The following is a 72089-nucleotide window of genomic DNA, read 5'->3' on the forward strand; positions in this document are numbered from 1 at the left end:
CAATAGGAAACATTAAGATGTTATCATTATTATGGCCCCTTACTGCCTGTTTTTAGTTGGCTGGGTAGCAGAGAAGAGCAAAGGCAGGAGAGGGTAAATCTGTGCCCGACAGGGACATCATCCATCTGAAAGAGTTTACCGGTGTTCTGGTCAAAGAATAACACGCCTATTGGCATTTTGGTGTTCCTCTTTCCCACCAATCATTATATCATCCTATTATTTTCGGATGAGAACAAAAGCATGTATTTTCTGGGAGTCTACATTTAAATCTTTAAAAAAAATCTTAAAATTTTAATTAAGGTGAAAGCCCTAAACATCATTAACCAGACACCAATCATATTGCAAACAGTGTTATTGAGTTAGGAGTACATGTTTTGGAATTGGAGAGCCAAAATGAAATATAGAGGTTGGTGGCTGAAAGTGCCGTCAAGTCACAGCTGACTCACGGCAACCCTGTCGGCTTTTCAAGGCAAGAGGCATTCAGTGGTGGTTTGCCAGTGGTGGTTTGCCTCCACATCTTGACCCTGGTACTCCCTGGTGGACCCACCCAAATACTAGCCAGGGCTGACCCTGCTTAGCTTCCAAGATCTGAAGAGATCGGGCTGGCCTGGGCTATCCAGGTCAGGGCATAGTGATTACTGCTTAGAAAGATTTAATACAGAAGTCAGAGATAGCCTGTTCAGAATCTATTTCTCTCCTCCTTTGTCGCACCGTAAATCATTCTTTTTAGGTTGTTGCCGTGGGGAGGTGTATGAGTTGCACAGGCCTGGTTTAAACCATATAAGGGGCTTTTCCTCCGACAAGTCCATTAATAGCATCTAAATAAGAGCAGCGTGAGAGTCTCAGAAAAGATTTCGGGAAATATAGATCAGGAAATTTACAGCTGCTTTAGATGTGGCACACACTACTGCTGTAGATATAATGATTTCAAGCCTGTTATCTTCTCAGCAAACATGTATAATATGGACAGCATGACTATTTTTTTAAAATCCATGTACACATTTTAGGACGCTACTGGGCAGATACATGTGCATTTAAGGACCACGGTATGTCTCCACACATTTACATATTTGCTCTGGGAAACACCAGTGTGACACTAGCATAGATTCAGCTATTATGTCTTCTACATAAAGTGTGCAGCAATGATAAATGCCCCGTTTTATGTCTCTGATTTATCAGGATCTTTATTCTGAGAAGCCACCTTTTTGCATGATGTGACCACAAGAGGGCAGCCAAATACCTGAGATATCACATGGATGCCTTTCTCAAGACACCTTCCTTAACTTGAATGCAATTGTAGTTTCAAAGTAGGTGTACTTGTATATTTTCCATCTCGCATACGTATCCATCCTAGGTGTATGCCATCCAGACCTGGCTGCCTGTTAATTTTTAATCTGTCCATTAGCTCCACCCCCAAATCTGTAGGAATTTCCCAACCTGAAGTTGACAACCTAGCTATCTTTAACTCAGTTCTTTCCATTTATTTATTTATCAATAAGCTCTTTTGACCAGAGGTCCCAAACTATCTTGGCTCTGCCAACAGTTCTTTCCTTTCCTGAAAACCTCCAGCATGGATAACTGCCCCATATTCTCCTCAGTGAAAACTAACGCAAAGATTTCATTCCATTTCTCTGCAGTTGCCTCATCTTCTTTTAGCAATTCATTCACTCCTTTGTCATCCAGCGGGGTCACCTCCTCCCTGTCTGGTTTCCTGCTTCCGGGGTATTTAAAAAAAACTGAACTATTTTTAGCAATGTGCACCTCATCTTTTCTTCTTGCCCACCTTACATGACACACATGAAGTTGCCTTGTAGTGAGTCATACGGTTGGTCTTTCAAGGTCTGTTCTCTGCCTACTTGGATCAGCAGCAGCCCTCCGGGGTCTCCAGGCAAAGGTTTTTCACTTCACCAACTACCCAGTCCTTTTAACTGGAGATGCCAGGGACTGAATCTGGGACCTTCTGCATTACAAAGCAGATGCGCCCCCACTCAGAGCAGTCCCACTTCATTGTCAAATTACATTTGTTTCACCAGAATGTGTTTAACCCTCCTGCCTTTTAAAGTTTTCCTCGCTAACCTGTGACATACATTCTCTCAGAGCTGTTTAAACCCTTTCCAAGCATCCTGAAGCGATTTGGGCCTCTTTACCCACCCTTCCAGCTTCCTTTTGATTAATTCCCCAATTTCGGAGAAGCTTCGTCTTCAGAAGTCAAATGTTGTCATGCTGGATAGCTGGGGTTAAAAATATAAATGCGGAAGTAGCACTGTGATCACTGTCCCCAAGTGATACAACATTGACATCTCACACCAGGTCCCAAGCACCATTCAGGGACAAGTCCATCATCACCACCCTCTGGCGTTCCATGAGCAAAACATACAAGGCGTTTATGCTCATTTACTGTATGTAAGAATGTTGTCTTTTTCTCATGATCCGAACACATATTTACCCAGTCAATGCATGGGTAGGCAAAGGTACTAAGTAAAACACAACCTTCTCTTACAACTGTCCTCCTTCATGTGTAGGATTGCCAACCTCCAGGTACTAGCTGGAGATCTCCTGCTATTACAACTGATCTCCAGCCGATATAGATCAGTTCACCTGGAGAAAATTGTCACTTTAGCAATTGGATTCAATGGCATTGAAGTCCCTCCCCTCCCCAAACCCCACCCTCTTCAGGCTCTGCCCCAAAAATCTCTGCCGGTGGCAAAGAGGGACCTGGAAACCCTATTCAGGTGGAATATAGTATGTCCCTAATATTAAATTACCCTTTGGGCCTGGTATTTCAACCCAGAGCAACTCTCTCCATACCATGCATAATTTGTTTCCCCTTAACTGCCTTATTTCCAAGCTAGGCATCCCTAAGCATTTTAACCGCTCCCCATAGGGCAGCTGCTCTAGTCCCTGGATCATTTTGGTTGTTCTTTTCTGCACCTTCTCAAGCTCTGCAATATCCTTTTTTAGGTGTGGTGACCAGAACTGTACACAGTATTCCAAGTGTGGTCTCACCACAGAGTTGTACAAGGGCAGTATGATATCAGCCGTTTTATTCTCTATTCCTTGTCGAATTATGGCCAGCATGGAATTTGCCTTTTTCACAGCAGCCGCACACTGGGTTGACATCTTCATCGAGTGAACCCCTATCACCCCAAGATCCCTTTCTTGGTCTGTCACTGCCAGCACAGATCCCATCAGTGTATATGTGAAGCTGTGACTTTACACTTGCTCACATTGAATCCCATTTGCCATTTTAATGTTCTTTGAATACCAATGTGCAATACTGGGGGGGAAAGGAAAGCTTAACTGAAAAGAAAAAGAAGAAGAGTTGATTTTTATGTGCCGACTTTCTCCACCACTTAAGGAAGACTCAAACCGGCTTACAATCACCTTTCCTTCCCCTCCCCACAACAGACACCCTTCAGCAAACTGGGCTCCAATGAATGATTCCACAAAAATGGCTGTCCTGCAGGAAGGGGAATCGTGACTATTTTCAAAGACAATGTTTGTCAGTCACAAGAAGATGATATCAAACCTGTTAATCCTGATTGACAGACGTAATTTTGCTGGACGCTTCCCTTCCCCCAGGAACAGCATTTCAAGGGCCATTTGGAGCTATAGCCCATAGGGACAGGTGAGAATGTCTGCCCATGGAGATCCACACCTACATTTCTGGCCCTATGTACAGTAACCTAGAGCTTCACACTCTTTTAGGCCAGCTGAGAAGGAGGGAAATTCTAACAAATAAACATTTTTCTAAGGAGTGCCAAAAACATGCCAAAAAAGGAAGGCCTTTTTGACATTGCCAAATATGGTTGTAAAAAACAGTGATGGTTTCGGCTCAGTCTTAGTTTTGATAATAACTGAAGACATAGTCATTATATAATCCAAAAAGTTCCCACCTTTGCAATGAGCCGTTCTAGGACAAATTAATAATGGGATTTACTACCAAACCCAGTATAGAATGGAGCTAAGATTACATCAGCATATCCCCCATTCTGCATACAACAGCAGCTGCAACCAGAACCACAAGCCGTACTTAATCCAGTTTGTCTCACAATACTATGCTCTCCAAATCAGCATTATGTTTTGTTACATCTGATAACGTAGCTGCAATGGAATCCTAAGGGAAGAAAATCTTTTAAGGTTACAAAATCAACTATCTGCATGGAAACTATTACCTGAAATTTTCATGCCAGAGCCTTTAGAAAGTTCGTAATTTATTTCGCTCTGTTACACATAAAGGAATATTATTAGGCCTAATGTTCTAACATACACACTGCTTAACAAGATAGGAAGATGAGGAAGCTGCATTGTTCACATGAACAATACGAAAAATCTTCCCATCTCAACCACACATGTTCTTCCTCTCTCTGCTTCCCTAAGCTTTACGCCATGTGAAGTTGTAAACAAGAGTATTACGTACCTGTGGATCTGTAACTGGAAATGAGAACACGCAGAGCCCTGAAAGTTTGAACGTTCATACAATGATGTGCCACCGTTGCTAACAACAAATATATAAGCAGGTCCAGATTTCTGGCATTTCTAACAGTAACTTGTCTAGAAGTTTAATACAGACCCAGAGAAAACTTATCAGTTAATTAGTGTGCATTTTGTTACGGTCATCCTTGGACATGTCAAACCCTCTCATTTCCCATACTACATAATGTTCAAAAGGGTAAAATTTGTAGTCATGAGCAAGCTATGGATACTCAAAGAGATACGAAAGTTGGGAGGGGGACACCTGGAAAGAACCAAGAGGGGGACAGGACAGTTTTTTACCTTTTACCTTTTCCCCCCATTTTTTCCCCAGTTTTTCTGATGGAAAAATTAGAAAATTGGGGAAGCACTGATAGGGTTGCCAGCTCCAGGTTGGGAAATACCTGGAGATTTTGGAGGTGGAGTCTGAGGAGGGTGAGGTTTGGGGAAGGAAGGGACTTCAATGCAGTGTAATGCCATAGAGTCCATCTTCCAAAGAGGCCATTTTCTCCTGGTGAATTGATCTCTGTCACCTGGAGATCAGTTGTAATCCAGGAGATCTCCAGCCACCACCTGGAGGTTGGCAAACCTAAGCACTAACAACAACAACAACAACAACCCCAAAAAAACCCTCTTATGATTTTCTTACCTTTTGAAAGAGTGAAATGAAAGACAAGTTTTTAATCAAAATGTGTACTTTGAAAATTATTATGCAAGACAATCTACAGCTTTAGGTAATGGTTGGTTCCTATCTATTATATTGACATATACAGCACTTTCAAGATTTTAAAAATGTAAATGATTTTGGCAAGAATTAATATGCTACATAATGAGTTTAATGATAACACATTATTAAAGAGTTCAGCGTTTTCTGAGTTACAAACTTTAACCTACTATCCAGATATGCTGGTAGTGCTACCTACTGTAACTTAGAGCGTTTCTTTCTAAGGCTGTTACCGCACTAGGTATTCCTAGCGATGTATCAAGAGTTTGGAAATGTTATAAAAAACATCGCTTTAAAAGCGTTTTAGGATGCCACGGCTAAAAAATGGATGGAAGACGTCTTCACAGCTAAAGGGGCCAAACAAAGTGCGAACAGTATTTTTTAAACAGTTTCAAACTCTTAATACATCAATGGGGATACATAGAAAGTGCAGACAGTATTTTTTATAACATTTTCAAACTCTTAATACATCGCTGGGAATAACAGCCTAAGTTATACATTTTCTCTTGTTTACTACAAAATGTATTTTTGACCTTCAACCGTTATTTTTTCCTGCGCCTTGGATGGCAAAAATTAAAGATATGTGTCCTATGGTAGCCTAGGATGCAGCGGTTTCCATATTTTTCCTTAAGCATACTTGTAATTTTTTATAGAGAACCAGGACATTTATACTTTTAAGTTCCACAAATATGTCAAATAGTACAATTGTATATGCAAACTAAGCTTTAAATTATGTATTTATGTTGTTAAATCAGTTTTTAAAAGTTAACATTTGATAAGAAAGTAAGAATTGCATATATTTCAAAACCCCCCAAATTTCATCCCCCCCCAAAAAAAAAATAGCCAGGAAAAAAAACAATCCCCCCCATGGCTTCAAAATTTTCGGAAATTGTTGTTGTTGTTTACCTGAAGTAATGTGACAAAGCAGCTGGCAATGTGGGGGTTTTTTTCCCCCGTCACTGCTCAGACCAAAAAATTAAAAATTTGAAAGAACAAACAGAGCAATGTAAAAAAAAAAACATTAAAAAATTAAAAAAATCATGGGTTTGTTAATTTAGATAAGACTGAAGACAGAGAGCATTGAAGATGGCGTGTTCATTCTTTATGGTTAAAGAACTGTTTTCCTTTTATTAACACATTTTGGCAACTGTGTCAATAAAATGATCTTATTATTACCGGTAATATTGTGGTAGGATTGGATTTTATAGTTGGTTAGTAAAAAATAAGTTAGCTGCCGAGCCCAGCCACAATTTGTGGATGAGTGCCCAAAAATCTTACTGATTATTATCATCATGAAATGCATCATTTATAACTTAGCTAGCATATAAAATGTACTATTTAGCATATTTAGAAAATTTAAAAGTAGAAATGCTTCAGTTTTCTATGAGCAAAATTGCAGGCACACACAGTACTGAAGTGAGAAAGCTGTAAACTGCTGCACCCAATGCTGCCTTAGCACACATATATTTGTTTTTTGAGAGGTAAGGGAAAAAATGAAAGTTGAAAATAGAAAACACACATTTTGCATTAATACAGGTTTTCCTTAGAAAACTGTTGTAAGGAAATAATAAATAGGAAGCAGATTAAAACAGCGCATTCCTGAGGTTCGGCGTGGGGGAACAGCAGGGAGGAGGCGCAGCTGCGCCGTCTCCTAAAGCCGTTCCCCATAAGCCAAAAAACAAAATAAAAGCCTTTTAGCGTCTTTTTTTTTTTTTTGTAAAATGGGGCTTTTTCACCCCATAGAGAAAAGAGAGGCTACGCCTGCTAAAAAGTAGGCGCAGCTTCACTCTTCTCTGCTCCAGCGAGAGGGGACAGGAAGGGGACAGGAAGCTGCCTAACAGCAGCTCCTCCCTCTGGGCCGCCCCAGGAACACCTTCCGGGATGCTGGAACACCTCCTGGGACGCCGGTGTGGGCTTTTACACCGGTGGGACGCCAGCAGAAGGCCCCGTCAGCGTCCCAGAGTGATGCTGCCTTGGCAGCGCCTGGTGCCCAGCGTCCAAGCCTTCATGCCGGCGTTAGTAGCCCAGATGCTGGCATGGGGGGACCGAACGCCAGCGCAGCGCCTTCCTGGCCTCCTAAGGGCTTTCACCCTGGAGGCTCAGGAATGCACTGTTAATGTTAGACAAGTGCTTATGAAGTGGGCCTTCATCTCCATATAAGCATACCAGTCTATCAAAAACATTATTAGAACTATATGAGTCCAGTTGCACCTTAAAGATCAACAAAAAATTCCAGAGTATAAGCTTTCATGAGTCAAAGCTCACTTCATCAAATATAAATAGAATAACCTGACCTGGATATAAGGCCTGATGGATCTTCATTCTATTTGAATCTGACGAAATGAGCTTTGATTCAAGAAAACATAGTCCTTAGAAAATTTTGTTAGTCTTTAAAAGGTGTTGTTGGTTTTTATGGGGAGGGGGTTGCCCACACATCACAGCCAAATTATGGCAACCCAATAAGGTTTTTAAGGCAAGAGATGTCAAAGGTGGGTTGCCATTGCCTACCTATGCATAGCAACCCTGGTATTTCTTGGTGGTCTCCCATCCAAATCCTAACCTGGGTCAACCCTGCTTTGCTTCTGAGATCTCACGATATCAGGATAGCATGAGCTATCCAAGTGAGGTCTTATAAGGTGCCACTGGACTCACATTTTGTTCTGTTTTTACCTTAACTTTCTTAAACTTACATTCATCCTTATCTAGTAGGTCCTCTAAGAGCACCTGTAGCACATGGCTCTCCAATGCAAGCTATGGATGCTCATTCACAATACTCTGAGGACCCTGTAGGGTTGCCATGTCCCTCTTCACCACTGGCAGGAGGTTTTTGGGGTGGAGCCTGATGAGGGTGGGGTTTGGGGAGGGGAGGGACTTCAATGCCATAGAGTCCAATTGTCAAAGTGGCCATTTTCTCCAGGTGAACTGATCTCTATTGGATGGCAGGAGATCTTCAGATAGCACATGGAGGTTGGCAACCCTAGGTCCCTGTTGTACTAAAAGTGACTCAAATTACATCTAAAGAGAAACTGAGGGGGATTTGAAGGTTCCTGCTCAAGCTTAATATGTAAGGAAAAAATGTTTAGAGTAGATAAGACCAGCTAATTATTTCAGGAAGCATGTGGACCTCTCTAGTCTTCTGCTGGCTAGTGTAGATTCAAGGTGTACCTAGATGCCTCTGAGGAATTTTGAGAGAAGCTTTAAAAAGTTTGAGGACATGAACAAAAATTTTCATAGGAATTCCAAACACACCTTCTTTCCTGCACACATCTCCATTGTATAAACTAAGCTGCCTAGCTGATTGTGCATTGTGGTGATGAGTTAACTGTGAATCATATAATGTTGAGACATGTGGTCTAAAACCGGATTTTTGGCCAGATAGTTATGTGGTATTTGTACATTGATTAGACCGTTTGCCCAGAACTTCCTTTGTAGGTTAGGCTTCCTCCGCACAGTGGTACTGGGGAAAGTTTTTGTTGCTAAATTAAAACGTTGATAAATCATACAAAAACCAGTTCACTTATTTCAAGCATCCTTTTAGTAAGTTTGAGATAAGATTCCAGGTAAATCCCCAACATTAATGCACCCTACAAGATGGATTGCCTCTAAATAGCATTAGTACAGAATAAATAGGTTGGCTTCTATAATGTTTTATTTGAATTTATAGGATGGATCTATTGTTTTAGGTCAGAGAAGTTGGAAAGGAAGATTTTTAAAGTAGTATTTATAAAGAGAAAAAAGGTAAAATATAAATGCAGAGTTAAAATATGAAGTCCCCCACAATAGGAACAAATCCAGATGAAACACTATTCAATGGGATAATAAAATAGACGTAGATCTAGTTTATTAACATCCATCTCCGACCTCGTGTGTCCTCCTCACGTGGACTTAACAGTGGTGACGAAGGCTGGTAGGCTGCATCGTTGCCAAGAAGGACTCAACCCTGGCCACCGCCATCGAGGAGGCCTCCGCAGCCGAGTCTGCCACCAGAAACGACCGTATCAGGGACCATGCCACCACCGTGCCACCTCACGAAGCAGCCCCCGTTCATTGGTCCGGGGTGTCGCCTACATGAACGTCCAGTTCCAGCAACGTTCCAGCTGCCTCCGCCTCGTCGTGGTTGACGGGGCCCACACCAGCCTCCTGGGCCTCGAGTGGTTCTCAGCCCTTGGGATCCACCTCGCGGGCATCCACCGCATAACCCAATCCGCCCTTGACCCCGTTTGAACCGAGTTCGAGGACGTCTGGAAGGGCCCGCTCGGCTGCTACAAGGGGCTGTCTGTTCACCTGGACGTCGACCCCACCGCCACCCCCATCCGCCTCAAGCCGCACCGGGTCCCCTTCGAGCTCAAAGACCAGATCAATGCCAAGCTCGACCGTCTCGACGCGCATGGCGTACTAGTGCCTGTGCCCAACGTGCCGCGGGAGACCCCGATTGTGCCGCCATTGAAGGCCAACGGGGATGTCCGCATCTGCACAGACTACAAATGCACCCTGAACAAGGCGCTCCAGGCCCATGTGTATCCGGTGCTGGTCGTCAGCCACCTCCTGGCCTCCCTTGCCGAGGGCCGGGTCTTCGCCAAACTGGACCTTGCTCAGGCGTACCAGCAGCTGCCGGTGGACCCAGAGTCGGCCAAGGCTCAAATGATAGTTACGCACCAGGGTGCTTTCCGGGTGACTCGGCTGAGGTTTGGGGTCAGCACGGCCCCGGGCATCTTCCAGAACATAATGGAAGACCTCCTCGGGGGTCTGCCGGGCGTCGTCCCCTATTTTGATGACGTCTTGGTTGCCGCCGGCTCCGAGGAGGAGCTCCTGGAGCGCGTCTGCCGGGTGCTCCGCCGTTTCCGGGACGCCGGCCTCACAGTGAAGCGGGAGAAGTGTCAGCTGGGCCTGCCTCAAGTGGCATTCTTGGGGTACTTGATCCCAACGGGATCCACCCAACGCCTGACAAGATCAAGGCCATTCACTGTGCCCCTCCGCCCAAGTGCAAGTAGGAGCTCCAGTCTTTTCTCGGACTTTTGAACTTCTACCACGCCTTCTTGCCCAACCAGGCATCGGTAGCGGAGCCTCTTCACTGGCTCTTGGACAAGTCCACCCCGTGTCCTGGGGCAAGCCACAACAGCAAGTGTTCAAGGCCACCAAGGGTCTCCTGTCATCCTCCAGCCTGCTCGTGCATTTTGACGAATGTCTGCCGGTTGTGCTGACTTGCGATGCCTCACCCTACAGCATTGGCGCAGTCCTCAACCACCTGATGCCAGACGGTCAGGAGGCCCTGATCGCCTTTTACTCCCGGACTCTCTCATCGGCAGAGCGCAACAATGCCCAGATTGACCGGGAGGCTCTCGCCGTCGTGGCCAGCGTCAAGAAATTCCACGACCATCTGTATGGCCATTCCTTCACCGTCGTCATGGACCACAAGCCTCTTCTGGGTCTGTTCATGCCGGATCGCCAGACGCCGCAGATCCTGTCCCCCCGCATGCTCCGGTGGTTGATCTTCCTCAACGCCTACGAGTTCAGACTGCTGCATTGCCCCAGAAAATGCATCGCAACGTGGACACCCTCAGCCGCCTGCCGCTCAGGGACACCGATCCCGTCCCGTCCCCTGCCTATAGAGAAAGTGACAAAAAAACTCTTGAGATACTTGAAAAAGAAGTCTGAGAACTCAAAGAGAAGAGCAAAGATCACAAGTTTGTTGCTTAAAGTCTCAAATTGTTTCAAGGCCAGGCAGGAAAGGGAAGAGGGGCTTACCCCTTCATCCTCTAGTCAATTTCACTATTCAAAAGCAAAGTACTTCCTTTGTTATTAGCATTTTAAAGAAGAAAGGATGTGTCCTTTCAAATACATAAATCTGGTTCCCTGATCCTACTCCCAACATCTAACAGGATTTGCCTCACATCCTAATGTCACAAGACTGGCAAATGAATAATCTCCATTACACATTATATCTTATCAAAGTATTCGACAAACTTTTCCAGGCTCCTTGCTGATGGAGTTTGGCAACTAAAGCAAAAGGAGAGAATTTTGGCAGGTTTTTTTTTTTTAAATTAACTTAATTTTAAATTAAATTAATTTTTAGATTAACTCAGATTGGTGTGTCACAATCTTTGGGCCTCCTCAACTCAATCCCATGAAGAAACCTCATGGCTGCTCCTTGTACTGTGTCAGCTGCTTTTCCATTGCCTTCCTGGAGTGGTAGTGGTAATGATTCTCTCTCTCCTGTTGAGGCAGCAGCAGTCTTCCTGTCTGCCCGTCTCTCTATCCCCCTTCTCTCTTTTATTTTCTTCTATTTTCTCCTCCTCATGGTCACAGTGACAGCTTTAGCTGTCTCTTTCTCTTCCTCTCCTGAATTACAAGGGTCAGATATGAAATAACTGTCATTTGGTCGGGCTGGGTTATGTGTACCAGCCCAGACCAGCCATGTGTACCAGCGGGCTTCCTAGCTCAGATCACGAGTGGGGGGTGGCTGCTTCAGCTGGAGAGCTCGCAGTGGGCTCGCCAGCCCAGGTCAGGAACGGAGGGGTGGCTTCCTCAGCTGGCTAGCCCAGTGTGTACATCACCCTCCCCTGACTTCAGGGGCAGCGGGGAAGGGTGATCTATGCTCTGGGCTGGAGCCCCCGCCCGAAACAGGTTCACTCAGAAGTATAATTTTATTCAGTGGGGCTTACTCCCAGGAAAGTGCCCTTAGGATAACAGCCTGTGAGGAGGAAAAGCAAGGTAGATTTGTGGGTGACCGTTGATTTGAGTGGCAGCCATATGTTTAGCATAACATCTGCTCTGGCCCTTTTACGGCAAAACACACCCGTGAATCTTGTTCAGCTTCCTTCCTGTTTTCTCCACCTCATTTGGGTATTAATATGCCTCACTGAAAATGCGATCATCATTCAGATTAAGGTCCAGTGATAACACATAGTTTATCTTGAGAGAGTCATCAATGCATGCTAACTTGAGGAAGTGACAAAGACCCAGCTAAAGGAGGAAACCACTTTTCACAGACAGAAGAGTTTTTGGGTTTAAGTGTGAAGTACGATTACTAGTACCAATGTTAATTTTTTTAAAAGTCCCATTTTTCAGTTTTAGTCACAAGAGAATATCCCTAATTAACAATCGTAATTTGAAAAGCAGCTCTTACACACAGAGTAATTACAATATCTTCTCCTTTTGGGAAAGTGTTTACTCAAAATGGGCACATCCGAGGAGCTGAACTTGTTCATCAGCAACATTTTTTTTAAAAAAGAATTAACCCTGGTAACTTGATTCCTCATAGCTGTGAGTTCCTAACCAGGATTTTTTAAAAGCAAAAACACCCCTGCATATACATAGAGCCTCTGTATTCCCCAGCTCCCCTTGTGTGTGTGTAAAGTGCCATCAAGTCGCAGCTGACATATGGCGACCCCTTTTGGGGTTTTCATGGCAAGAGACTAATAGAGGTGGTTTGCCAGTGCCTTCCTCTGCATAGCAACCTTGGACTTCCTTGGTGGTCTCCCATCCAAATACTAACCAGGGCTGACCCTGCTTAGCTTCTGAGATCTGACGAGATCAGGCTAGCCTGGGCCATCCAGGTCAGGGCCCAGCTCCCCTTACCTCCTTAAAGAGCTGCCCGGAAAGATCAGGGAACCCCCAATTACAGTATTCCATGAGATGTGATAGTGACACACAGATATATAGAGAACCAAAGTAGATGTGATACCAGGAAATCCGTAAACAGGTCTTCCCAACATTTTTTCCTGGCCGATAGCAGCTACACAACCCATTATGGATCAGGATCAGACTATTTCATTGATTGATCAAAATTCAAACATAGAGAGATGTGCACACACTGGCTGTTACTAATCTTGGAAAACATGAACACACACACCATAGTCACAACCCAAACTGGGATTTCTTTTTCAGTCAAAAACTGATCAATCCATTTTTTATTCAGTTGTGATTTATATTCTTCTATAAGATCTTATTTTATTACTCTGGAACTGGAACAAATATATGCTGTCATTTCCAGGCATCTCTGTACAGGAACACACAGCTCAGTGAGAAGCATGAAAAAAAGACACTAACAGCTCTTGCAGTGGCATAGGCCACAAGTACACAGTAAAGGTAAAGGTCCCCTGTGCAAGCACCGGATCATTCCTGACCCATGGGGTGATGTCACATCCCCACGTTTACTAGGCAGACTTTGTTTACGGGGTGGTTTGCCAGTGCCTTCCCCAGTCATCTTCCCTTTACCCCCAGCAAGCTGGGTACTCATTTGACCGACCTCGGAAGGATGGAAGGCTGAGTCAACCTTGAGCCGGCTACCTGAAACCAACTTCCGTTGGGATTGAACGCAGGTCGTGAGCAGAGCTTGGACTGCAGTACTGCAGCTTACCACTCTGCGCTATGGGGCTCTTACAAGTATACAGTAGTCAGTGTTATTACCAAATTCACTGCATTTGGGAGTGACCTCTATATGATCTGGCATGGTAGTCTGTAAATATTTGGCCTGGGCTTCAACCTCTAGGTGGGACCTGAAGTTCTCCCAGAATTACCACTGATCTCCAGACTAGAGACCAGTTCCTCTGGAGGAAATGGCAGCTTTGGAGGGCAACCTCTGCATAGCAACTCTGGACTTCCTTGGTGGTCACCCATCCAAATACTAATCAGGATCGACCATGCTTATACCATAGAGTCTAGGTGAAACCTCTCTCCAAATTCCCCTTCCACAGGAACCACCCCCAAATCTCCAGCCATTTCTTTGGCCAGAGCTGGCAACCCTAGCCTGGAATCAAGAATCTTTTTCAAGAGAGTTTTAAAAAAAAAGTGCTGGTCTGTTTTCCTTCTTACAGTTCTCATCAATTAACAGCTTAAATATTTGACATTAATCATATACCGTATATACCCATGTATAAGCCGACCCACGTATAAGCCGAGGTGCCTAATTTCTCCCCCAAAATGAGGAAAAATTAGGCACCCGCATATAAGCCGAGGGTCGGCTTATAACCCCTCCCCCCCCCGCAGGCTTACCTGACAGGGTTCTCCAGCGGTGAGGGTCCGGCGGCGGCGCGGCCCGGGGGGGCCTGGGCAGCCTTCCTGCGGCTGCAGGAGGCTGCCCCAGGCCGCTCCCGGCGGGAGGAAGCGGCGGCGAGGCCCAGGGGGACCCGGAGCAGCCTTCCTGCGGCTGCAGGAGGCTGCCCCAGGCCGCTCCCGCCCGGGAAAAATGGCGGCGGGGGCCGGGGCAGCCTTCCTGCGGCTGCAGGAGGCTGCCCCAGGCCCCTCCCTCCCAGGAAAAATGGCAGCGGGGGCCGGGGGGCCGGGGCAGCCTTCCTGCGGCTGCAGGAGGCTGCCCCAGGCCGCTCCCGGCGGCAGGAAGCGGCACGGGCCCGGCGGCGGCGGTAAGTTTCCCCCCTCCCTCCTCCCTCCTCCCCCCGTATTGACCCGCGTATAAGCCGAGGCCGGCTTCTTCAGCCCATTTTTGGGGCTGAAAAACTCGGCTTATACGCGAGTATATACGGTATGCCAATTGACCAACACAAATTCTATAACTGTAGTCAGCATCTGATGGATTCTCATTGAATTGATCTATTCATAGCTAAGTATTTGAAAATTATCAAACCTATTTCCTGTACTGAGAACACATGGCACATAAGCGGTCAGTCAGCAACTACTCCAGATCATTTTTTACTCATTCTTTTAAACATTTGGCATTTCTACCCAATGGCTATATACCTTACCACCTCACTTTTTAATCCCTTTTCTGTATACCCAGAAGGACAACCAGCTGAAATACCTAGAACTTATCAACAGAGAGTGGAACCCTCACCGTTACGTCCTTCTTAATAGGTATGCTGCTTTTTTATGCACAGTTGGGTTGCCAGGTCTCTCTTCACCACAGGCGGGAGGTTTTTGGGGTGGAGCCTGAGGAGGGTGGGGTTTGGGGAGGGACTTCAATGCCATAGAGTCCAATTGCCAAAGCGGCCATTTTCTCCAGGTGAACTGATCTCTATCAGCTGGAGATCAGTTGTAATAGCAGGAGATCTCCAGCTACTACCTGGAGGTTGGCAACACTAATACACAGCCTAAACTAACTTTGTGCTGTGGGATCATATTTTTGACTCAAATTCAGTTAACCATCTAGTCTTAAATTAAATAATACTTCAGAAGGCACAGAACAGTTTAATCCACATTCCCACCCCCCTGGATTTTATAAATCCCCAAATGAGACCCTCCAGACTCCAGGCCCTCTGTTGAATGGCCTTCCTTTTTGCTCCCTTTCCTAATTTGAGGCAGAGGGAAAGGAGGGACCAATCCATACTGGTATGCTTCACCCACCATTTGTTCTTACAGTAACAGACCTGGAAGCTCCTTGTGTTGCCAGCTCCAGGTGGGCCTGCAGGTCCCCTGCAATTACAACTGATCTTCAGATCACTGAGATCAGTTCCACCAGAGAAAATGGCTGCTTTGGAGAAGGGCCCTATGGCATCACATCCTGGCTGAGCTCCCTCTCCTCCCCAAACTCTATCCCCACCCCCAGCACCACTCCCAAATTTCCAGGAATTTCCCAAACCAGAGCTGACAATCTTACTTCTCAAGTAAGTGTCTTTGCACTTTCATGGCAAGCCACACTGTTGCTTCATCCAAACCACAAACTAGGCTGTGTACATTTGTTTCCAAACCAGTGTTGGTGGTGATGGAAAGTACAGTCAAGTCAGAGATAATTTATGGCAACCTCCATAGGGTTTTCAAGACAAGAGATGCCTGCCTCTGCTTAGTGACCCTGGAGTTCCTTCGTGGTCTCCCATCCAAATACTAATCAGGGTTGACCGTGCTTAGCTTCCAACATCTGACGAGATCCAGGTTTATAAAGAATGCTTTATAAAAGTCTACAGTAGAAAAGAAATGGACATATGTGTCAATAAATATAAAATGTAGGACATGTGAATATTAATCATATATATTTTAAAAGTCACCTGGATTTCAGATTAACATTTTGATCCTTCAAACATGGAAAGCAATGGCATATTTCCTGTGGTGCACGTCTGCAAACATAACTGCCCTGGCATTAGAATTGTTTGTTAAAAAATTGTGTTACATTGTTGCGCAACGAAAACTTCATTCCATCCAAAAGGGAAGATCCATTTAACAAGGCACAGCATAAGGACTTACAACTGTTTGTGCTTGTATAGGTGTTATTCAAGAGTGCATTTATTCAATGCTATTTGATGGCAGTAAAATGTGTTGAACTCATGACTATTCAAGGATTGTGGCACTACCACTAGTGCAACCATCCATAGGTTAACTAGATTCAGACACCTTTATTGGCATAGAAAGGACACTGATATAAAATAACAATGGTACAAAGATATATAATAAACACTCCATCCTACAAACATAACAATACATATATCCAACAGGTGACTATGAGCTACAATAGACCCCTGATGATGGAGCCCCGTGCTTTCAAATAACCCATAGGTTAACACAACAGTGCTAAATGGGAGATGAACTTCGCTCATGTTTCAGTGGACATACGAATACTCTTGTTCATAAACATAAACTAGAGACCTATAAGGAAGCACAGATGGCGGATAAGGGAAAATACACATACATACCCATGCATAGCTCAATGATACAACAGTTGAACCCTGATTAATAGTGTTATTGCACAATTGCCCTGACTGCTGAGATCTGGAGATAAGTGAGAATGAAATATCTTTCTAGCAATAAAACTGAAATTCAGCATTGGGATGGATGCATTTTAAAGGTTCTGCTCCTAATCTTACCTTTTATTCTTTCTTCCTTTATCCCTTAGAAGCTCCTTAATCCATTGATCTTGAGCAGCATAATTTTAAATCTAATGCTTGAGGGATATAAGGACTGAAATAAATCTTGCCACTGGCCCCTTGGGATCCCTGTCACTTAATAAAAAAGGCATTATGTCAGACACAGAGGCATTAGATTTATATGTTAAAAGGAGAAAAATATAATGTGATCTAAGTTCCTCATAAAAGCGACATTCCAAGAGGGCATGAGCTAATGAATTAATTCAGCCAGAAAAGCAAGGCAAGTCCTTTCTGGGTATGGTATATTCAAAATTCTGCCTTGCATAACCATAGAGGAGTTAGCATTCAATCTAGCCAAACAGAAGGCTCTAGAAAGACAAAAGGTTGTCAATACCTTTCATTCTAATATGGAGTAGTGGTCTGAGTGTCATACTAGGATCTAGGAGAACTAGTGTCAAATGGCCACACTGCCATGGAAGTTTGGTAGGTGACCTTGGGTCAGTCATTCTCCATCAACCTAACCTACTTGATAGGGTTGTTGTTGTTGTTTTCTTAATATTTTAATGCTTTTATTATATTTATATGGAGTACAGAAGGAAAAAAGGGAGGAAGGAAAAATTCACTTCCATCTGCAATAGGCGGTGTTTTCTTTGGTCAGTATTATACATTCAAAAAACAAATTTTATACTTATTATAGTTAGTTCGATGTACTAGCTTTCATCGTAGTCTTATTCAATTAAAAGATTATTAAAAATTGAATAAACGAGTTGAGTATATTTTTAAACATGAAAAACAGCCGCTAACATAAAAAAGAATAACACAATAAATATACCGTGGCTGCCATTTCTCTAAAAATTACTCAGTGTATAAGTAAGTCAAGTATAATCTTAGATAGGAACATCTACTCATCTACTCATCTGCTCATATGATCTCCAGCTGATAGAGATCAGTTCAACTGGAGAAAATTGCCACCTTGGCAATTGGACTCTATGGCATTGAAGACCCTCCCCTCCCCAAACCCTGCCCTTCTCAGGCTCCTCCCCAGAAAACTCCAGCTGGTGGCAAAGAGGGACCTGGCAACTCTACTTCAAGCATATTAGAAACTCTTAGGGGCATAAGCAGATCAATTTTTCCATTTGTTCTCTCTCTCTCTCTCTCTCTCTCTCTCTCTCTCTCTCTCTCTCTCTCTCTCTCTCTCTCTCTCTCTCTCTCTCTCTCTCTCTTAAAAGAAGCTTTTAAATGTTTCATTTGGCCCTTTGTTCAGCCATCTGGAAGAGTATTTTTTTAATTTGCAAAATAATTTCTTTCTGAATAACTGGGGAGTCCCCTGAGCATGCAGAAATGGCTGCCGTGAGTGTGAGCGCCCCCATTCTGCTGCCTTAATCAGTATAGAATCATCAGATTTGCTATAAGAATTTTTGTTTTAAATCGTGGCATTTGCAGATAGTACTCAGGGCTAGCCTGATGCATGACCAAGAGCAACCCTGCTTGTGACATCGGTATTCCAGAAGCTCCCAGCTAAATGGGAAATCCTTCTTGTCCTACAGTTTAGACCCTGAGGAAGACAGTAAGAAGTATGAAAGCAGCTATCAGTGTTTCTGCCCCAGTGCGAGAAGCAAGCTTCCACATGGTACAAGTATGCTGCACAATGGAGTTTGGGGTTGGTGGAAAGAAACAATAGCCACCACTGCTACCAGGAGCCATCCTACAGTCCACTGGTGCAATCAGTCCAAAGAATGAAGTAAGGTATCTTCACTTTGCAGAGATGCACCTTGTAATGTATTTAGTTGGTGCAAGGACTATGCCCGTGTTGGCGAACCTATGGCACGCGTGCCCGACCTGGCACGCGTAGCCCTCTCTGCCGGCACGCGGGTAAGTGGCTCGGGACGGGACCGAAAGTCCAGGCGGGCGAGGCAGCGACGGATGGAAGCGGTGGAGAGAGAGCCAGCCCGCTTCCCGAGGGACGGGGCGAGGAACCGGCAAGCCAGCAGCCAGGAAAAGACGGAGCGCAGAGACGCGGCGGCGCGCTGCCGCACCCCAGCTGTAGCCCCGCCACCCGGTCGCGCCTGCGCCAGTCAGAGGACTTGGCTGGGGGCGTGGGGAGGAGGGCAGGATGTCCCGCCCCCAAGACCTTATTAGGGCTGAAACATCCTGCCCTCCTCCCCACGCCCCCAGCCAAGTCCTCTGACTGGCGCAGGCGCGACCGGGTGGCGGGGCTACAGCTGGGGTGCGGCAGCGCGCCGCCGCGTCTCTGCGCTCCGTCTTTTCCTGGCTGCTGGCTTGCCGGTTCCTCGCCCCGTCCCTCGGGAAGCGGGCTGGCTCTCTCTCCACCGCTTCCATCCGTCGCTGCCTCGCCCGCCTGGACTTTCGGTCCCGTCCCGAGCCACTTACCCGCGTGCCGGCAGAGGAGGCTCCACCCCCACCAAAGGTCGACCACGAAGCCTCTCCTCACCGCCCCATTTCTGGTTTATTCCCCCCCCACACACACACAAGAGAGGTGGTGTGTGAGGTAAAGCGCCACCCTCCCCCTCCCCTCACAGCGCAGCCGGGTTTTGAATGCGCGCTCGAGGGCCGGCAGCGCCAAGGCGGGTGGCGAGGAGGAGGTCGGGGCTCGGGGTGGGGGGTGGGGGGTGGGGAAAGCAATGTTTGATTCAAAACTCTGCATGGGGGGTTATTGGCCATTTATGAATGGGAGGTTTTGCATTGGATTTGCCATTCAGATGCACATTTTCCCCATCCAGATCCTCAGAACTCAACAATAAGCCCCCTTGCAGAGTTTTTTTTCAGACGGAACCCTCTGAATATAGAGCAGGTTTTGCTTCATATATTTGCCTTAGGGTTGCCAGGTGTCTCTCCCCCAATCATTTACCTCTTTCCCTGATGGTTCAGTTACAAATATCAAGTTTCACTTTGAAGAAGAGTTGGTTTTTATATGCCGACTTTCTCTACCACTTAAGGAAGAATCAAACCGGCTTTCAATCACCTTCCCCTCCCCACAACAGATACCCTGGCCATTTATGCATGGTCAGTTTTGATGTTCACTAAAAGCTCTTTTTTAAAATGTGAATTTAAAACTGCCTATTCACGGTCTCGAAGCAAAAGGAGAAATTCCACCCCTCCCACTCGCCTGCTCCTTTGTTCCTGTTTGCATAACCATTAGCATGTGCATAGCTAACCCGCCACTGTTATTTTGCATGGTTCCTTCAGGGGGATTCTTCAGGTTAAATTGCCGTGTTGGCACTTTGCGATATATAAGAGGGTTTGGGGTTGCAGTTTGGGCACTCAGTCTCTAAAAGGTTCGCCATCACTGGACTATGCTGAACTCTTGAACTGCTGATCTGTTGAACTCAGCTGTGCTGAACTGTGTTGAGCTTGAGGCTCTGCTCCAGGCTCCGTCATCTGTTTCTTCTATTGGATGATGGACCTTGGCTGTCCAACCATGGACTGGGGGGTGGAGGTGGCTCCAGGTGGTTGTGAACTATATATAAGTTGGGGTGTTTTACAGTTAAGTTAGTTCTCTTTTCCCTGTTAGCTGAATAAAGCGGTTGCTGTTGGAACTCTGTCTCCAGCCTCGTTTGTAACCTAAGCATACATAATGCACTTAAAAACAAATAGTTTTCCCAGTTGAACACCTTTCCCCATACAAGTCATGGAGCAAAACTGTTGGGAAAAGCAGCTTCTGTAAAATAAGCCATTAAGGTAAAAGTCACAGCTCCCCCTTCCCCATGCCAGAAGATGCTAGGAGAGGCAGCGTAATTACATTTTTTTACTTAGGGCAATAAATCGCTTGAGCCAGACCTGATGTTATTCCAGATGGTTGGTTTTGTGACAGGAATCCACGTGCCTCTGTGTTTTGCTAAAGTGCAGGTCCCTAATATTTAGAAGGTCTCATAGCAACACACGCAGAGTCTAAACCAGATGACAACAGAGTTTCTCCAGTGAGTGCTCACCAAGCTGGAGAAGAGCGAGAGGAAGGAGGATGATTCAAACATGGGCATTGTTAGCAACAGTAAAGCAAAAGGAATCTGTGGAGGGAAAACACCTGGTTAATTTAAACACTGCACACCATGCAATGTTTCAAGCACCGTTTGATCTGCCCTTCTTCCCCTCCATCTGTTAACTGCTTTGCTGCACAGAATATTCCGTAACAATGTATGGCAAACTAAGAAAGCACGTGCATCAATCAAGTTATATCAGATTGTTTGGCTCCCCATCATCTTGCACATAGCATTTTTAATAGTTACCTTCTTTACTATCGGAGGGCCCCTTCCTCAATTTTTGCTGCCCCATTCAGGACTTCAAGGCACTGTAGAGATGCAGACCAGAGATCCTAAGGGTCACTATCATGCTCCCCCCTTCAACTTGCTTCCAGCTCTGAATGTAAATTGTAAGTACCTTGGGGCAGGGATCAGCCATTTTCTTATATTACATTGTATCAGGGGGTCAAATTCTTTAGGTACCCAAATGGAGGAAAACTGGGTACTGCCCATAGAATTGGACCCATCAACCCAAACTTCACCAAACTTGGGGGTTCTTCTAAGGAGAATCACCAGCAGCTCTGAAAAAAATAGGCCTCAAGAGCCCATCAAAGATCTCCCACTGAATGCAGTTGAAACAAAACAGTAACCCAGCACACCCCATTGAAGTCAATGATGGTAACTTTAGTTCCCACAGATGCTTGGGTTTGACATTGGTCATTCAAGTCTATCAGGAGTTTTTTGCAGCGCTCTGGGGGGCTGTTTTTCAAGGTAGAGGTTTTTTTCAAGGTAAAAAAAAAGAAATTATTTATTTATCTGATCACACCTGCTAAAGAGACATGGCAAAATTACTCATACTCAGCAGAGGCAGATAGAAAGAGAGGAAGAGCCAGAACAGTGAATCACTCAGAGACACAACAAGCAGCTTACTCTGAATGCAGATCTTTTGAGTTCTCAGGAACCTTTACTGAGTTACTTTCTCTCTTCTAGACATACAGCCCATTCTCCAAAAACTGACTTGCTGCTCAGTTTTGTATGAAACATGACAAAGTGCAATCTCTGTGCTCAGAAAAGCCAACATTTCTCGTACTTATCACTGAATTTATTTCCTGTACAGCAATACATCAAATGACAGGAAACAGTACTATATGCACATACAGCAGCTGGTGGATTGGATGTTTTTGAGTGCATGTGTTTGTTACTTTGACCAACAGAACCCAACAAGCACTGATTTCACAGAAATGAACTAAGCACATGCTCTCAAGTTACATGCCCCAAGCTGAAAAATGATAAGTGGTGAGAACTTATTGTAAAGTACAGTAACGAGAAACATCCAAAATGGAAATAACATTGTGTGCTGTCATGCATCATGAAATAATATAGGTTCAGTTCACAGGATCAGTTCTCATCTTTTGATCATTGAACAATGAATAAGTTGAAGGCACCAGCTGATTTCCTTAAAACACAATGGCCAGTGGGTGGGGGGGAGGTGGTTTGGAATTTCCTGCATTGTGCAGGGGATTGGACTAGATGACCCTGGTGGTCCCTTCCAACTCTATGATTCCATGATTCTATGATCCAGCTATAATCTGAAAATAAAAGACAAATTCCATTTTCTTGAAAGGAGGTGGTAATTTCTGCCAATTCCCCCTCCCACTGCAGACTCCCGCTATAGTACCCAAGGATCTGCTGAAACCCTGGGAACAAAATTTCAGACGGCTCAATGGGGAGGGGGAATCAGCAAAAAATTACCATGCCCTCCTAAGAAAACTTAAGGGCAATTACGTTTTCTAAACTCTGTGGTTAGATTACAGTATTGTGTTTGTGCTGATGTGCAATGGCATGGAATTTCTATATGACAGTTCATTTGCACATGGAAAACACCACTCAGTGAATATACACATGTGAACTAGCTTCAAAATATGGCAAAAATGCAATGTATGCAAATTCACAATGGAAGGTTATATTATTTAGATTTTTTCGCATGGATTAATCAATTCCACATGATAAACAACTGAAATCAATTTTCACCATGAATCCATGAATTGCAATTGTATTCACACTGCTAAAAGCAAGGCTTGCCTGGACGATCCACTTGTCTATAGTAATGATTCAATTTTCATGAATAAGGCATTTGAAAATTAAGTTTAACACACTCACAGTGACAGTTCAGCACCGCATACAATCCAACTGATATTGTCTGCAGTTTAAAACAAGCCGTATTTCAAGTGGGTTAGCTTAATGACAGCCTGGGCAGCCACAGTGATTCCACGCTCATCATTTACTAGTTTTTTTTTTTTATTGTGTATGCCCCAGGGTCACCAAGGGCAACTTAAGCATCATAAATGCTGCTTTTGCTCCTGCATTTTCCGCAGCAACATCCCTCATGTTGGCATCTGCTCAGAACTTAGAGCAGCAGTGTGAGAATGCATGAAATGCCATCCTAAGCGGAGTTGAACCCTTCTAAACCCACTGACTTCAGTGGACTTAGAAGACCTCTCTCAGTTTCTTCTCAGAATTGCCACCCGAGGTAATTGGCCACAGAAGCCATTCACAAGGGATTTGTGTCAGTTGGTGGGAAAGTGAAACTCATGTTGATGTGGTTTTGTTGTGGCCTGCCACTGTTCCCCCTTTCAATGCTTCATGCAACCTAAAGCAACCCACCAGCCACGTGTGATGGTCTTACAGTAGCTCACAGAAGGCTGTTTGCTGCCTCCCTCAGACTGGGGATGGTCAGGTACCTAAGCAGGGTATAAACATGGTAATGAGCTGCACTGGATTTGGTGGATTCCAGGTAGGGTTGCCAACCTCCAGGTACTAGCTGGAGACCTCCTTCTATTACAACTGATCTCCAGCCGATAGAGATCAGTTCACCTGGAAAAAATGGCCACTTTGGCAATTGGACTCTATGACATTGAAGTCCCTCCCCAAACCCCGCCCTCCTCAGGCTCCCCTCCAAAAACCTCCTGCCCATGGAAAAGAGGGACCTGGCAACCCTAGTTCCGGGTATCATAGATCTGGGTTTCACCGAAGCAGACGCATCCTTCTTTCGCACAAAATCAAACACTGACAAGAACAACAACTGGGTTTGTGAGACTTTCCGGTACATCTTAACAAAATTTGAATCTGAGAAACCAAGAATCAGACAGGAAAGCCATGGACTTTCAAAAATGAGTTTGCTGCATTTCTAAACTGCCTAGTGCTGGGAGAAGAACGGCAAGCTTTGAAAGAGAGTGGTTTCTTAGAAACGTGGCTGTCTTTGACTTGACCTAAAAAGATAAAAACACAAAAGTGCTTCTTCCAATGAAACAGTTAAAAGAAACAGAAACTAGTTTCCTTGTGAGAGGAAACAGATGCCATCCAAACACATTTATTTCTGAAACTGCTGCCTCTCTGGTCTAGACAAGGGCCTGCCCTACACATGCAGCAGAAGGAAGTGGTAACATCATATGACAGCCACTTATTAATACTTATCCAAGTTGCAGGTACTGATGTTTTAAAACAGTTTTTAAAACCCTAACACATCAGAAATATTGCAGTCCCGATTGCACCCTACAAGATTAAAAAAAAAAAAAAGAATATAGGGAGTTTTTAAAAATGTGATCCCATCCCCACAGTCTGAAGAGAATGCTGAATTTACCATTTCTGTGCCCCATAACCTTATTCACATTCTACTGGTACCTGTACAAGCGAGCCTGAGAAAGGGGGATAGGGAAGATGATGTTTACACAAAACGGAAAGAAAAACTGCATGAAAAAATGGATGGGGTACAATACCATTTCTTGATGGGGAGGAAGGAGAGCACAAATATGAGTCCTTTTTGCCTACTCAGTATCGCAAGGATGGAATCTTATTCATACTAATAGTGTGACAAGCTAGTTTCCATTTTGAGATGGGAAAACAGGAGAACTAGAATGACAGTGAAGGGTTCCCCACTGCCTCACTTTTGATCAACCAGAGAGGTTTGTGTAGGTTGGTTGAATATTTGGCATACAATCACAGATGGGTCATATTCATATGACCAATAGTGGAACCAGGGTTGTTGTGAGGGTAGCATAGTATTTTTATTGCACTTTTCTCCACGAAGGGAACCCACACTGTCTTACAGTATACAAATATACAATTTAAGAGAGCAGAAAACAAACAGTTCAATACACGACCTCTGAGGCTACTCGTGGCATCGCTGGCCCAGCTTAGTTGGGGTCAGAGGTGAAAACCCAGTAGGGAAGAACCAAGGGTTCCTTTGGCTCTTGCCCTTTGGCTCACCACTCTGTCCGCCCTCAGGCTACATACCTGCAACAGAGAGGAACAAAAGCTCAGCTCTCATTCACCCACCAAAAAGACGTTTCCAATCTTCCTCCCATTCCTTAGGTCGCAACTTTTTGTGCCATGGCCTCCTTGTCAGATTCCCTTTTAAGGTTCAGCCTCCTTGTCAGATTCCCTTTTAAGATCAGTGATTTACTTCCAAAGTTAGGAAGACTCACACTCTTATTGACTGGTGGCAGTATGAGTGCGAGATTCATTTATTCTTATCCCTGTCTGCATAATGTATGCACAGACTGAGTCAGATTTCTGAGTGTTTTCAGGAGTTCCAAGTCCCAAAATACAAGAAGTGATTCAGAAGACAAAAATACATGTGAGTAGACAATACAAATTAAGAAAAAGGAATGGTTTGAGATGAGTATAAATCAATGGAAATTCATGAGTGCTTCTATTTCCATACACACTCCCCCTCCCAACCCCCAGTTTCTTAGCCTACTTTTCCTTAGATAACTATAATGTTTTCTCTGACTCTATATTTTCTACACTTCCCCCCTCACTTAAGGTATTTTTTTCTTATCGTTGCCCTGCCATCCCCTCTAAAGGGAAGATTGCAAAAATAAAATAACGGTACAACCACTGAAAAGGGTGCAGTCTGTCCTTCCTTATTGTTGGCTACCAGCCATGAATAAGCCTCAGCCATGAGCACAACCGTTACCTATTTTTTCTTTATTTTCAGCTAAACTTGTGGCAAACACAATGCTTCCTAGTCCAATCCAAACAATCAACTTTAATTTCTTCACATCTTACAACATATATCCTAAGACATTAGAAACAAGCAGTAGGGCCTCAATAGTTGTAGCCCTAGGGCTATGGTACAACCTCCCCAACATTGTGCCCTGGTCACCATAGTACCCATTGATCTCTGTCCTGGTGCCTCCTCACTTTTCCTGTAAGTATCCCTTCCACAAAGCAAAGGGCCAATCCTGGCTTTCCTTCATCCCATTGCAGAAACAGGTGCATCAGAACAGTCAAGGAAGACCTTTGTGTCTACAGGGAACACCCATTTAGAAACAACTTCCTCCATCTTAGGAGAACGCTTGGCTTGAAGCTTCCCAATATTTTGTAATTGACCCCAGATCCCATGACAACCATTTTGTCATCAGATGTGCCCTCCATGCCAGCCATGTTCTGGTAGCATCCCCTCAAGACATTCCAAAAGTGCTCACAGGCTAGGATTGCCATGGGGGTAGGAGATTACCCGCTGATATTCCAGCAGCCGACAGAGAAAGAAAAAATATTTTTAAATCCACCAGGAAAAAGAAGCAACATCATACCTCTCTAGGAATTGCCAGAAACTCTATGGTAAACCATAATTTCTAGCAATTCTTAGGCCTAAAATGCATGGCCACTTACCGCGGTTTCTGCCCAGGCTCCTCCCCGTTCCAGCCAGGATTAAATGAACCCGGGCCAGGGGAGTATCTGTACGCATGACCCATGGTGAAACTGTGCGCTGCTCCGTCCGTGCAAACAGAAAACGCGGGAGCAACGAACTTCCTGGTCATCCAGCAACGCCCCCTCCCCCCTGGTGATTGGTCGATTCACTCTCACTGACCAACCACAGCCTCTGGTGTCCACGCCCCGCTTCCGGGTAAGTTGAACGAGCCAAGGATAACGTTTTGGCTCCTCGAGAGCAAATCCGGGTTCGTTTTGGGTCGTCACATTGCTCGGCCAGCCGCAAATCAAGTGCCGTTCGTTTGCGAGGATTTGATCCTGGGGAATCAACAGGGAGGAGCCTGGGCAGAAACCGTGGTAAGTGGCCGTGCATTTTAGGCCTTAGAGAGCTGTGACATCATTTCTGGGTTTTCGTGAAAGTGACATCACACCATTGCTGATAGCCACCCCACCACCACATCCCCACCCCACCCATTCTCCCATCACAGCCTATCACAGGCTCAAATAGGTTGAGGACTCATACGGTCGAGGTTGTCTTGAGTACACTCCTGCAGGTCTTTATATAAGGTTAGAAAATCTTTATTTGGAAGAGAATTTGGCCTGCAAAGGCAGACAATTTGTTCAGCTAACATAATGGGCTTCTAAAACACTGGTATTAAAAACTCAGTGCTGATCATTTGATTTTGTTTTTAAGTAATTATAGATTTTGAATTACGGTGAATTGGCCTAACCATAGAAGCAGCCTAATGCAGTCAGATATTGTCTACTTGGACTGGCAAGGCCTCTCAAAGGGCTCTGGTAGAGGTCTTTCCCGTTACTTTCTACCTGACCATTTTAATTAGAGGTTCCCAAGGCAGAACCGGAGAGTCTGAGGTCTTCTGTATCCAAAGCAGATGCTCAGCTCAGCCACTAAACAAAGGACCCTTCCCAAGCCTGCGAGTAGGTGACAAAAAACGCACCTCGGGCCTTCCTTTCGTTTGGCCCTCTCACATTGGGGCCCAATACCATATTCTCTTTTCCCTCCTCCTCTGGGAACAACAATCCATGGGACTAGAAAATAAAAACCCTATGATTGTTACTCAGAAGCAGTGCTTCCCAACCTTTTTTTGACCGGGGACCACTAGGACTTTTTTGTTCGGTGCAGGGACCCCAAGGTTCAAAATAAAAATTCCGAGAATTTGAAAATAAACTTTAATCATAACTGTTAGTTAAACATTAAACTTAGAATAATATTTTAATATATATATATTATAATAGAAAACTTTTAATAGAAAATATTAATTTATTATGGGTTTATAACTTTGTTTCGCGGACCTTAATTTAGTTCTCGCGGACCCCTGGTTGGGAACCAGTGCTCAGAAGAAACCTGGCCTCAGGTACCAAAACAGGTTCAGCTGACTTCACCTCGGAAACCTAAAACCTTTTGAATATGTTTCAGTTCCGTATGAGTGGTCTTACTGATGTTGAACAAATAAAACTTTCTCTGGGCAGTTTACTAGTTACCCAACAACAGGAACGTCAAGCACATAACAGGAAAGACGCCAGACAGTTGCATTTATGTCACCGTTTTTGTGCAGAGGTCTGCCATGCTCCTGTGGTTAAGCTCATCTTGACACAGATGAACACCCAAGAGGGTTTTCACACAGCCTTGTGGCTACAGTTGACAGCCAGCAGCTAAAGCAATCATTTTCATTCATAAGTTACCCTCAACAGGTTGGTTTCTGTGGTGGGGACATGATCGCTCAGACTGACTAAATTATTCCATCATAACCTCCTTCACCCATTCACAAGAAGACAAAGCTTGAAAAGAGATAATGCAGGCAGGACAGGTGGATAAGGCTTTTGAGAAGAAGCCATGTTTCCAGAGCCCCAGTGTTTGCAAAAATAGCAGCTGAAATAGTCTACCAACCTCCCCTTCCTTGCTTGCTAATAAATAAGAAAAAGGAAACCAGGTTTTCTTCATCCAGCATCCAAACAAATTTACTTGGATGTAAACATTCTCCATTATTTTTCAGTAGGTGTCCGTTCTACTTAACATTAGCATTGGGATGCTTGACAAGATTAGTACTTCTGCAAACGCTACTCCGTGCTTTAAAGCTATAATGTTCAAGAAATTAAGTACACATCTCCTAAAGTTTTTTTTTTACCAGCAAGGAAACAGTTATCCTATGTGGCCGCTGATACCTAATAAGAGATCAAAATGGTCATGCACTGATATTTTCTCATTAACAAACAAGAAACAGAAATAGGAGTCTATATAGTTTTTCTTTGCTTTGCAAAGTAGGGATGTAGCCAGCCTATCTTGCTCGGTGGTGTTTGTGTCCATCTAGGAGTGGGGAAGACTAGAGTCAAACCCCCACTCAGCCACGAAGCTCACTGGGTAGCCTTGGGATAGTCTTTCTCTCTGCCAAACCCACCTCACAGGGTTGTTTTGCAGATAAAATGGAGGAAAGAAGAATGGCATACATTGCCCTGATCTCCTTGGAGGAAGGAGGGGATAAAAATGTACTAAATAAATAAATTTAGGTTTAGTTTCCATCAGCCAAGGGAGGAACCTGTTTTCAATTTTCTGTTGTGGTTGATTTTATGTGGCTGATTTAATGTAATTTTCACCATTTCAAATTGTAGCTGCCTTCCATGTACTGATGGAAAGGTGGGCAGTATCTTATCATCCATGTGCAGAAGGTACATGGATTTTCCCATGTTCCTCTCCATTGCTCTTTCTAAAAGGATTACTCTTGGGGTGGCAGGATGCCTGAACCAGAACAGCAGTAGGATCAATGGGCTGGCATAAGGAGGGACAAGCAGATGAACCCCACCCCCCGGGCAGTAGAACTGTATTTGTGGAATAGGAAAAAGAAGCCATGTCAGCATCTCCTTGTCTTTTTCCTCGCCCCAGCAGCTGTTCCTTTGCATGGATTCTGCAACCCCAGAAATGGCCAGAAATGCAGGAATGAAAAATTTGGGAAAACTAGACCTTCCACACAAAGTATTATAGGATTCTTCCCAGTGCCCTTTTCTTACAGGGAGGACAATGAAGACTTGAGAGCATGCTTACATTTGCAAAGGTTGCCTATAAATGAATATAAAACAGGAGATAATCTTGCCTAGTTTTTGTTTAAAGCCAATTCATGCACATAATGAAGCCCAGAGGCTTACCATCTTCTTTGATGTGAAAATGCAGACCTCTGTGGAAAGTCTTGATCTAGGGTTGCCAGGCCTCTCTTCGCCACCGGCGGTAGCTTTTTGGGGTAGAGCCTGAGGAGGGTGGGGTTTGGGGAGGGGAGGGACTTCAATGCCATAGAGTCCAATGGCCAAAGCAACCATTTTCTCCAGGGGAACTGATCTCTATCGGCTGGAGATCAGTTGTAATAGCAGGAGATCTCCAGCTAGTACCTGGAGGTTGGCAACCCTATCTTGATCAGAGTAACAGATCAACCCCCCCCCTTCTCTTGCTGATAGAAAATAAACCCCAGCATCAACTGGATGAAACCATGAGGGGAAACATTCCTGTTTCTCCAAACTTAATCCCGGAAGAAGCCAAAACCTACCTAACCCAAACAAGAAGAAGTCAAAACAAAAGTCCTTTCTTCTTCTATAAGGAAGCGTGGAGAGGGATGAACCTACGCAGATAATAATTTGTAACTTTTAAAAGACAGAAAATGCTTGTGAGTGAAAAAATAAAGTGGGCTCCTCTCTCCAGTGAATCACAAATGCCACAATCAACCCATGGCTTCATTTTCCAAGCCAAAATTCCACGCCACTGAACACGATTCACATTCTGAAAGTTCATACAGCTTTCTGCAAACAGGTATCCAAAAGTGAAGCCCCAGAAGGCATCAACTTACAATCTGCAGGGAGTGACTACATATGTGCCCCCATCATACTTTTAATTAGGGGTTTTACCTTACCTGTTTCTGTTTTGTGGATACTTTAATGCCGTTTATGTCCAATGGCTTTTTTTCTAATATTGTGATGTGGTTTTAGTAGTAAACTGCTTCAAGCAAGACTCTGAAGAAGAGCACAGAAATATCCTAAATAAGTAAACCACTGAGCCCTGATTATGCCCTGAGCCCTGATTATGTGCAGGAAGATGGGAAAGAAAATGTAAGCCACCCCCCTTATCGGTGGGCTTCTTGTAAGGCTGAATGAGAATAGTGTTTAAATCGGAGCGAGTAGTCTTCACATCTAAGAACGCAATGGTGGTGTGATGAGAGTTCCCAGTGAACTTCAAGTGGGGATTTAGAGTGTTGATCCATTGTGTGATAAATGAAAAAGATTCAGGAGACTTACATATAAGGTAAAGATCATCCGCAAACCTTAAGTAAAACACCAGGTGCTGTTGAAAAATTGAGGTGGCAGAAAAAAGATGTTCAGCCTCAAAATGTGCCATGTATAAGTTGGCGACTGAAGGGGCACAGGCAGCACCAATTGACACCCCTTTAGTTTGGAGAAAGAATTGCTGTTGTAGTTGTGCTCAAATAAAATGTCAATCAAGGAAAGAAGAAAATGTGTGGGTGGTTGGAGGGAGGTGCGAGTAGAAAGGCAATCCTCAATAATGGAATGGACGTCTTCTAAGGAAATATAAAGTATATAGTGCCATGACGTCCAATGTGGCGAAAACAGAGGTGGGATCAATGGTTTGTCCCTCAACTTTCAAAATGAAGTCCTTGGTGTCAGCAACGTGAGAAGGGGTATCAATGGCAATCCTCAATAATGGAATGGACGTCTTCTAAGGAAATATAAAGGTATAAAGTGCCGTGACGTCCAATGTGGCGAAAACAGAGGTGGGATCAATGGTTTGTCCCTCAACTTTCAAAATGAAGTCCTTGGTGTCAGCAATGTGAGAAGGGGTATCAATGGAAAAAGGATGTAAAAAAGATTCAATGTATTTAGAAATGAATTCTAAGATAGATCCAACTGCACTGATAATAGGTCTACCTGGAGGAGATGTAAGAGACTTGTGAACCTTAGGAAGAGTGTGAAAAATGGGAACCCTATATTGATCAGGAATCAGAAAGTCTGCAGTTTTCTTATCTATGTAATCCAGTGCTAATGCCTCATTTACTATGGTTTTAAGTAAAGAAAGTATTGAAGGGGTGGGATCATTCTTAATTGGCTTGTAGAATATTGGATCAGAGAGTTGTCGGAGGTTCTCAAGGTGGTATGCAGATTTGTCAAGAACCACCAGGCCCCCACCCTTATCTGCTGGCCGAAAGATCAAAGAATCATCATTGGAAAGATTAAACAAGATTTGTTGTTGTGCCGGTGAAAAGTTGCTGAATTGCCTTCTGTTGGCTTTTCTTTTTTCCAATTTGTCTATGTCTTTCAAGATTAAAGACTGGAAGGTTAAAACGTGATGACTGGGATTTTTTGGAATTTGGCAATCTGGAAGATGGCAATCATAGATGGAGTACAGTGGGCTGCTGTAAGGAAAGGGGACAAAATCAACCTTCCTGCCTCTTCTCTTGGCAGAGGTGCCTCTTTTATCAGTGGCACTCCACTGATGGATGACATCGGAGTGATTTTGCCCCCTTATACTTCCTCACAGCAGCCAATGAATCCATGTGGCTTCATGCAGGCCCGACAACCCCAGCGAAATCATTCCTGGGATCATAAATGACTGTTGGGGAGAGCAGAAAGCAGAGAAGATCTGTGCAAGCTGATCATGAGATTCGACCCACTATCTATTTCAGTCTTTCAATCTTCCAGAGAACATTATCTGCAAATACTTTTATGCATTATTCTTATATCACACGGGGGGGGGGGCGGTGTCCTCAAAAGTAGCTGTTTCAAAAATAAGCCACAAATAAGCATTTGGAATATTCTCCAGCTGGCCAAAGTAAAGCATTGTTAAATCTGAGAACATGTCTAGCCCTCCACCACTGAAATTGATGGGGTTAGCTTTGGCTCCTCCAGCACTATAAAATTCATGTAACAATTATCAGAATTTATTTTTAATTGATTATCTTCTGATATGTTTCTGTAACCAAAGAGATCCACCTTCATCCAGTTTAACCACAACCACAGGAGTGTTGTGTCTCTCTACTTTAAAAAAAAAAAATCTATACGTCATTGACACTGCAGAAAAAAGGAAGTTCCTCTCTGCTTGTGGTAACACTGCGTGATAAACAGACTTTTTCATACAGGTCTGCTGCTGTGGGCCAGTATATAAATCCATCAGTGGAGCTAGAGGGCACTTAGATCTGTAAGAGCGACACGTTGACAACCCTACAAGAGAAAGTTTTTAAAAATGCCTTGGATGTTTTTATGGCACAACAGGTCGACCGAAATGACAGATGACCACGAGGCTGCAGAAGGCAAGGATCATAAGAAGAAGACCAAGATCACGTAAGTATAGCTGCTTTTTTGAAGTAAATTTTAGGCAAAAACAAGTCTGGGCAACTTATGGGCAAGGAGTTATATACAACCAATCGAGTTCACTGGCAACAAGATATACTCCAAGACCATGAAGTATCTACCAGGATGAAAGTATAAGATAGTTTGTAATATGCATGATTCAAGGGTGAACAGAGTTACAAAACCAAAAGCTTTGGTTCATTGGAGCAAAACCTGTGGTGTGTGTATATAATTAAACCTGCATGGATGTAGGTTACAGGTCCGATAGGTTTCAGTGGCTGGATTAAGCCTGGTTTTTTCTATGCATCCAACCCTCTCTAATTGAAACCAGTGGGACTTAAACTTTAATTTGGGCTGGATCATGCTTTAAAAACAAACAATAAAGTATGGAAAATATAATGGAATATAGTAGTAACAACTGGGAGTCCTGGTTTCAATACCCACTCTACACCAAAATTTCCTGGGTGACCATGGGCCAGTAGAGGTTGGCCAATTTAAACTGCCCCTAAGGGATGTTATGAAGATAAAGTTGAGGAAGTACAAGAAAAAGATGTACTAAATAGACAGATAGAGAGATATGGATTACTGGGGTGCGTGAGGGAGGTAGTTGTGAATTTCCTGCATTGTGCAGGGGGTTGGACTAGATGACCTTCGTGGTCCCTTCCAACTCTATGTATTACCTGTCATCCCCCTCACCTGTTTAAATTAGATTGAGCCTCCTTGGGCAGGTGCCTGTCTTTTGCTTATATTGTGATGATGCTATAGAAATGCATAATAAATTAAGATGTATGAATATGGGGGACAGGGGGTGCTTCTAAATTTCCAAGCATAGTCAGGAAGACCATTTTTGTCCCAAGTTCTATTCCATTTAGCAAATCCTTCTTTTAGAGCATTTTATGCACCTTCTACACTTCACACCATTTTAATGCAATTGACACAATTAGCAGGCAATATGTTGATGAAATTTGGCTAATTATAAAATCTAGGGAAAGGATTCTATTTTCATCTGGAATGTGGTGAAACCATAAATCAAACCGGATTTTCAGACAGGACCAGAGCCATCACGAGATTTAGTAATAATAATAAGTTGCTGAATATGCATTTCTCTTTGGTTTCAGGGGCACAGAACTGAAAAACATTTTGATGTCTGTTGTGCCGCACATAGAACCAGCAGTCATCAGCAACCCCAATTCTAAACATGAAATGTAAGTATTAAATAATAGTTATTGTACTGTAGAAGTAATGATCTATATTCTACTACCCCACTATGCAATGCCTGAAACCTTCCTCCACACTAGGCAGGGTTGCCAGGTCCCTCTTTGCCACCGGTGGGAGGTTTTGGGGTGGAGCCTGAGGAGGGCGGGGTTTGGGGAGGGGAGGGACTTCAATGCCATAGAGTCCACTTGCCAAAGCAGCCATTTTTTCCAGGGGAACTGATCTCTATCAGCTGGAGATCAGTTGTAATAGCAGGAGATCTCCAGCTAGTACCTGGAGGTTGACAACCCTAACACTAGGGCAGAATACCTTCCATTGCCATTACTACTTCTTCTCTTGAAAGAGCAGGGGAAACCTATCAACTACATAGCACACCTGAAGCAGATAAAAATAGACCTCTCAATAGGCATCATGTCTTCTGATCCTTATCTGGGACCCACTGAACTGGCTGGATGCCTCTTTTTGATACAATGAACTGACTTCAGGAATGCCAGATCCAGGCATGGAAAAGAAGCTATCCCTGCAAGGCACAGTTTGATATTGCCCCCCCCCCCCACAAATAAAACTGAATGCTGCCATCTTTTTTTCTTCCTGTCACAGGAACAGCTACATTCAACAGATGAAGCATCTCCATGCTGGGGGAAAGTTGCATTTGTTGGTTTTATTACTGTCATGCAACTGCTTCAGTAACACAACCCCCACACCTGAAAGTCTGCAGTATTACTTCCCACAACCTCTTCAGTTGCTGGGAACTGTTAAGAAATTGAGGCTAGGGAGAATCAGGCAGAAGTGAAATGTTGTTTCACTACCCGAAATTTATGCTGTAGGATTGAAGAGTGACCTTGACCTGAGGGATTCACAGTGAAATCCCATGCAGAGTTAACTTTGGTCCAAACCCACTGAAATGAGCAGGCTTAGATTGGAGAAACTCTCCAAGAGTATCCCCTCGATTTGTGAATTCACTCTGAGTTTTCTTGTAGTGTCAGTTTTGTGATGTGTTCTTCACGTCTGTGAGCAACTTATTTCTGGATGTCTTACTGAACATATTTATGCATTCACTAACATAAGCCTCCCACCTCTGTGAGCTGGGATACAGTAAATGAACTTCTGCAGATGAAACCACAGAGTTTCAGAGCCCAGCTTCAAAGGAAGTCACACACAATGGTTAGATTTCTTGTAGATCCACTCAGTTTCCTGTAACTGAATCAAACGTCTCGTTACCTTTTTTAATATTAAGAAGTCTTAGTACATGATTATTTATTGCAATTAATGGCCTTGTATTATCAGTACAACACTAGTAGACAGAACACGGAGGAGTCATGGGTTCAAATCCCCCCTCAACCACAAAACTTATCACATAGATTTATGCAAATATCTAGCCTTTTTCAAACTTTCTATGTGGATAGGGTGAATGGGTGCTGGGGCTGGAATCACAGCAGGCTCCATACTTCACCTACATGCATTCTTTGGAACATACACAGAGAGCTTACATGCACATAACAGTTTTAAATAAATACAGGTATAGGTGAGTTAGACAAGAAGAAGAAGAAGAAGAAGAAGAGTTGGTTTTTATAGGCCAACTTTCTCTACCACTTAAGGTAGAATCAAAGCAGCTTACAATCACCTTCCCCTCCCCACAACAGACACCCTGTGAGGTAGGTGGGACTGAGAGAGCGTGACTGGCCCAAGGTCACCCAGCTGGCTTCCTGTGGAGGAGTGGGGAAACAAATCCAGTTCACCAGATTAGCCTCCACCGCTCATGTGGAGGAGTGGGGAATCAAACCCAGTTGTCCAGATCAGAGTCCATTGCTCCAAACCACCGCTCTTAACCACTACACTACGCTGCAAACCTAAGAAGCAGGGTTTCTAATCACATGGAGCACACCATCCAGTTGAAGCCTCCATACTTGTCCCCATGATTCCATGTTCATTATCCCACCTTAGAATACGTCCTGAAAAGGACTTAAATATCTCCACCTGCCTTGCTGTGGGGATAAAATAGGAAATGGGAGCGAACCTAATTCTGTGGTGGAATTCATGCGTTGCATACAATTCCTGTAGGGTTGTCAACTGCCAAGTACTAGCTGGAGATCTCCTGCTATTACAACTGATCTCCAGCCGATAGAGATCAGTTCACCTGGAGAAAATGGCTGCTTTGGCAATTGGACTCTATGGCATCGAAGTCCATCCCCTCCCCAAGCCCCACCCTCCTTAGGCTCTGCCCCAGAAACCTCCCACCGGTGACAAAGAGGGACCTGGCAACCCTAAATTCCTGGCATTTCCATTCAAAAGAATTTCAGATAGCAGCAATGGGAAAGGTCACTTCCTTGTAGGGTTGCCAGGTCCCTCTTTGCCACTGGTGGGAGATTTTTGGGGTGGAGCCTGAGGAAGGAGGGGGTTGGGGAGGGACTTCAATGCCATAGAGTTCAATTGCCATAGAGTTCAATTTTTCTCCAGGTGATCTGATCTCTATCGCTGGAGATCAGTTGAATTAGCAGGAGATCTCCTTCTACTACCTGGCAGTTGGCAACCCTACTTCCTGGAGAGTCAGTGCCAATCACAGTAGACAATTCTGAGCTGTATATATTAATAATCTGCCTCTGTATTAGGCAGCTTCATTCATCCAATCCTGCTCTGAGCTCCTTGGAAAAAGAATGGGATGTAAAAGTGATAAATCAATTATTTTTATGTTCAGATTTCTCTCATGGTAGACTCTATGACAAACATAGATACATGGATAAAGCACTGGATCCTTTTCTTCCGATAATTTTTACGTTTCAATAATTTTTAATTTTTACATTATTCCAATAACCTTTTCCAGAGAAGCACAGTATTTCATACAGCCAACTTTTAGTTTCTTGTAGTTAAATCTTGAATGTTTTCTCCTCTCAGGCTTTCTGTAGAAGAAGTCACACAGTGGTCCCAGTCGCTAGCAATGCTTCTCTCAACCCAGTGTAAGTATTTTATTTTTACAGCTTTACACGATGAAGTATCTAATCTTTAAAAGGAGGCTGAACCAAGCACTAGAACTGTTGCCTTCATTAATGATTACCGTATTTTTCGCTCCATAAGACGCACCTGACCATAAGACGCACTTAGTTTTTAGAGGAAGGAAAACAAGAAAAAATATTCTGCCAAATAAAGACCCCCGTCTGGTTTCCAGGGAGTCCCTACAAGCCGGGCAGGGGTCTTTAAACTGCTCTGTGCTGCCTGCCTGCGGATCGTCCTGGCGGCGGGATCTGGCCTTGCTCTCCGCCCGCCCCGCCCGGCCTCCGTGCAGCGAGTGGGGGGGAAGCGGAGGCCTGGCAGCGCCGGGCTCGCCTGGGCCAGGGGCGGGTGGGAGCGGAGGCGCCCCGCGGGGACTGAACCGGGGGCCTCCTGCTATGCCCAAGCAGAGGCTCTGCCACTGAGCCACGGGCCCCTCCTCGTGAAGCTGCCTTATGCTGAACCAGACCCCCCCCCTCGGTCCATCCAAGTCAGTACTGTCTACTCAGTACTGTTGTCCCGAGGCTCAGGAATGGGAAGCACACGGTGGGGGGGAGGTTAAACTGCTGTGCGCTGCCTAGGCAGGCAGCGCAGAGCAGTTTAAATACCCCGCCTCCCAGCTGGCCGTCCGGGCGGGGAACGCCGGCTTGCGTTCGGGTGCACCCAGCCGGCTGGCGGGAGGGGCGGGGGTCCGCACATTCGCTCCGTAAGACACACCGACTTTTCCCCTCACTTTAAAGGAGGAAAAAAGTGCGTCTTATGGAGCGAAAAATACGGTACTTTGAGTTTCAAAGATTAACCCATTAAACCAGGTTTTAAATTATCCTTGCGTGCAGTTACCTCTTCAGTCCCTGCTCAGCTTCCAGATCTCAGTTACATGCAAGTTGTCTTTTACAGACAGGAAGATTTCTGATCATCTTCTGATCTGTTTAAGCCCTTAAACACAACTCAATTGGACTAAAACTGTCAGAGCCCAGAGACGCGGCAATTGTTTTGGTTTTTATCATAATTTGCTTTTACTTACTTTAATGTTACTGTTCATATGACCAATTCGGCCCTAAACAATGTCGCACTGAGACCAAAATAAAAAATATAAAGGGGGGGGGAGGAACTATCTAAATAACCCATAAGGAAATTAGTATTTTTTAATCTTAATTGATTGGGAAAGAAATTTGGCAACTGCCAATGTAGTAATAATTTACTTTATATACTTACACTTTGTATAACCCCGAGTGAAATATTTATTTTGCAAAGCCATTTTTCAACTTTAGTATAATATATATATATTATAATATTTTATATATATATAATACTTCCCTGAACTGCATCCATGGGATTTTAGGATGAACCAGGGGTCTGCAAACTGTGGCTCCTGAGCCACATGCGGCTCTTTGGCCCGTTGAGTGTGGCTCTCCGAACTTGGTTCGGAGCCCCTGATCTCGCACCCGCTCACGCCGGCAGCCAGGCTGCGGAGCTGCGTGCCTGAGAGAGAGAGAGAGAGAGTGAGCGTGAGAGAGCAGGCGAGCGGGCGTGCTTTCTCTCCCCACCCCCGCCATGGAGAAAGCCCAGGTCCCCCTTTCCCTTGCCCTCAATGGCTGGGAGGCTAAAGCCTCCCCTCCCCTCTAGCCACGCGATTGCTGGGCGGGCGGCTCGGCGGTTCCTGCCCCCCCACCTATCAGCTTTTGGGCGGGGCGGGCTTCCTTTGGTAGAACCTGGCCTCCGGCTGAGTCTCATTGGGAAGCCATGTCTACCCACTGGCTTTCTTGGCGATAGACCTGGACTCCGAGTTGGGGGAAAAGTCCCCCTTCAGAGGCCAGGTCTACCAATTGGCTTCTATGGGCCTCCGGAGGCCAGGTCTACTGCCAAGAAAGCCAATGGGTAGACCTGGCCTCCCAATGGGACTCAGCCAAAGGCCAGGTCTACCAATAGGCTTTTATGGCGGTGGACCAGGCCTCCAGACGAGGACTCCAGACAGGGAGAGGAAAATGGCAGGGACTTACAATTTAATTTTTATCAATAAATAAGATCACTATTAAGTATGATATCAAGTTTTATTCAGTGTACCTATAGTTTAATTAAGACTTAAAACTTTAATTAAAGTTTATTAAGTTAATAAACAGTGTACCTATAGTTTAAGAAATTTGGCTCTCAAAAGAAATCTCAATCGTTGTACTGTTGATATTTGGCTCTTTCGACTAATGAGTTTGCCGACCCCTGGGATGAACAAGTGGTTGACTCCATATTCATTAGTGTTGCCAGCTCTAGGTTGGGAAATAGTTGGAGATTTTTTGGGGTGTAGCCTGAGGTGGGCGGGGTTTGGGGAGTGGAGGGATTCCAATGCCATAGAGTCCAATTGCCAAAACTGTCATTTTCTCCAAGTGAACTAATCTCTATTGGCTGGAGATCAGTTATAATAGCAGGAGATTTCCAGCTAGTACCTGGGGGTTGGCAACCCTAATATTAATGGGCTGAAGCAAGATAAATTACTAGGGTTGCCAACCGCAAGATAAATTACTAGGGTTGCCAACCTCCAGGTAATAGCAGGACATCTCCTGCTATTACAACTGATCTCCAGACAATAGAGATCAGATCACCTGGAGAAAATGGCTACTTTGGCAATTGGAGTCAATGGCATTGAAGTCCCTCCCCTCCCCAAACCCTGCCCTCCTCAGGCTCCGCCCCAAAACCTCCCACCAGTGGCGAAGAGGGACTTGGCAACCCTATAAATTACCCCCCCAAAAAAAAAAATCATTCCCGATGGACACTCACTTTGGTCAGGTGTGCATAACATGTGACCGACCAAACCAAACACAGCCAGGTACACTGTGGCCTGCCAGAGGCGGCATCTGCCAGAGGCAGAGGTTTATTGAATGACTGGCCTGTTGATAGTGGGCAATGTTCACCTTAGCAATGCATGTGTTGTATATTCTTGATTTACACTGTTCTTTAAAACATTCCAAAAATAGGAAGTTTATAGCTTGGCTTCTACAAAAACCAGTGCTCGACTTTTATCTGATGGGGTCATGTGGATTGCTGAGCCAAAAGTTTAGTCATTGGAGAAAACGGATCAGAAACCTTATTCTCACTACCACTTTCTTTCCCAACAGCAAGACAAATGGGTGTGTTCTCTTCCCACCAAGTCTTTAAAAAAAATGTGCTAGTAGATTATGATTATTTTAAATGAAACCAGACTGCAGGTGACTCATAGGCACTTTGAAACCCATAACACAGCTAACAATAAAACAACGGAGCCTCAGGAGATTTAAAACTCTACCCTAACAAAGCTTAAAAGAGCGCCATCACTGTGGAGTGGAGGATAAAGTTTTGTCAAGAGACCATAATAAAAAAAAACCATCCACCCATCAGTCTCACAGAGGGACCTCATTTATTTAAAATGCTCAGACCTGCCTTTTCTCCAGATTTCAAGTCTCAAAGCCGTTTAAATGCCAAATCGAAAAAAAAATGCCCATCAAGAATGATAATAAGTACATACATACCCTGTAAGATTAAGGGAACTGGATCCACAAAACTCAGCACAGAGAGCCGGCATTGGGTAGTGGTTAGAGTGTTGGACTAGGATCTGGGAGACCCAGGTCCGAATCCCCACTTTGCCATGGAAATCTGCTGGGTGACCTTGGGCCAGTCGCTCTCCCCCAGTCTAAACGTCCTCACATGGTTGTTGTGAGGATAAAATGGAGGCGAAGAGAATGATATAAGGCACTTTGGGCCCCCCTTGGGGAGAAAGGAAGGGTATAAATACAGTAAAATATAAATAAATAAATAAAAATGATGAACCATCACAGCCAACAGTTTCAAAGACTCATCTATATCATTCTGCTCTGCATAACTTCCTGAACTGCTGTAAAGGTCATGTTTCCCTCACTTGCTCTGCAAACTATTCCAAAGAAGCAGAGCAGCAACAGAGATTGCCCAAGGCCAAGCTGAAGCAAAGCACACTGGCCTACAGGTGGTGCCACAGCAATTTTAGGTGTTTCTCCCCTTGGAGAAACACCTTAGGCCTCTCATAAATATTATCTCTCAGTCAGACTCATAATATATGTGAGGAAACAATGTACATGGCTTTGAGCCCCTTTAACAACAACTATGTATAACATCCAAAATTAAGCAAAGTGGGTTGGTGGGCTTCCTTGAAAAGACAGCTGCAATATTACTGCAGAGAAGGCCAGCTCCTAAGATGGTAGCTGGAATAGAGCTTAACCAACTTAGGTTCTTATTAATTTTGTTTTGTTCTATTAAACATCATTAGTAAAGATAAAGATAATTAGTAAAGCCACTATATTATTTCAATTCATTGCAGGTGGCCAAGATGCTTTCAGAGAATTTCTGAAATCTGAGTTCAGTGATGAAAACATCGATTTTTGGCTGGCTTGTGAAGACTACAAGAAAACCCAATCTGATCACTTATATGACAAGGCAGTGAAGATTTACAAGGAGTTTGTCCAGTCAGATGCTATTAAGCAAGTAAGTTCTAAGTCAGAAAACAAAGGTGTAGGGGTACCACTACATTGAGAAGCATGCAACAGAAAGGGACCCCTCTGAGCAACAGCATGGCTGTTTTCAAATAAATGCCTCCCATCTTGAAGTTTTAATTGGCCCTGTGTGAGGATCATACCATTCATCATCCTCATCCTCATCATCATCATCATCACCATCATTAGTATTTATTAAGCTATTAATAATAAAGTATTCTCAACATGTATGGTGCATGGTAGTTATCACATGCATAGTTTTTATCACAGGAAATCTTTCCTAGTGGTACTATTTGAATGTTCTTCTTGGTACCACTTGTCTGATACTTTTCTAAGGACAGATCTTCACATTACATTTGAACCATTACTAAGAACTAGTTTACATACAGAACAAATGCCACAATTAGGAGTGTTCAACAGGGTAAAGTCTTAAGGGGTCAGCCATCTCCAAACAATCACTGCAAAGATAGACAGACAGACAGACAGACAGACAGACAGAAAACCCAAAAACAATAGGCTGACGTCCTTCAGCACACAAGTATGACAAAACTTCACATGTCCCCCTCTTCACAGCTGGCCCTACCATAGAGATAAAGCAGGCAACAGCCTGGAGTGCCATTGTTCCCGTGGGTGCTTGCCTCAACTATGTTAATGTCTTGGAGACAGGGAGCTACTCCCCACATTTTGGAATTTATCCAATTTCTCAGTGCATGTTGATCAAAGAAACAGGTGTAAGATTCACACATCACTAGATACTGCATTATTCACTGCCCACAACAATCCAGGAGGGGAATGCTAGGAAAATCCAGGTGAATTATTATAACAGTGCAATGTCTAAAAGTAGGAGGATCCAGCCATAGATTTTGAGCTATATCAGTGATGAGTTCCAGGAATCTGGAGTTGAGCCAGCATCAGCATACCCTGGGGTGGGACAGTTGCCAGGGCTTCTGGCAGGGCCCACTGCTGCTGATGCCCCTGTACTCACTTATTTGCTACACTGTGCTCCCGGCTACATGAAGAGCCCAGTGCCACTGGAGGAAAGGGCTGCAGGCAGTGGTCAGCATAGGAAGTGGGAGAGCTCACAAGTGGGCAGGGGAAGGAGGGTGTGTTTGGGAGTCTGGTGGTGACCAGAAGAGGAGAGGAGGACTCTGGGAACTATCTGCCCAGGGCACATCAAATCCTGGAACTGGCTTTCATCTGGAGACAGTGTTTAGTACAAATTTAGTAATGTGGTGTGATAATTAAATTCCTGAAATTAAAAATGAAAATAAGAAAACAGTATTCCGCTCAACTCTTGATTATGTTTGTGCTGGTCATAAGGTTGCCAGGTCCCCCCTGGCCACCAGCAGGGGGTGGGGGGGGATAGGGTTGCCAGATCCAGTTGGGAAACTCTTGGAGATTTGGGGATGGAGCCTGGGGAGGACAGGGACCTCAGTGGGGTACAATGTTGTACAGTCCACCCTCCAACACATACATTTTCTCCAGAGGATATGATCTCTGCAGTCTGGAGATGAGCTGTAATTCTTGGAGATCCTCAGGTCCCACCTGAAGGCTGGCATCCATAGCTGGTTAACATATGTTAAGACAAGCAACAAAATTTTAATGCCCATAGCCCAGCTACCTAACAGTTAGGCCAGTTCTGGCTCCCTTAAGAGCTCTGTTCATAAGTTACAAGGAACACCTGCACAATGCACGCATGCACTTGATTTTTCTTTATACATGCACTCATGCTATAATAATTGCCTGTATAGCTGAATGTATGATTTGAACCCCACAATTATCCAGGTACTGGTCCCAGGATTTATTTTTAAGTGAATGTGCACTGACTCTTTCTTACAAGCAGACAAATCCACATACATGCTAGTTGTATGTGGATTCACTGTTACGTCAACAGAGCTAAAGTGCAACACATGGCAAATGTAATTTGTACTAGATGTGCATCCTTAGATGACATGGAAGTGCATCACAATTCCTTAATTCCATCACAATTTTATATTTCTCTATGAGATACCACAATGCCAAAAAGATAGGGTTTTAAATGATGCTGATGTATGATTTTGCTCTTCCTAGATCAACATTGACTTCCATACAAGAAAAGCGACAGCTCGAAAGACTCAAAATCCAACACCCTCTAGCTTTGATGAAGCACAGAAAATTGTATACGTACTTATGGAGAAAGACTCCTATCCAAGATTCCTCAAATCCAGATTCTACCTTAATCGGTTAAGCAAAGTTCAGTGCAACAGTCTCAAGTGAAAAGATGGCTCATAAATTTCTCTGGCATAAATCTGAAGCATGATTGGGCTGGAAAGTAGGGATTGGGACTAACAGGGAAAGTGGAAACGGCACGAAACAAGGACAGGTCTGCAAGAGGCAGCTGAGCTAAAATCTCCCTGGACACGGGTGCGAAAAGAAGAGAGATTATTGTCTTGATAGCAACGAACTAAGCATCACTTTTCATGTTAGGTCCTGCACACTTATTACAACTACTGTCATATGGAAAGGATGTGCAAGCACATTTATTCATATTGTTAGGGGCCAGTTCACATATATATCGGTTTCTCATCCTTTGGTTCTATATAGCTGGATGGCTTTGCTGAAAAGCACTGAATCAGAAGTGTCGGACGTTGATGTGAAAGTTAAATCCATGATGGCTCATTTGGTGGGGAAAGTCCTGCTCTGCAAGTTAGGCTTATGAAATAACTACTCTGCTTGCTGGAGATATGGGAGGAACACCAAAGTTATTGGGGGTGGGGAGCTTCAATCTGCAACCAAGAGTGAAAGGGATTGTTTAGACTACTATTGCTGACATAAAATATGTTAAGATACGTATGGCTTTATGGTCTTAAATACATACACGGTTTCTGTAATTTAGATTGGGATACCATTTCATATGGATATAAGCTAGGCCATAAATAAGTTTAATTTTTGGCCCTGATATGTAGCCTATTAGTATTTAATTTATTGCAACTTGTAAATGAATGGCAAATGACCATGAAATTAAAGATATGTCACAACCATTTATGCTTCTACAGTTATTTTCTCTCTAACTAACAAACATTGTGAGGGGTGTATAAAGAGCATGGCATCCCAAAACAGGTGATGAACTACATTCAGATTGGAGGGTTGTGCAGGCCTGCACCAAGGTATATGCAAAATTCAGAAGCGTGTGTGAGAACAAATCCTTATTTTTCCCCCTTCTCTCCAGGAGCCCAGTTTACTACACCTTTATTCTATTTGCACTTTTATTTAATTTGGAATACTCATCCTCAACTACAAAGATCACAGAGTGGTCACCTGTTTACTATTTAGACAATATGTTATGTTATGCTGTGCTTCAGTGATTTCTGGTGGTTTCAGACTTCTAAAATCCTAATGCATTGGTTACTGAATATTCCCTTTTATTGTTAGAATTTTGTGAGTATTCTTCAGAGTTTAGTTCCTTCTGTAAGGTCTCTAGAAATCAAATATTTTTGAATGGGTGGGTGGATGTGTCATGTTTGTGTATAACCTTTTTATGGGGGGGATCTCTAGCTAGAGATCTCTAGCTAGAGATCTCCTGCTATTACAGCTGATCTCCAGCCGATAGAGATCAGTTCACCTGGAGAAAATGGCTGCTATGGCAATTGGACTCTATGGCATTGAAGTCCCTCCCCTCCCCAAACCCCGCCCTCCTCGGGCTCCACCCCAGAAACCTCCCGCCGGTGGCAAAGAGGGACCTGGCAACCCTATTGAGACATGACACTGAACTGAATGGTTGGGACATAGCCACTATGTTAACATCCCTCCTTATAGGAAAACAGAGGATACACCATCTATAGTTCTATAGATAAATGCATTAAATTAGTATTGTTTTTAATGTCTTTTAAATTTGCCATTACTATGTATGTATATTCATGATGTGAGCTGCCCTGAGCCCAGTTTCTCCAGGGGAGGGAGGGGTACAAATAAAATTTCTATTCTATTCTATTATGTTCTACACAATAGGATCCTACCTGCAATAAACTATGTGTGTGTGTGTTAAGTGTCGTCAAGTCGCTTCTGACTCTTGGTGACCCAATAAGCTATATGCAGCAGTATAGACCACAATCCAATCATTTATCTGAGAAAGTTTGAGAACCATTTTGTACAGCGCAACCCTATTAGCTATGCAGAAAAACCCTCTTGAATAGTTCAGTTTTGCATAGTTTGCAGAAACCCAGGAACATGAGAGGTTTCCTGACCTCCTCAGGCAGGCCATTCCACAAGGCAGGAGCCACAATGGAGAAAGCACATTACGGGCAGTTGTTGATTTTGCCCATTTGCAGGTTGGCACCTGCAGAAGCCCCTGCTGACATGAGCAAAGTTGCCATGATGGAGCATAGGGAGAGTCCCACAAATAAGAGGGGCCAAGGCCATGAAATAGATTCCTTTGAAATGTGGTGTTGGAGGAGAGTGTTACGGATTCCGTGGACTGCCAAAAAAAAAAAATCAGTGGGTTATAGATCAAATCAAGCCTGAACTGACCCTAGAAGCTAAAATGACTAAACTGAGGCTGTCGCATTTTGGTCACGTCATGAGACGACAAGAGTCATTGGAAAAGACAGTCATGCTAGGAAAAGTTGAGGGCAGCAGGAAAAGAGGAAGACCCAACAAAAGATGGAGTGACTCAATAAAGGAAGCCACAGCCTTCAATTTGCAAGATCTGAGCAAGGCTGTCAAAGATAGGACATTTTGGAGGACTTTCATTCATGAGTCGGAAGCGACTTGACGGCACTTAACAGACACACACAAGGCCATGAAAGGCTTTGTATGTGATAGCCGCTACCTTAAACTGAGCCCAGTAACAGATGGGCAGCCAATGGAGAGTCTGCATAATGTATGTGTAATTATTGTTGTCTGGGTGAATAACAAAAACTTGTTCTTTCCATCCTGCCTATTTAATGGTTGGTCATTCAATATAATTAAGTATCTCAGAAGCGGTCAGCCTACCCCAGAGAGTTATAAATGAAAAACGAAGTGTTCAACATTTAGAACGCTTAATCTGAATCAGAATTGTGCCTGGAAACATTACCTTTGAAGAATCCCAGATCCTTGCAGTCTTTCTGATTTATAAGGCGTTGATTAGTCAACATTGCTTGGGGGGGGGAATCCCCACTGTTTGTTTGTTTGTTTAGATTTTAATCCTGCCCTTCCCCTGCTCACAGCAAACTAACAATTCAGCATTAAAAAAAACCAACAGTGTTGATGGTAGAGTCCACCAAAATTACATTAGTGGAACACATGGTGGAATACCTCTGTCGTTCCTGCCCTGCAGAACACAAACAAGTCCCACAGGGCATGAATCTCCTCAAACAAAGCATTTCACCAGATCAGGGCCATGATGGAAAAGGCCCTCGCCCTTGTCGCACTCAAACAGGTGAGTCAAGGCCGGGTCAGGCACCACCAAAAGCCCTTGTGTAGCAGAATGAAGACACCACAGGGGGTCATAAGGGAAGAAGCGATCCTTTAGGTGTGATAGTCTCAGACCATTTAGAGCTTTAAAGATTAATACCAGCACCTTGAATTTGACCCTGAAACCAACTGGAAGCCAATGGCCACAAAATGGTCTGGAGGTGTACAAGCTGTGGTGAATCGGTCAACAGCCCGGTACTCACATTCAGAACAACCTGAAGTTTCTGAAAAACCTTCAAGGGCAGCCCTGTCTAGAGCGAACTGCAATAATCTAGCCTGGCAGTGACCATCACATGAATCACTGTGGCCAGGTCAGACCTGGACGAGTAGGAGGGCAAATGGCAGGCCTGGCAGAGATAAAAAAAAGCCTGTTTTGCCACCAAGTACACCTCTTGTCCAAGGTAAGCGAGGCCTTCAGCCAGACCCCCCAAACTCTTCATGGAGTCAACTGAAATAAGTGAGACACCATCCAGCGTAGGAAGCTGCAAATACCCCACCAGCCCAGCCCAGCCCAGCCCCCAGTAGGGTTGCCAACCTCCGGGCACTAGCTGGAGCTCTCCTGCTATTACAGCTGAACTCCAGCTGATAGGGACCAGTTCACCTGGAGAAAAGGGTCGCTTTGGCAATTGAACTCTATGGCATTGAAGTCCCTCCCCTCCCCAAACCCCGCCCTCCTCAGGCTCCGCCCCAAAAATCTCCAGCAAGTGTCAGAGGGATCTGGCAACCCTACTCCCCAGCCACATTGCTATCCCAACCTTAAAACTCTTTTTTTTTTTTTTTGCTGTTAAAATGTGGATCTGAAGTTACCAGAGAAACTCTTCTGCTAAGGAACCCACTGTGCTTTGTTGCTTCAACAAATGGCCACTACTAGGCTCCTAAGGCTTGGATCCAGCACTGGGAGGGTTACTTACCTACAGATGAGGCCTGGAGAGCTCCTAGAATTATAACTGATCTCCAGACCAGAGATCAGTTCCCCTGGAGAAAAATGGCTTCCTTGGACAGTGGAATTATACCCTGCTGATTTCCCTTCCCAAGCTCCACCTCCAAATCTCCAGGAATTTCCCAACCCAGAGTTGGCAACCTTAAGCAGTGAGAACAGCCTTTGCTCTTCAGACCCAGCAGCAAGGAACCATGACACTATAGAGTAGAAGGGGACTTATCAAAAGAAATACCTCACTTCATGCTTTGATTTGGTAACATCACTATTTTTAGCCATTGCAATCGAAGCTACTTCTGGATTGAAACCTTCTGTACCTGTCTCAGAGCACAATGCTCTGTTGTGCTATACCTTGGGTCTAACTATTTATTTCATTTTTATAAGAGAAAATGAGGCAGCTACAACTATCCAAGGGACTAAGAGGAAACTATAAAAGCCCATTTAGAAAGGTCAAAATTATCATAATGTTTTTTATTTTAAAAAATAACAGGATGCAAGGCTGAGGGGAAAACTTCCCTTGTGATAAGGATCTGTGACTGGAACCCCAAATATATTCTTTGCCTAGAAAAAGTTGCTGTGGGGCTGATGGTGAACATTAGGGTGGTGGCACTGGGGAACTGGACAAGGAGAGTAGCATTTTCCCAACCAGAAATGTGCTCCTTAGCTACCTTAAACCCCAATTTTAAAAAAATCTGGCATGATATGCACGAGTTTAGTTCCTACCAGGGCTCAAATTAGCCTGCGGGGACAATTTTAATCTTTCCCAAAACCTCAGAGCAAATCAGATTTCAGAAAGACTGGAGAAAAGCTGGGGAAATCCCCGGAGATACCCAAATGTACCATGATGCTGTGGGGAAGTAAGAGAGGGAAAACTCTTTCCAAAATCACTGAGCTTGGGGCAGATAACCGTTGCAGAAGCCATATTAGATTAATACCCCATTTTTCTGTTGGGTCCACCCTTTTACCCCTAAGCTCTGCCCCTAGACTAGGGTTGCCAGGTCCCTTCAAGCAACCAGCAGGAGGTTTAGGGAGGTGGTGTTGGGGCAGAGATCAGCATAATCTATGCAATGATGTCACTTCTCCTGACCCAGGAAAGGCCCGCGAGCCCTGGAACTCACACCACTCAGAAAAAAAGCTAAAGTATGCTCTGGGAGGCACAAAACAGGCCTCTGACTCCATAGTGGCTCACTCTCGCCACCTGGGAATGAGCCCCAACTCACCCAAGCCAGGAAGAGAACCAGGACCCCAATGGACATCCTCAGGCGGCGGCCAGGATCAGAGCCCCAAGAAGCTCTGCACAGAGAAGGAAGAACAAGGCAAACCCAGCCACCTGGAATGCCCACACCACTGCCGATCAGCTGATTGGCAGGCAAGGTCAGGCAGGGCCACAGGGTGTTGCCCGCCCAGCCTTAGATACAGGGGGTGGGGTTGTGGAGCAGCCGGCTGAATGGAGGCTCTCCTAAGACCTCCCAAGAAACACAGTCAGCTGGGAGGGGGAAGGGGTGGATCCACCCCTTTAAAACCCAGTGTCAGCCAAGGCCGGGGAGGATAGAGGCTGGGCGAGCACTGGGGAACACCCGACCGGCAGCAAGGACGTGAAGCAGGGGGGTGGCCTAAACCAGAAGGGATGTCATCATGTAGATGACGCTGGTCTCTTCCCCCCTTCCCCCGGCCTGCTTCCGCCTGCTGACCAGCTGAGAGTCGGTGGGCAGCAGAAGCAAATGGTGGGCAATTGCCTGCCATAACTGAGCAATTGGGATGGGAACCCTACCCTAGGCACATAGTCTTGTCCCAACTGGCCATGCCCCTGGGTGGGTAGGCTCTGGGCCAGGCTCTTCCCCAGCTGGGCCCTTGCCAGATTTATGACTACTAAAAGTTAGCAAGCTTAGCCAGTGCAGAATAGCTGGTCACCAGTTGCACAGCCCCCTGATAAAGCCATCTGCATGTACTGAGTGGGGAGGGGGAAAGAATTGCAGAACTTCACGAAGTGACATCACTGTGACTGGCCCAAGGTCATCCAGCAGGCTTCGTGTGGAGGAGTAGGGAATCGAACCCAGTTCTCCAGATTAGAGTCCATTGCTCTTAACCACTAAATAGAATCTACATACTATAGATCATGTAGATACAAAGATATTTTAATTGGCTAGGGTCATCAATTACAGAAAGCAGTTTTCAAAGTACTTTATTCATTCCTTTCTGCACATTCCTTTGGAAGAAAAGAAAAAGAGAGAGATACTCAGAACCCCTATAGTAAGTTTAATAAAGTTTCAAGATCACCCTGTGATCTATTACTAAGTTGTTCCACATGTGCATTCATTAAAATATGACTAAGTGGCTCCTAATTTTAGAAGTAGGGAAAGGTGTGACCTCATAATGTGGCATCATCTTTTAACCCAGCAGACTTTTCAGCCCACCACACAAAAAGGATCTGCTAAAAGCAAAAGAAGAAGCTATAAGCCATCTTCTGAAAGCAGAAGCGATGATGCTGTTTTCACTGAAAACTGGAGAGGTTTGGGATGTGAAGGACTGGGGGTAGGGGGAAAACCAAGGAACTTTCAGAGAAGGTTTTTTTGCCTGGTTTTTTCCTAAGGATTTTTCTAATTTTTCCAGCAGAAAAATTGGGAAACTTTGGGGAATACTCTAATTCCCTATGAAAATTTCTCTTTTGAAATGAATAAAATGCATTTAAGACAAGGTTTTGGTCACTCAAAATATATAGCATGATTTTTTTAATGTAACATAATCTATTTATTTATATATTTATTTTTAAACATTTATTAGCCACCTTTCTCCTTTGGGGAACTCGAGGCTGGTTACAATATATTTTAAAAATCATAAAAGCACAATAAAAAAGATTAATATAAAACCCCAAAAGTCACAGTTTTAAAACTCTAGTTAGGTGGGGCTGAGAGAGTTCTGAGAGAACTGTGACTAGCCCAAGGTCACCCAGCAGGTTTCATGTGTAGGAGTGGGGAATCAAACCTGCTTCTCCAGGTTAGAGTCCACTGCTCTTAACCACTACACCTCATTGGCTGTTCATCAGGATATAGGGCACCTCCCCTGATGTTGCAGATGGGCTGACAGCCATGGCCGAGAAGGTAGCCAGTCTATTTGGCACCCCTCCAAGGATGGCGCCCTAGGCAATTGCCTAGGGCAGCCTAGTGTACAGGCTATCTCTGTTGCTAATCCCTCCCCCAAGCCCCATTCCTCAGAACCAGCATCTCAGGGTGTGTTTTGGGCTGCTGTGGGAGGGAGGATCAGCAAAAATAACTTCCCTCCCTGTGGCTGTGGAAGCTGGGCAGGATCTAAGGTATAATATGATGCAATGTGTTTGATTCAACATTATTAAAGAGTTCAGTGTCTTCAGTGTTATAAACTTCAACCTGATATTTCCAGATATGCTGACAACAGATACGTGGTCCAAAAACATCTGGAAACCAGAGCTTGGCTTGTTCTGGTTACGATGGCACTATAAGGCTGAATTAAACAGCTTTACTTATCATATGCTAACTGAATCTGAATCATCCAGATGGATAAGTCATATTGAAAGTAAAATTAGATCAATTGGAATTCCCTTGGATTCCCTGTATTATCTAACAGAAAAAGCAGTGTTTGTGATGATCAAGCATAGATTTATAGGCATAGAATTGCAGGAGCTTAGAAGATCTGCAAGTTGTAGATTTTCCCCTTTGTGTTGGGAGTCTTGGCCATATAATCATTCTATGGCACAATATTTCTCGTGCTGTATCCCAACAGTGAAGAGCATATATGCTCGCTAGATTAAAAGTATTACCATCTGCCATACTATATGGAAAGTTTAATAAAGTCTCTTCTCTGGATAGGGTCTATCCATTTGGAGAGGGTGATATAGAATCAGTTTCTCATGTCCTCAAGTGTTTGCTCTATGCTAGGGGCCGATCTCAACTTCTAGAGTTATTTGCTGACATGGTTACCTGCTAAAATTAAGGTGTCCTTCCTTAGGACCACACAGGACCCATTAATAATTGACTCGGTGGCAAGGTTCCTTCAGCTCACAATCAGAGAACGCCATCATAATTTTGCACCACATAATGGCTGACTTGGGATAGTAATCAAGTAACCAACTTCATGTATCCACATGTTCCTATAATATGATTTTATTGTAATTTTTATTGTATGATATTTGCATATTTTGTATAATATGATTTTTTAAAATTTTATTAGAAAAAAACAATGACAATAACAATTTAAAAAAAGCAGAATTACTAACAGTCTTCATAATTTAAAATTTTCTAATATATGGGTTTCTTGTAAAAGAATAATATTTGCTTTTTCGTTGCTTAACTTATAAAATATTTTCCTTCTTTTACATGGTTCATTAAGTCCATTAACATTTAAGGAGATAAACTTAAGCTTTCCTTGGCAGCCTTTGCATAAAAGATAGGTCACAAGCGTTGATTTAGGGGGGTCAATTCTATGATGTTGTTGCAATCAAAACTAACACGGGTTAGAGGTGTTACATTGTACACTAATTATTGGAGATATTGGAATATTTGAGATTTTATCTGTTAAGTTGATTTGTTTATCTTCCAATTGGTCTTGCCACTCCTTCCCCCTTCTTTTCTCTCATATTTGTTGTATTCAATATTGCATTTAGTTTGTCTTTGTATAATATGATTTTATTGTAAACTTCATTGCATTTACATTTATTGTAAACTCCATTAATGCCAATAAAGGCTTCGACAACAAAAGGTATTCAACAACAGATATGTTGTAATTGTATGTTTCTGTCAAAAAAAAAATACTATATTTTATTCACTTCAAAAACACCCCACCACCATTGGTTCTTGTAGGTTATCCGGGCTGTGTAACCGTGTCCTTCAGTGTTACTACTCTGAAGATGCCTGCCACAGTTGCTGGCGAAACGTCAGGAAAGAAAATTCCAAGACCATGGTTACACAGCCCGGATAACCTACAAGAACCAATGAACTCTGACCGTGAAAGCCTTCGACAATATTTACCCCACCACCACTTTGTTGGCAAACTGATTCAGAACCATATGCAAAATTTTTGCTGATCCCTTCAGTGAGGTCATTTCAGAAGAATAAATGTTCACAGTATCAGTAAATATAGATGGTAAGCTATCCCCTTATTTAGACTTTGCCAAACTAATCATGTTGACCCACACTACTATAACCTCCAGACTGGACTACTGCAACACACTGTATGGGAGAGCCAGTATGGTGTAGTGGTTAAGAGCGACGGACTCTAATCTGGAGAACTGGGTTTGATTCTCCACTCCTCCACATGAGCGGCGGACTCTAATCTGGTGAGCCGGGTTGGTTTTCCCCTTCTTCACATGAAGCCATGGGCCAGTCACAGTTCTCTCAGAACTCTCTCAGCCCCACCTACCTGAAAACGTGTCTGTTGTTGGGAGATGAAGAGAACATGATTGTAAGCAGCTTTGAGACTCCTTTTGGTAGAGAAAGGCACTGTATAAAAACCAACTCTTCTTCTATTTGGAGATGCCTTTGAAGATGTCTCAAAAGCTTCCATCAGTACAAAATGCAGAAGCAGATCTCCTGTCTCCAGCCAGCCACTTGGAACATACAACATCACCAGTGTTCCTTCAAATGAACAGAATACCTATTTTGCTCCCACGTTGGTTCCAAATGCTGGTTACCACCTTCATGGGCAAGGAATTCATGCATATCAAACCACATCTTCCAGTAAACGCCCATGTGACAGCTGCATTCTTCAGACTGTCTTCTTTTTGTTATGTTCCCTATTAGTACAGTCTGTCCGGCAACAGTCAGGTCGTGGGTGTTTTCTGTGGTAGGACCAGTCCTGTGGAACGGTTCAGAAGACTGGGCAGGGAGGCAACCTTACTGTCTGCATTCAGGAAAGTATGCAGAGCAGGATTATTTTAAAAGGCATTTAGTGGATGGTGAATTTGTTTGGCAGCTGGCTGTGATTTTTGTTGTTGCTGTTTAAATGCTGTATGCTGTTTTTAACTAGTTGATTTACTGTTCTACTGTATTCTGGATTTGCAACTTGTTGCTTGTTGCATTGTTAGCCACTTTGAGTCCAAGGAGATATGGCAGGATATAAATATTCACAATAAATAAATAAAGCCTTCCTTTCTCTTTCTGTAGATAACAACACCGGGGAGATCTCCAGACCCCATCTGGTGGCTGGCAACCCCATGATGGTGTATTCATCAGCTCCCTGCCCAAATGGGAGGGGACAATGAGATTTTTCCTTAGAGATTTACATTGTTACCATGAAAAACACATAGGGTTGCCAGGCCCCTCTTTGCCACCTGTGGGGGATTTTTGGGGCGGAGCCTGAGGAGGGCAGAGTTTCGGGAGGGGAGGGACCTCAATGCCATAGAGTCCAATTGGCAAAGCAGCCATTTTCTCCAGGTGAACTCATCTCTATCGGCTGGAGATCAGTTGTAATAGTGGGAGATCTCCAGCTAGTACTTGGAGGTTGGCAACCCTAAAAACACATCCCCATTAGGGTTACCAACCTGGTGGGGCCTGGAAATTTCTTGGAAATACAACTGATCTCCAGATTAGAGGGAGCAGTTTCCCTGGGGAAATGTCTGCTTTGGAGAGTGGATTCTATAGCATTATTCCTCACTGAGCTCCCTCCTCTCCCCAAACCCGCCCCCCAAGCTCCAACCCAAAATCTCCAGCAATTTCTCAACCTGGAGTTGGCAACCCTAAGCCACATGTTTTTGTAGAAATCTCAACAAGGGAAACATGAAAGCATGAAGGGACTGGTGTTCCTTAGCAGATGGCCTCGGGCTGCATCCTCTGGAAATCTGTTTGCAGGAGAACCAGACAGCCAGACACGATGCTGCTTTTAACAATAAATTGCCGCGTTAAGCGCCACTGACCAAAGTGCTGTTTTGATGTTCAGATTCCATGTTAGTTCTCTGATGGCTGAAACATGCTGTATCAGAACAGAATGGAATCACACAGTGCTATTTTGAGAGTCTAATAATAGAGAGAACATCAGGTCAGTCACATTTCTCATTAAAAAGAAGACAGAGATGTGCTGGAGGTGGAGAGGGCCAAAGCAAAGACTCTTAATCTAGCCTCCCAAATATTCAACTGCTCCATAAGAGATTACTTTTGTCAGCATTTCGGTAGTGAAAGAAAACATGTGGACTGCTCACAGCAAAAACAAACCCAAAAAAAGGTAAAACTGAGGGCATGTCCGCACTGCAGAATTAATTGCTATGGCTAGTTGAAGACTAAAGATTTCTTCCAGGCAGTCTTTGGCACCTTTACAAAACTACAGTTCTCATGGTTCTTTGAGAGAAGCCATACTAGCCTGACACTCTTAACCACTACATCATACTGGCTTTATTTATTTTTAATGCCTGATTCTTTGCTACTAGCAACTGCTGATAAAATCCTAAAAATCAAACCACATTTAGCAATTTCTCAGTAATCAACATCATCCGTTGCAGGTGCCCCCCACCTTTTTGAGCCTGTAGGCATGTCACAAAATGATTGCCACAGGTTAACTTCAGTAACACAGTGCAGATCCTTGTGCTGTGGTGGTAGCTGCTACCAAAGCAATGTTTTAAAAATCTGCACAGCCAATCAACTCTCCAATAGTCAATCAGAATCCTTGCTGGGCAAAAGCCCTACCTGGCCCTGGCCCCTTCCTAAAACGTGGTGGGCACCTAGGGTTGCCAACCTCCAGGTAGTAGCTGGAGATTTCCTGCTATTACAGCTGATTTCCAGCCAACAGAGATGAGTTCACCTGGAGAAAATGGCCACTTTGGCAATTGGACTCTATGGCATTGAAGTCCCTTCCCTCCCCAAACCCACCCTCCAGAGGCTCCACCCCAAAAACCTCCCGCTGGTGGCGAAGAGGGACCTGGCAATCCTACAAGCACCAGAACTCTCTCAGCTCCACCTACCATGGCAGAATTTATTTATTTATTTCATTTCTACCCCGCCCTCCCCAACCCAAAGGCTGGGCTCAGGGCGGTTCACAAAAAACCAGATACAATAAAAACAGAATAAAACATTTAAAATACAGTTAAAATAGCCTACTTCACTCTAATAAATAAAGCCAATAATGCCCCAAGAACACCAAAAACCAAATAATATCCAGCTGCAGCCGGGCGAGTAGAATTGATCACCCCCAAGATGGTATAAAGGGGGGCTTAGCAGCGGGGGAGGAGGAGGGATTAGGGAGGCCAGTATTTATAGGAAGGATCATAGCTGGCCACAACCATAAGTCTGGTGGAATAGTTCCATCTTGCAGGCCCTGTGGAATTCTTTAAGATCCCTCAGGGCCCTGATCTCACTAGGGAGACTATTCCACCAGGCAGGGGCCAAGGCAGAAAAGGCCCTGGCCCTGGTTGAGGCCAGCCAGATGTTCCTTGGGCCAGGGACCACCAGTAGATTGTTATTACATGAAAGCAAATTTCTTTGGGGAGCTGGCTGTCAACTCAGACTGGCAGTGGCTCTCAGGCAGAGAAAAGTCTGTCCCAGTTTCCAGTAGCTGCTAAATGAGACCCTTTAAGCTAGAGATGGAACCTGAGACCTTCAGCATACCAAGCGGGTGCTCCATCAGTAGGCTATGGTTCAGTGATCCCCAGTGTGGCCCATGGTCACTATGGTACCCACCAACAGGTTTCCTGATGGCCATTTGCTTCTTCTGCAAAGTAAAGAGCCAGTTCTGGCTTTCCTCCACTGGAGTAAGAGGTGCTTCATAAGAATTCAGCAGGCATCACCTTTGAGTCTCAGGAAGAACATATTTAGAAGCAGCTGCCTCCATTGTACGGGGATACTTGGTTAGAATTCTAAAAGCCAGCATGGTGTGAGAGCCAGCACGGTGTAGTGGTTAAGAGCAGTGGTTTGGAGCGATGGACTCTCATCTGGAGAACTGGGTTTGATTCCCCACTCCTCCACACGAGCTGTGGACACTAATCTAGTGAACCAGGTTGGTTCCCCACTCGTACACATGAAGCCAGTTGGGTGACCTTGGGCTAGTCACAGTTCTCTTTGACCTCTCTCAGCCCCACCTACCTCACAGGTTGTCTGTTGTGGGGAGGGGAAGGGAAGGTGATTGTAAGTCGGTTTGATTCTTCCTTAAGTGGTAGAGAAAGTCGGCATATAAAAACCAACTCTTCTTCTTCTAAAACTGCACATAGGCTCAACATGACTAATAACCCTTATCACAGTTTTTCAAAGTAATCAATCATTATGACTTGTGACCTCTCTCTCTCTCTCTTGTTCTTCAAGTTGTAGACGAAGGGCCAAACCAGATATGATGCTGGCAATTCCACAAATTCAGCACCTGGCATTTTTTTTCTTTAAACAGTAGGGACACATGGGACTGGAGCAGTGGACTCTGATTTGGAGAACCGGGTTTCATTCCCCACTCCTCCACATGAGTGGCGGAGGCTAATCTGGTGAAATGGATTTGTTTCCCCACTCCTACACATGAAGCCAACTGGGTGACCTTGGGCTAGTCACACTCTCTCAGCCTCAACTACCTCACAGGGTGTCTGTCGTGGGGAAGGGAAGGGAAGGTGATTGTAAGCTGGTTTGATTCTTCCTTACGTGGTAGAGAAAGTCGGCATATATAAACCAACTCCTCTCCTTCTTCTGGATTTAGAGTGGGTCCATGGCACATGGGGAAAGTGCAGTTAAACCTCCCGCCCCACACACACACACACACATGCAAATTCCCCAACCTCAAATGAATCTGCTACTTGCCCCATCACTGCTAACATGCAGGTACCTGTTTCAACAAGGTTCTAGCCCTCATGGATGTATGACAGTAAGTATCCAACCATCCACAGATTTCATAAAGTGAAATTTCCCCACTTTCTCCTCATGCTGCAGCCCAGTGTGCCCCCCCCCCCGCCGGAGAATTTCCTCCTGAGGGTCAGTGAACCCACGGGAGCAGTATAAGGAGCAAAGTGGGGAGTGCATGACAGGGAGAGGGGAATTGGTGGAAACTGCCACCCCCTTTCCCACAAATAGAAATGCCATTCTGTCAATGGAACTGCATGGTTGGATAGATGCTGATGTGCTTGGTGAAATCTCAGAAGCCCAAAGGCAGCTGAATAAGACTTTCAATAGTTAAGGGTAGGCCTTCAGTATCCTGATAGCTCCTTGCCCATCTCCCGGATTAGCAATGCCAGGAAAAAAATGTGCAAAAATAGTAAACACTGCAGAATAAATTTTACGAACTAAGAATATTATATCATGCAAAGGAGGTCAAAACTGGCATCATATATATAGGATGCAGCATTCAGTTTGTGAGTGTGCGCGTGTGCGGGCATGATATGTCTCAGCACAGATTTTAATTTTTTTTAGTACAGAATGCACCCACAACCTGGGCAAAGATCCGCCGAGGCACTGACGGCTGGAAATGAACTGTAGCACATACTAGTGTGGTGCCATTAAATGTGTAGGACTGGACTTGCAACACATTTGTTAAAAAAAAACTGGCCACCCAGGGGTTTAGACAATGTCTGTCCCATATAAACAACTTTCTGCAGTTTACCTTCTAAGAAAAAAGAGTGAGATAGTACACTTCAGAGTTTTACTAACTAAACAAAATAACATAAATTTTATTTTTAGCTTGCATTCAGATTAGTAAATTTAATCCCATACTTAAAAACAGAGACATTTAGTGCTTTGTTGGAAGAGGGCCTAGAATAGTCCAAATGGTTATAAAAATAGTAGTGTGTCTGCCTAGCCTTTCAGTATCCAAAGACCTGTCTGAAATAGGGTTGCCAGGCACAGTCTGGCAACTGACCGGAGACAAGAGGGGATATGAGGGGTGACATCGGCCAACAGCATCACATCATTTCCAGGATTTTCACGACTTTCTAGGAATCACTAGAAGCCTGGTGATTCCTAGAGAGTCATGACATCACTTCCAAATTTTCCCCAGAAGGGACACAGTGCTGTCACTGATGGCTGGCTTTTTAGCACTATTTTTCTCCCGCTGGCTGCAGAAGGGGAGGTGGGAAACAGGAGCCGAGGGCGACAGATTCCACCCCAGGAATGTGGGAACCTCAGACTGAAGAATACTGAGGCAATCATTTGCTCTCTATCCAAAATGATCAGACAAAGAGGTATGTATCCAAATATTAACCTCCATGGGAGGCATTATATAACAACAGAATCTTTGCATGCGCCAGATTTTCAGAAACCATAATGGCTTCCCGTTTTCTATTTATTTAGAAACTTTAAATGCCACCTCTCCAGAGTTCTGCTGGGGGTAGCTTACAAGTAAAAACAATACCATAACATCATAAAAATATCATAAATTGTCAAACAAGCCATAAAGCAAGCCAGGGCACAAAAACAACATAAGACCACTATTAGGCACCCTTTAAAAGATGCATAAAACCGACCCCAGTTTGAGGCAAGAGTTACTGAGTTTAGTTCAAGCCTATAGGTCCAGAACACACACTGGTGGTTTAACAAGGAGCACCACCTAAGGCTTGGCCCCTGGCCACCACCTTGACACTGCCCCTTTTATGCTTCACTGCATACCGCCCAACTACCCTACCATCTATGCCACTGTGTTGATCACTGCCACTACCCGCGAGTTGGATCCATTAACGTCCCTTACCTCCTGGTTCCCTGTGAGTCTTTCAAGCCAGCACGGTACCCAATGCAAAATGCACGAGTTCAGGAAGCCCTGTTGGCATTTACAGCTTGTCGTGCTGTCTTGAAAGACTCACAGGGAAGCAGGAGAGAAGGAGTGTTAACTGCTCTAACTCCTGGAGGAGGGGGGGTAAGCATGGTATAACATGGAGGGTTGCCAACTCCCCCTTGAGAAATTCCTGGAGATTTGGAAGCAGAGCCTGTGGAGGGTGGAGTTTGGGTAGGGAAGAGAGCTCAGCAGAGGTGCGCTGCCACCCTCCAAAGCTACCATTTCTTCTAAGGGAACTGATCTCTGTAGTCTGGCAATCAGTTGAAATTTCAAACCTCCAGGCCTCACCTGAAGGTTGGTAACCGTACATAACAATGACACGATGGGGTAGGATTGCCAACCTTCTGGTGGTGGTAACTGAAGATCTCCTGGGATTGCAACTGATCTCCAGGCAACAGAGATTAGTTCACCTTGAGAAAATGGCTGCTTTGGAAGGTAGACTCTATGGCATTCTACCCTATTAAGTCCCTCCCCTCCCCAAACTCCACCCCCTCAGGCTCCACCCCCCAAAAAAAACTCCAGGTATTTCCCGACCTGAGGCTGGCAACCCTACAGTGGGGTGAAGGTGAGGAGGTGGCAGCAGTCTCAGGTGGTGGATTTTGGGAATTAGTTTCAGCCACCTCCTTATTTTCACCCCCTTCCTGTCAACGTCATGTCTTGTTCCACATCAAGATATACTATCCAAAACCATGCTTTAACGTGCGGGGAAGGGTTTACTGCAAAGTTAGCACATCTTAAAATCATTGCTGACCTTTTTTTAATGTGAAATCCAAGCCTGAGCAACATTCAGAAGTATACACAGGAGCCACCTCTTTGGACTAGGCTTTGGGGACTGAAGATTTGGGCCCATTTATGCAATCAGTAGATGAAGCAATACGGCTCTTTTCCAGGTTACACTACTCTAGGATTTAAGTGAGCATTTACTTCATTGAAGTCTCCATGGAAATAAAAAACCTCTCTGACTTAGAAAACTAGCAATTCAACCTTGCCTTTTCTTCGCCACCCTGAGAACATAAGAAGAGCTCTGCTGGATCAGACCAGTGGTCCATCTAGCTCCACATCCTATGTCACACAATGGACAATCAGTCACACTAGAAGGCCAACAAACTGAGCATAGAGGCCAAGGCCTTCCCCCTGTGGTTTCATCCTAGCATTGGGTTTCAGAGGTACAAGGCTAGTAGCCATTGATGGGTCTCTTCTCCATGAATTTCCCCCCTAATTTGCTAGGTACAGAAAAAAGTTTTGTTTGGGGTGTTTTTTCTTTTTCTTTGAGGGTGTGGGGAGAGTTGAATGCCTTACATGTGCTCCCTGAATTCCAGAAAACCATTCAGGGAAAGCGTTACTGCCATCAACGACAGGTGACAAAATTCCAGTAGGAATTTAATGCGGTTATATTTTATTCCAGCCTTCTTGATGTTGCTGTTCTTTTGCTTTTTGGACCCATTGTAAGACTGTAATAATTTACCATGACTGTAAATTATATCAGTCAGAAAAGTAAAGTGAAAGATGCAGTGCAGCCACAGACAAACAAAACGGGCCCAGTGTGAAAGGATGACAATAAAGGGTTTAAGAACAAGCAAGATGAATTCATGGAACTGTAAAAGGAAGACAAAAACCAACTGCCAGGGTAAAGAAAATGACAATATTCCAAATGGGAGCAAAAGTGTTCATTAAGAACCTTGAAAGGGGGTGCAAAACATGCCACACAAGATAGCTGGAGCTTGTTAGGTCTGTTTCATAGCTCTCCACCTCATAATAATCGCTACCATAAATTGCAACCATAAAATGGTGTGCCTGATATATGTGCATACACAATCATTTGAGTGGCCTATAAAATCTGACCAAAGCTGCAGTCATTTTCTTGGAAGCAGGGAAAGGGCTGCAGCTCAGTGGTAGAACACTGACTGTGTGTGCAGGATGTCTTTAGCACGCTATCCCTGGCACCTCCCACCAAAAACAGATTTGAGGTGTGACTAGGGTTGCCAACCTCCAGGTAGTGTTACAACAAATGTGATGCACCTGTGCCAGAGTTAAGATCACTTGAAGAAATTGGCAGCACGAGGGCTCAGGAACAATAAAGATGAATTATATATTAAACAGTTTATTAACAAGCATTAACTTCATGCCATGTAATTTAAAGCATTAACTTCATGCCAACAGTGGAACAGAAATGAACCAACTGATAAAAAATTATACAACACCCAGTAATGGTAACTGGGATTAACAAGCATTAACTTCATGCCATATAATGAAAAGCATTAATACCACAGTGAAACACTAACACAAAAATAAAAATAAACAAGGCACACTGCCTAGAATGCCATACATAATGACTAGACACTTGGTCTTAATATACAGCAGCACCCCACCATAGGGGTTAAAGAACTCTCGAACGGAAAAGATCCGGAGGTGGGTATGCTCAGTCCATAAGGAGCCCGAAGGCAAAATCCAAGGAAGTAGAAGCTTGAGAACGTGTGGCTAGTCGTACATCCACGTTTCAAAGGGCTTCATCAGCTCAATATGCTATTAATATAACCGGCAGCACTAAAGACGAATTGTAATAATGTTGCCGATATGGGACCGTCAGGCTGTAAAAAAACAGTTTTCTTAAACATATATTCGAAAACGCAAGTGCAAGTTAATATCATTCCCTGTAGTCAGGGTTCATGTGCAAGGCTTACCCGGGGAAATGCGTCCTAAGTGTAACTATCAATTGCGCATTCTTTCCTCCTAAGGCAGTACATAGTACAGCTCTATTCTCACTCAAGTAGTAGAAACAGCCAATCAGGGCAAGGAAGGAGGGGCCAATCGGCCAAAAACTTGGACTGGCGATTTAAAGGGACAGTAGGAATCAGTCAGGAACTGGTGATGTGAAATTAAACAAAACAAGCAAGATCGAATTCATTATTCAAGCCTTTTGGTGTGAGAGTTTGGAAGGCATGAATGAGGCGCATCTCCTGTTGTAGGAGTATATTTTGGCTGTCCTGAGTGTGGAAAGGTTTGGGTTTAAATTGCCAAAGAATGAAAAATAGCATATCGGTGTCAGAATGGCGTTGGGTGATGTAATGCTGCACAAGGGGGGCTTCAGTTGTTCTGGCCTGGATTTGGGCACGATGTTCCCCGATCCTGAGATGAACCTGACGGGATGTACAGCCGATGTACATCAAACGGCACGGGCAAATTACTGCGTAAACCGCCATAGAAGATCCGCAATTGCTGAATTGTTTGAGAGTGTATGTGAAACCAGAAGAGTGAGAGCTCACTGTTTTTATGGGAAGGCTGAAAGGACACATAGAACAGCCCCTGCATTTATGATGGCCTTTTGGATGGGGGTTCTCCCGTTCTTTGTGGATGTCAGTTTTGATTAGGATATCCCTAATAGATTTGCTTTTCCTCATGCCAAAAATAGGCGGGTCGTGGCAGCCTGGGATATTTTCTATCAGATGCCAATGGCGCTGTAGAATCCTTTTAATATCATATGTAAGATGGGTAAATTGTAATGAGGCAATGATGCGATTGGAGATGTCTTTGTTGGTGGTGGACTCGTTAAGTAAAGAGGACCGATCTCTCAAGTAAGTCCTGTTCAATGCCTGTTGAATTACAGGTAATGGATAGTCTCTTCTCCGGATGTTGTGTGAAAGTTCAGATGCAGCATCATGAAAATCTGAGTTAGAAGATGCGTTATGTTTGAGACGCAAAAACTGGCTGAAAGGCAAGTTTTTGCGTAGATGTAGAGGGTGGTAAGAAAGGAAATGTAGGTTGCTGCCACAATCTGTAGGTTTTTTGTAAGGTTTCACCGCAAGCATATTGGTCTTGGTTCGGTAAATGATGACATCCAAAAAAGGAATAGCATTGGAATCACATATTAGCAATGGAGGGGGCGCATGCTGCCCCCATTGCTACCCCCTGATCTGTAGGTAAAATTGACCGTCATATCTGAAGAAATTGTTCTCAAAGATAATGTCAATGAGACTCATTAAAAAATGAGTGGGGGGAGATTCCTCCAGCCTGGATTTCAGTTTGTCTTCTATGATCAGGCGGGCTTCTTCAAGAGGAATATTCGTGTATAGTGCAGCCACATCAAGTGTGACAAGAACGGCTTCAGAAGGGATAGCAAGATTCTCAGTGTCCCTAATCAGTTGTCTGGTATCTGTAAGGTGGTTTGGGGTGTCCTTTGCAAATTCTTGTAAGAAGGAATCTATGTATTTTGAGATGGGTTCCAGGAGAGATCCCACCAAACTGATGATAGGTCTTCCAGGAGGATATTGCAGAGATTTGTGAACTTTAGGAAGGGTATAGAAAACAGGAACTCTGGGAAAGCTGACAAGAAGAAAATCAGCAGTATTTTTGTTAATATAATTGAGTGTCAGAGCTTCATATGTCACGGTTTTGATAATGTTAAAGATTTTTTGGGTGGGATCAGAATGTAATTTCTTGTAATATAAAGTGTTGTTCAATTGTTTAAGATTTTCTGCATTGTAATCCTCAAAGTTCAACACCACCAAACTACCACCTTTATCAGCTGGACGGAAAATTAGAGTATTATCTGCTGCCAAGTTTTCCAAGGTGGTAAGTTGTTCAGGAGTCAAATTGCTGTGAGAATTGTTGTGGTTAGCTTTCCGATGTTCCAATTTATCTATGTCTTTGAGAACTAATGATTGGAAAGTGTGAATGAAGTGACTGCAATTTTTGGGAATATAGGTAGATTTGGGTTTAAAAATCTGGCGAGGAGATGGAATGCGCTCAGAATTTTGGAACTGTTCTTTTAATTTTAAGATCCTGAAAAACTTAAATAGGAGAAAATGGTTGCTTTGGAGAAAATGGTTGCTTTGGCAATCTGACTCTATGGCATTGAAGTCCCTGCCCTCCCCAAACCCTGCCCTCCTCAGGCTCTGCCCCAAAAACCTGTCATCGGTAGTAAAGAGGGACCTGGCAACCCTAGGTGTGACCAGGGCTGCAGAGGGGACATCTGAGGCCTAGGATAAAAGACAATCTTGGAGCCTTCCTCATGCACCACTGCTATGTAGATAATACAGCACCTTTCAGAACATGAAGTATTAACGTAATAAATATATTATACAGTTTAGTATATAATGTTTAATGATGACAAATAGGAAGTCTATTTGACTCTGTAGGCCCCTGCTCTGAGTAGGGTTGCCATTCATCATTGGCAGATTTTGGGGTTGAGCCTGGGGAGGGGAGGGAATAATGCTATAGTATCCACCCTCCAAAGCAGCCATTTTCTCCAGAGAAACTGAACTCTGTCATTTGAACATCTCTTGTAATTCAGGAAGATCTCCAGGCCCCACCTGAAGGCTGGCAATTCTAGTGTGGGCCAAAGGTGAAAGGTCAGATGGGCACAACACTTAGACAATATGAACCAATAGCTAGCTCTGAGACATAAACCTTAATTATGTTCATTTGTACAGATGCCCCAAGTAATAGGGTTGTCAGCTCCAGGTTGGGAAATAACTGGAGATTTTTGGGGCGGAGCCTGAGGAGGGCGGAGTTTGGCGAGGGGAGGGATTTCAATGCCATAGAGTCCAATTGCGGAAGTGGCCATTTTCTCCAGGGGAACTGATCCCTATCGGCTGGAGATCAGTTGTAACAGCAGGAGATCTCCAGCCACCACCTGGAAGTTGGCAACCCTACTAAGTAAGGAGATTCCTTGTAAAGAAAAAAGGCATAAGATTCCTTTTGGAAGCATAAAATTGTTTAGAGCTACCAATGTGGCAACACTGTAAGTCATACCAACCCAGGTAATTCCAGCATATGTCCACCATGGCATACAATGTTTCAGGAGGCTTTCCTGTTAACAGAGGCCATGCTGGGCACCTCAGAAGCTTCTTACACATGTTAAAGTGGCACTGTAATGCCACACCACTGTAAAAGGCTTGTGCATGCCCAGTATATTCTGTATCAGCAAGAAAGCTGTCGGAGATACCAATTGAATTCAGAGGATTATTGCATTTTAAACATAATGAATTAGACAATAAAAACCACTTATGAATTTTGAGGAAGAAGATTAAAGTTGAAATCCTAATAACTCTTCCCTGGGAGTAAGCCCCATTGAATCACATAGGATTTACTTCTAGAGTAGACTGTTTCAGCTTGTTCCCTTAGTGTCCTTACAGAGAGAAAATAGGGGTTTGTCATTTAAAAAAAAAACCTCTACCAATCATTATGAGTAGGGTCACCAGCAGTGGCTCCGCATATACCACAAGATTTTGAGCGCAGTGCCTGGGAAGGGTAAATTTTTGGGAGGTTGTGTCACCCCTTTCAGTTAATGTTCTAGGAATTTCCCCTAATTTCTATGGTAAACACCATACATACATGTAGAAATTCCTAGAGGGTCACTAGGGAAGCCATTTTCTGGCCATTTTTTCTTCTGCTCCTCAACTGCTTGAAGGTGAGGGACTGAGGTCATTGATGGGCAAATGGCAGGTCTAATTGTCGGGAAACACTATAGAGGCCTAGTAATTGAGCCCCTGATATTCCACTTTGGCCTAAGGGGAGGGGATAACTTATCACCCAGTGGCCTCCTCCTATTTCTTTACATGGTAAAGATGTTTCTGGGCACCAAGAGACTTCTAAGACTCCTTTTTAAATTGTCCCTTCCCCAACTCCAACACTTCTAGTATGTTACTAACCCTGGCCAATCCCAATCCTATCTAATAGGCTTACGAGGTCCCTCCTCTGCTCTGGTGGGAGGTTTTTTGGGCGGTGATGAGGTATGATCGTGCGAGCGTGCCGATGTACCGATGCAATCGAGTCACTCAAACTCCTAGGCCCTCGCGATGTATTTACACCCAGAAGTGCCACATCACAAGGGTCCTTTTACCACTCAAACTTGGAGTTTGAGTGGTAAACGGCCCCTTGCGATGCGGCACTTCCGGGTGTAAACCAGAAGTGACATGGTGCCATGGGTAGGCACACGTGCACATGTTGCCCGCCGACCTTCAGCTGGTCGGCGGGCAGCCAGGTGGCTTGGCGGGGGTTTGCCCGCGACCACCTGGCACTTGGCAACCCTATAATCTAAACATTTCACAGGTGAAAAAGAGGGACTTCTTTCTCCCTTGCTCATGACTCCCAGCCCTTTATGCAGGGCCATAGGATATGCATGCAAGCAGCCCATGAGATTCAGCATTGGATTTGCACCCATGCTCAGCTTGGTCCGCGTTCATTCTCCCAAAATCCACTAGACTTTCTCTTGACCTCTGGTCAATCATGGTTTTCCTGCCCAGCAGCAAGCCCTCTTACCACATCTGTTTTCAAGCAGATAAAGTTCAGCGCCAGAGCTCCCACCAAGAATATAAAGGGGGGGAACTCCTGTACCCCAGATCCTTTTCATTTTGCAAGCCAGAATAGGTGATACAGCATTGCTAAAAAGTAGGCAAAATATCAAAGCACATTATTTATGAAGAGACCCAGGGGCTACTTTCCAAAGCACAAGAACATTGCCTTGCACTCAGACAAGACCTCCATTTTCGGTGTGCTTGTCCTTTGCTCCCAGGATTGTAGCTGGTTAGTTTGTTTCCTAGCACGCATTGTTGGCAACCTGCAAGTAAATCTGTTTTCAATCTACTGGACATTGCTATTTTGTACTCAGTGTACAATACACCCATAAAAAATTCTGAACAGGGTACAAATAATTTAATCCAATCATTGTACTGAATAGCACAACACAGGAACAAAAGTCTCACTTTTGAAAAAGGTGTATAATTTATACTTTAACCAGGATATCTTTGGGTCAGTCAGGAAAGAGACCCCAGTGCACCAAACATAAACAATACCTTTTCTGCAAGAAATGAAAGTTTTGCATTGCCACAGACTCTTTTGCCACATTTTATATGCCAAAATGGAGGGCCTCTGAGCATATGTACAGTTTCGATCCCAAGGAGAAGTCTTTGGCCATTTATGCAGGGTCGGTTTTGATGCTCACTTAAAGCTCTTTCTTTTAATGCAACCTTTAAAATGGCTATTCACGGTCCCGACGCAAAAGGAGAAATTCCACCACCACCCCACTCGCCTGCTCCTTTGTTCCTGTTTGCATAGCCATTAGCAACCGCCGTGTGCATAGCTAACAAGCGGCTATGATTTTGCATGGTTCCTCGAGGGGATTCTTCATGGCGGGGGCAGAGCAAACACAAAAGGTCTCGTTAAAGGGGCTCTTAAGAAATGCGAAGCAGGTATGCACCAGGTTCCCAGTCACTTCCTGAATGACAGTCCAGCGTGAAAAACTAAAAAAAAAGCTGTGGGGCAATTCAGCCTGGAACGCGCTAATTACCAAGCATAAATGGCCTGTCAGAAAAGGGCCTAAACAGAAACACATGAAGTTGCCTTATACTGAGTCAGACCATGGGTCTATTAAGCTCAGTCTTGTTTGTTCTTACTGGCAGTAGCTCTTCAGGATCTCTGGCTGCACCAGACCTGGTTGCTAATAAACTGAAAAAACAATAATAAACTGGGAAGGGATGGTGAGAGCAACTGGCAGTATTCTTTTGCCACTAACAGTAGGAAAATGTGCTTAAAATCAGCAAGTGAAGCTTTTCACAGCACGGACATCAGCGCTATCACCTGTTAGTGATTTCGCATTTAACTAACTACTGTTAAAGGCAGTAGGGCTGTTGGAAAAAAAAATTCGGTATAGTTCGGATTCGGCCGAATTCGGCCCGTCTGGATTCGGGATATGCCGAAGTCTGAACTCTCCCACTTCGGGTCCCTGCAATTCGGCGCGAATTCAAAGTTCAGGAAAAAAATTTGGCCGAATAAAGCCATTAAAAACACAACCGGGCCTTTCCGCGGCTCCAGGGGGGGCATTTTGGGGGGTAGAGGTCCCAAACTTTCAGCGGAGCTTCAAAGGACCCTTCTTGCAAGACCCCCCAAGTTTTGTAAAGATTGGGTCGGGGGGGCTGAGATATGGGCCACGAAAGGGGTCCCCCCACCCTTAATGTGCATCTCTGAGCAGAGCTTGCTGCCCACGCACAAAGCTCCCAGCCCCGACAAACAGCTGATGAGAGCAAGGGCGGGGCAGGTGCGAAGAAGTTTGCAAAGCAACACAACTGCAAAGGAACACTGCAAAGCAACACAACTGCAAAGCAACACCTTTGCAAAAATGCAAAGGGCGGGGCAGGTGCTAAGAAGTTTGCAAAGCAACACAACTGCAAAGCAACACTGCAAAGCAACACAACTGCAAAGCAACACCTTTGCAAACATGCAAAGCAACACCTGACACCTGGGAGTTTGCAAACCATGGAAAGGGACAGAGGCAGCTAGCTATGCATAATGAGCAGGAGGGGTGGAATTTCCCCTTTTGCATTGGACTCAGGACCAGGCAAATGCATTTTTTAAGTCACCATTTGAAAACCAGTTTTGAGCAAGCATCCAAATAGACCTAACCGTCCTATGAATGAGGGAAAACCTGAGGACACACAACTGAAGCCCCCCCTCAAACCAGGGAGAGAGAGACTCGAGGGGGCACACACACCCCCAGGCAGAACGGGCGAAAGCCCCCTTTGGCTTCCCCCCACCCACAGAAACTGCTCCCTCCCCACACACACACACACACACAGGAGAAAAATTATAGATTAAAGCCCCCAAAGGGGTCTTACTGTGACTGTCTTCTGTTCCATCAGGAGGGGCTGGGAGGACTGGGTAATCCAATATGATTCTATTTAAGCACGGGAGGTTTGCCTTGGATCTGCCGCTCTGGAGATGCATACAGGATCGGGTGATCCATTCATCCCAATAGGGAAAAGGGGAAAGCCCATATCTTGGGACCCCCTGACCCAATGTTTACAAAACTTGGAGGGTCTCTTAAGAAGGCTTGTCTGAAGCTATTCTGAATGTTTGGGGGCTGCACCCCCAAAAATGCACCCCCTGCAGCCATGGAAAGAGTAAAGGGGGGAGCCGATATTTCTGCCCCCACTGAACCCATCTTTACAAAACTTGGGGGGGTCTCTTAAGAAGGCTCATCTGAAGCTATGCTGAAAGTTTGGGGGCTGCACCCCTAAAAAAGCGCCCCCTGCAGCCACGGAAATGGAAAAGGGGGAGGAAAAAGGGGTGGAGCCCATATCTCGGGGGCCCCTGACCCAATGTTTACAAAACTTGGGGGGTCTCTTAAGAAGGCTCGTCTGAAGCTCCTCTGAAAGTTTGGGGTCTCTACCCCCAAAAATGCACCCCCTGCAGCCACAGAAAGGAGTGAATGTGCACAAGCACCCCCCAACGAGGATTTCTCTCACTCTCTCACTCTCTCCCCAGCCGGGCCGCGCAGCAGCTGATTCCTCCAGTACTCAATCCTGACTGATTGGCCAGAAGAAGACCCAGCTTGGCCACCGATTGGCCGGGGGAGGAGAATGCTGCTTACTGATGGTTATGCTGCTTACTGACGCCCCGAATTTGCTGGATTTATTCGTGAACTCCCAAACTCGCTGAATTCGGCTCCCCCGGTTTCCCGCCATTTTTGAGTTCGAATCAGGGGAAATTCGGCTGTTTTTCAGTTCGGGCCGAACCAAATCGACAGCCCTAAAAGGCAGTCAAGCACTTGGTATTTGTGTGTGGCTCAGTGGCAGAATCTTTGCTTTGTAGACAGAATGTTCCAGGTTCAATCCCCAGGCTGTTACCGCACTAGGTATTCCCAGCGATGTATCAAGAGTTTGGAAATGTTATAAAAAATACTGTTCGCACTTTCTATGTATTCCCACCGATGTATTAAGAGTTTGAAATTGTTATAAAAAATACTGTTCGCACTTTGTTTGGCCCCTATAGCTGTGAAGACGTCTTCCAACCATTTTTTAGCCGTGGTATCCAAAAACCCTTTTAAAGTGATGTTTTTATAACATTTTCAAACTCTTAATACATCGCTGGGAATACATAATGCGGTAAACCCCCCCCCCAGTCTCTCCAGTTATAAAAGAATGTAATAATGTAAAAAATCTTGCCCTGCAACCCTGGAGAGCTGCTGTAGACCAATGGTGTAAGGCAGCTGTGGCTGAAAAGTCAGTAACTCTTCTCTCCTGTGAGAGAACAGCAACTAGTCAGATTTTGCTACTGAACACTGTTGAGCATGCTCACTTGCAACAGAGAGCATGCTCTGTAGAAGCCACTGAAGCCCTTTGCCCTTTTGCTGCCGACTGCAGAAAATGTTGTCACAATAAGTCTAGGGGTAGAAAGACCCGTATGGTGCTATTTTATACCCAAGCAAGGCAAAATCGTGAAGACGGGGAGAATGTGGTTTTGCTTATTGCAAAAAGCCTGCACTGCGGCAAAACTAGGATGAACAGACCATCAGAGGGCTGCTTTCAAAGCCCAAAAACATTCTGTACATGTTCAGAGGCGTTGATTCCTTACAGGTTGGCAGCTGGTTTTTTCTGAAGGATACAACAACAAAAGAACCGTCTGTCAAAAAATCTCATTGGCAAGTCAAGCAGGTCAGTATGTGTTTTTGATGGCCACTGCAACAACAAAAAAGGATACTTGACAATAAGAAATGTTAACAAGTAAGGGTTTTTGTTGCCCTGATTAACAGAAAATGCCACAAGGAGATGAAATCGACAAGTGGGTGTTTGCATTGTTATTAGCATCATTTCACATAAATGTCACCTTCAGTTTTGCTCTCTCTTGACTGTGGACGTTGTAGCAGCCCTGTACTCTCAGCTGGCACACATGCGGGGGGGACGCTGCCTGCATGTATGAATAAACTTAAACTAGTCATGGTGAATAAATTTAAAAAATGCTGATCTGGGCCCATTTTGCTCAGACTAAATGTGTAAAATTAATTACTGAGAAGTTGCTGCTGACCACAGTTTCATTTGACCAGTGGGCAAAAGCTCGCAAGATGTTCCTCACCGTCCAGTGAAATCTCTTGCAGAGTTATTAACTTCCCATTTCCTTTTTGATGAGAATATGCACTGAGACCATTTTAATTTAAGAGCAACTTGAAATGTTTTTGACCGAAAAAGAACAAGGTGACCTATTTTGCACTATCAGATCGCACCACTGAAATAAAAGGAACGACTGTTGTAGCTTATTTGTTTACAACTGGTATGGGAGAGGCATTCCTTTCTCACCAGGTCTCATCTCAGGCTGTAGATCTTTCACAGAAATACATACCACAGAGCCTAGGAGCCATATGCAGCCCAACAACTCAAATACTGTGGCCCGCAGCCCCCCCCCCCCCACACACACACACCAATTCAGCGGTAAAATAGTAAAATAACTGTATCTGCAAGTCTGTATCTGCAAGTCTTCAGATGAGCAGATTCGTCATGTGTATGGCTTCCCTATGGCACAGAGCTGAGGCAAAATGGCTTCACATTGTTGGCAGTGCCAAAACTGCAG

At 44.4% G+C, this 72089-nt stretch overlaps 1 protein-coding gene across 1 annotated transcript; it reads left to right on the forward strand.

The window, feature by feature from the left end:
- Window positions 1-32892: 32892 nt before the first annotated feature.
- Window positions 32893-43945, forward strand: RGS1 (regulator of G protein signaling 1). The gene is made up of 5 exons (XM_056867525.1): window positions 32893-32990; window positions 34118-34204; window positions 37107-37168; window positions 41518-41681; window positions 43760-43945. Exons 1-5 carry the CDS (start codon window positions 32893-32895, stop codon window positions 43943-43945), a joined length of 597 nt encoding a protein of 198 aa, XP_056723503.1.
- The last annotated feature ends 28144 nt before the right edge of the window (window positions 43946-72089 follow it).

The sequence above is a fragment of the Euleptes europaea genome, chromosome 2, assembly GCF_029931775.1.
Source record: "Euleptes europaea isolate rEulEur1 chromosome 2, rEulEur1.hap1, whole genome shotgun sequence".
NCBI lineage: Eukaryota > Metazoa > Chordata > Lepidosauria > Squamata > Sphaerodactylidae > Euleptes > Euleptes europaea.

Bases quoted from the DNA above. Each gene is read 5' to 3' on its own strand.
- RGS1 (XM_056867525.1), top strand. From the start codon at position 32,893: ATGCCTTGGATGTTTTTATGGCACAACAGGTCGACCGAAATGACAGAT. The intron at 34,205-37,106 runs GTAAGTATTAAA...TTCTCCTCTCAG, and splicing joins CCCAATTCTAAACATGAAAT to GCTTTCTGTAGAAGAAGTCA. The intron at 37,169-41,517 runs GTAAGTATTTTA...AATTCATTGCAG, and splicing joins AATGCTTCTCTCAACCCAGT to GTGGCCAAGATGCTTTCAGA.